This window comes from Leucoraja erinacea, unplaced genomic scaffold (genome assembly GCF_028641065.1).
Source record: "Leucoraja erinacea ecotype New England unplaced genomic scaffold, Leri_hhj_1 Leri_243S, whole genome shotgun sequence".
NCBI lineage: Eukaryota > Metazoa > Chordata > Chondrichthyes > Rajiformes > Rajidae > Leucoraja > Leucoraja erinaceus.
The window spans coordinates 13,664-74,611 of record NW_026576144.1 but is presented as its reverse complement, the minus strand read 5'-3'; the positions used below and the strand labels follow the sequence as shown (position 1 = coordinate 74,611).

General features: G+C 44.4%; 2 pseudogenes; both read left to right on the top strand.

Annotated features, from left to right (window-relative positions):
- The first annotated feature begins 242 nt into the window (after positions 1 to 242).
- On the top strand, positions 243 to 40,334 carry LOC129716481 (calcium-activated chloride channel regulator 1-like; annotated as a pseudogene).
- Positions 16,629 to 16,737, top strand: LOC129716482 (U2 spliceosomal RNA; annotated as a pseudogene).
- Positions 40,335 to 60,948: the final 20,614 nt, after the last annotated feature.

Genomic DNA, 60,948 nt, shown 5'->3' with positions numbered 1-60,948 from the left:
CAAAGACCTGCAGGTTTGAGGGTTAACTGGCCTCTGTAAAATTGCCCCTTGTTCGTCGGGAGTGGATGGGAAAATGGGATGACATAGAATGGCCGATGATCGGTGTGGATTCGTAGAGCCTGTTTCCATGCTGTATTACTAAACTAAACTAAACACAAGACAATGTTCAATCATCGAGTATGAATAAGATTCCATCAATTTGTAAAAATTCGCTTTAGTGTAAGGCAGCTTCAACAGAGACTATGGAGCTGGAAGGAGGGGTGCGGGAGATTTCCAAAACAGCTGTAAGTTTTTGGGAGTGAACGTCCCCAGTAGTGTATAGAAGGAATAATAATAATAATAATAATAATCTTTATTTATATAGCACTTTTCAACAAAACCAGTATTTGAACCAAAGTGCTTTACAGAGATTGATTAAATTAATTGAACAGATCAAATGTCAATAAATCCATAAAAACAAAAAAAGAGAAAAAAGAAAAAAGACACAGAACAGTACACTATAGAAATCAACATGAAACGTCCCCCCACAGCAGAATTCACTGTGAGGGAAGGCACTAAAAATATCCAGTTCTCCCCCTCATAGTCCACCCGAGGTCGGGGTCTATATGTGGCCTCCTCAGCCAACTCGATGTTCTCAGGCCCTCTGCCGCGAAGCTGGATCATCGGCGTCGGGTGAACGATTCTTCAGCGGCCAGGAAGGCAGGCACCAGCAGAGTGGCCATTTTGGGGTGGCCATTTGTTGGAGTGGTTGTGCCCGAGGTAGAGTGCTGTGAGTGAGGGTAAGTGCTGTGGCTTAGGATTGAGAGGATTCGGCGAGGAGACTGAGCAGAACGATATATATTGTAAATAACTGGGTTCCAGCACCGAACCTTAAGAGCCTTAGAAGCACATGGTATTGGGGGTAGGGTATTGACCATAAAAACAAAGACATTAGTCCAGGAGAATTTAGGCAAGAATTTTCTCAGCAGAGAAGAGGGAGATTACACATCATTCAGACAATTTGGTCTATCCTCCTGACAATTATACTGTTGTTCAGGTGGCAGTGTCAAGATAGCTTTTCTTTCTCAGTGAGAGTAGCTTAACTTTTAATTGAAAAGACAGCCATTTCAATACTGCAATACTCCCACAGTGGAGCAAGACAAGGCCTGAGCCTCTACAGGTTATAAACATTCATGTCATGGAACAGTCCAAGTGTTGACCTTCTTCTTCTTGCGTTTGAGGCAGCAGAAGTCTGCAGCAGGGTGATGCCATCCGGTTCGACATCCGTAGGTGCCCGCCCTAAAAGGAGTGCATGCGGCGCTGCTGCTGTCTCTGTTTGTTGTCGTTGGCCTGACTGAGGTCAGTTGACAGGGCTCACCAAGGGGAGGTCGACAACATGAGCCCCAAGTGTTGATCATTAATTAGGAACTGGTAGTTGCTTCTGTCGTAGGAACGACTCAGAATCGCCTCTGCGTGATTTTGTGAGAAGAATCAGAGTCAGAGAGTCTTTGGACATTACTTTAGACTTTGGAGATAGAGCATGTAAATAGGCCCTTCAACCCACGCTGACCACCAGTCACCCCATACACTTGCAGCATCCTACACACTAGGGACAATTTACATTATTTTAAAATCAAAGCCAATTAACCTACACACCCATTCATCTTTGGAGCCTGGGGGGGAAACCTGAGCACCTGGAGATAACCGTAGCGGTCACAAACTCTGTGGAAACAGCACCCATTGTCATAGCTCATTGGTTATATTTAAGAGGGAGTTAGATGTGGCCCTTGTGGCTAAAGGGATCACGGGGTATGGAGAGAAGGCAGGTACTGGATACTGAGTTGGATGATCAGCCATGATCATATTGAATGGTAGTGAAGGCTCAAAGGGCCGAATGGCCTACTCCTGCACCTATTTTCTATGTTTCTATTATTCTTGAAAGAAATTCAGTTGTAGTTATTTATGTTCCATAATTAGCTCTCCTGACTGAGGCATGATGCTTACATTTATTTTAGTTTAGTTTAGAGATACAGCGTGGAAACAGGCCCTTTGGTCCAGCAAATCCGCACCGACCAGCGATCCCCGTACACTAACACTATCCTATACACACTAAGCACAATTTACACTTATACCAAGCCACTTTACCTACAAACCTGTACGTCTTTGGAGTGTGGGAGGAACCCAAAATTCTCGGAGAAACCCCATGTGGTCACAGGGAGAACGTACAAACTCCTTACAGACAGCACCTGTAGTCGTGATCTAACCCGGTTCTCTAGCGCGATAAGTATTGTAAGGCAGCATCTCTACCACTGCACCACTGCACTGCCTGCTAGATATGAGAAATCTCTTGGTTTTCTACAGGATAAATATGACTTCAGATCCCAGAATGGTATCATGGGAATTTAATTTCAGTTACTTCAGCAAAATAAAAATCAGACATAAATTAACTGCAAATGCTGATTTACAAAAAAAGATAAGAGTGCTGAAGTAATTCAGTAGGTCAGTCGAAAGAAGGTTTCCAATCCGAAATGTTACCTATCCATGTTCTCCAGAGCTGCTACCTGACCCGCTGAGCTATTCCAGCACGTTGTATCCTTTCATGTGAACCAGCATCTGCAGTTTTTTCATTAAAATTTTAAAGCTACTATAAGTTACTTTTAGTTACTTCAACAAACTGGGAAAAAACAAATCTGACATAAGGAACTGCAGATGCTGGCTTATAAAAAATAAATATACAGGATTGCTGGTGTAACTCAGCGGGTCAGTCTGAAGAAGGGTCCCTACCCGAATTGTCACCTATCCATGTTCTCCAGAGATACTGCCTGACCAGCTGAGTCTTTTCCCCGGGGTAAGGAATCTAAAGCCATGACTTAAAGTGAGAGGGGGAAGGTTTAAAGGAACACGAGCTGTTATGCTATCAGCACACCATCTACTTCCTCAGAAGGCTTAGGAGGTTCAGCATTACATCAACAAATCTCACCAACTTCCACAGAAGCGCCGTAGAAAGCATTTTATCGGGATGCGTCACAGCTTGGCTTGGAGGAACAGCTCCATCCAAGACCGCAAGAAATTGCAGAGAATTGTGGATGCAGCCCAGACCATCACACAAACCAACCTCCCTTCCATTAACTCCATCTACACCTCACACTGCCTCAGAAAGGCCAGCAGCATAATCATGGACGAGTCGTTCCCTGGCCATTCCCTCTTTTCCCCTCTTACAAAAATAGACACAACATGCTGGAATAACTCAGCGGGTCAGGTAGCATCTCAGGAGAACATGGATAGGTTACATTACGGATTGGAACACTTCTTTAGACTTTATGAGTTACTCCAGCGCGTTGTGTAGTTTTTTTGTCAAACCAGTATCTGCAGTTCATTTATTCAGAAAAAGAAAGCTACTAAAAGCGCTATGAAATTATTAGGTTATGATGAAAATCCATGTAGCTCCTGGCTTCTAACATCGGAGGAAATCTGTCTTCCTTATGCCTACGCTTCCTGCAACATACCTCAACCCAAATTTCATGGACAATAAAACAATCAAATTACGCAATCATTTTAAAGTGATCAAAGGTTTCAAATAGATTTCTTTCAGCCACCTCATAGAACAGATAATATAACATAGAAAAGTCAATACTCTGTGAGTCATAGTTCCAAATCTCCGCCACATTTTTTTAAAACATCTTTGTAAAAGGAAGTAATGTGTTTGCAAATGTTCCAGAATGCCTTTATTAAAGGTGATATGCCAACTATTTTGCTGCTGCCTAAATGCTCTTGTTGCCTGAATATAAAATACCACTGTCTGTTATCAATGGTAAATCAGTATTGATGGATAAAACAATAGACAATAGACAATAGATGCAGGAGTAGGCCATTCGGCCCTTCGAGCCAGCATTGCCATTCATGGCTGATCATCCCCAGTCATTCCTGCCTTCTCCCCATATCCCCTGACTCTGTTATCTTTAAGAGCCCTATCTAGCTCTCTCTTGAAAGTATCCAGAGAGCCGGCCTCCACCATCCTCTGAGGCAGAGAATTCCACAGACTCACAACTCTCTGTGTGAAAAAGTGTTTCCTCATCTCCATTCTAAATGGCTTACCCTTTATTCTTAAACTGTGGCCCCTGGTTGTGGATTCCCCCAACATCGGGAACATGGTTCCTGCCTCTAGCGTGTCCAAACCCTTAATAATCTTATATGTTTCAATAAGATCCCCTCTCAGCTGCCTAAATTCCAGAGTATACAAGCCCAGCCGCTCCATTCTCTCAGCATCTGAAAGTCCCGCCATCCCGGGAATTAACCTTGTAAACCTACGCTGCACTCCCTCAATAGCAAGAATGTCCTTCCTCAAATTAAGCGACCAAAACTCCACACAATACTCCAGGTGTGGTCTCACTAGGGCCCTGTACAACTGCAGAAGGACCTCTTTGCTCCTTTACTCAACTCTTCTTGTTGAGAAAGGGTAGCCAGTCTTGGTCAATCTTGCCAACTGTGCCCACTATATGAGAATTACCTTTTAAATAATGAACTTTGAATACAACTGATAGGGTTTTCCCCAAAAATCAAAGGAGGCTAAGGGATAACCTTTGGGAGGATTATAACATCACGAGGTGAATTGGTCACAGTCTTTTTCCCAGGGGCGAGGAATCTAAAGCCATAACAAAGTGAGAGGGGAAATGTTTAAAGGATCACGTGCCGCATTTTGACTTTTGTGCTGCCAGCACACCATCTACTTCCTTAGAAGGCTTAGGAGGTTTGGCATGTCACCAACAACTCTCAACAACTTCCACAGATGCGTCGTAGATCGGATGCATCACAGTTTGGTTTGGGAACAGCACCATCCAATACGGCACGAAATTGCAGAAAATTGTGGACGCAGCCCAGACCATCACACAAACCAACCTCTCTCCCATTGAAGTCCAGCAGCATAATCAAGGACGAGTCGCTCCCTGGCCATTCCCTCTCCTCTCCTCTCCCATCGGGCAAAAGGTATAGAAGTGTGAAAACGTACACCTCCAGTCGGTATCTTCCCAGCTCTTATCGGGCAACTGAACTATCCTACCACAACAAGAGAACAGTCCTGAACTACTATCTACCTCATAGGGGACTATCTTTGATCAGACTTTACTGTGTATACTCTGGGTTTATCATGCATGGCACTTTATTCCCTTATTATGTATCTGTATACTGTGAATGGTTTAATTGTAATCATGTGTATTGTCTTTCTGAGAATCCAAAACGTCAGGTATCCATGTCCTCCAGATATGCTGCCTCACCCGCTGACTGACTTCAGTACTTTGTGACATTCTTTTTGGTAAACTTGCATCTGCAAAATCTCCTCAAGGTATGGCTATTTTGAAGCATTTCTCTCTGACAAGCTAGCATCTGCAGTTCCTTCCTACACATTTTGTCTGCTCCACTGCTTAATCTCCTCAAGGTATGCCTACTTTAAAGAAGTTCTCCTCCTCCGACAAGGAGTCTGAAGAAGGGTCTCAACCCGAAACGTCACCCATTCCTGCTATCCAGAGATATAACCATATAACCATATAACAATTACAGCACGGAAACAGGCCATCTCGGCCCTACAAGTCCGTGCCGAACAAATTTTTTTTCCCCTTAGTCCCACCTGCCTGCACTCATACCATAACCCTCCATTCCCTTCTCATCCATATGCCTATCCAATTTATTTTTAAATGATACCAATGAACCTGCCTCCACCACTTCCACTGGAAGCTCATTCCACACCGCCACCACTCTCTGAGTAAAGAAGTTCCCCCTCATATTACCCCTAAACTTCTGTCCCTTAATTCTGAAGTCATGTCCTCTTGTTTGAATCTTCCCTATTCTCAAAGGGAAAAGCTTGTCCACATCAACTCTGTCTATCCCTCTCATCATTTTAAAGACCTCTATCAGGTCCCCCCTTAACCTTCTGCGCTCCAGAGAATAAAGACCTAACTTATTCAACCTATCTCTGTAACTTAGTTGTTGAAACCCAGGCAACATTCTAGTAAATCTCCTCTGTACTCTCTCTATTTTGTTGACATCCTACCTATAATTGGGCGACCAAAATTGTACACCATACTCCAGATTTGGTCTCACCAATGCCTTGTACAATTTTAACATTACATCCCAGCTTCTATACTCAATGCTCTGATTTATAAAGGCTAGCATACCAAAAGCTTTCTTTACCACCCTATCTATTTGAGATTCCACCTTCAAGGAACTATGCACAGTTATACCCAGATCCCTCTGTTCAACTGTACTCTTCAATTCCCTACCATTTACCTTGTACGTCCTATTTTGATTTGTCCTGCCAAGGTGTAGCACCTCACATTTATCAGCATTAAACTCCATCTGCCATCTTTCAGCCCATTTTTCCAAATGGCCTAAATCACTCTGTAGACTTGGAAATCCTCTTCATTATCCACAACACCCCCTATCTTGGTATCATCTGCATACTTACTAATCCAATTTACCACACCCAACACAGATCCCTGAGGCACCCCACTAGTCACCTGCCTCCAACCCGATAAACAGCCATCCACCATTACCCTCTGGCTTCTCCCATTCAGCCACTGTTGAATCCATCTTGCTATTCCTGCATTTATACCCAACATTTGAACCTTCTTAACCAACCTTCCATGAGGAACCTTGTCAAAGGCCTTACTAAAGTCCATATAGACAACATCCACTGCTTTAGCCTCGTCAATTTCCCTAGTAACCTCTTCAAAAAATTCAAGAAGATTAGTCAAACATGACCTTCCAGGCACAAATCCATGTTGACTGATCCTAATCAGACCCTGTTTATCTAGATGATTATATATATTATCTCTAAGTATCTTTTCCATTAATTTGCCCACCACTGAAGTCAAACTAACAGGTCTATAATTGCTAGGTTTACTCTTAGAACCCTTTTTAAACAATGGAACAACATGCGCAGTACGCCAATCCTCGGGGACTATTCCCGTTTCTAATGACATTTGAAATATTTCTGTCATAGCCCCGGCTATTTCTACACTAACTTCCCTCAATGTCCTAGGGAAATATCCTGTCAGGACCTGGAGACTTATCCACTTTTATATTTTTCAAAAGTGTCAGTACTTCTTTTACTTTGAACCTCATAGTATCCATAGCTACTCTACTAGTTTCACTTACCTCACATAATTCAATATCCTTCTCCTTGGTGAATACCGAAGAAAAAAAATTGTTCAATATCTCCCCCATCTCTTTTGGCTGTGCACTCTGTCTCTCCAATGGACCAATTTTATCCCTCGTTATCCTTTTGCTATTAATATAGCTGTAGAAACCCTTTGGATTTACATGCTGCCTGTTCCGCTGTGTTACTCCAGCATTTTGTGTCTACCTGCAGTTGTTTGTTTCCAATATGCAAGAGGACCACATGAAAAATCTACACTAGATTGCAAGCATGCATTTACATATTTGTTCTAGATAGTGCATTACTTTGCAAGCTTGTGGATCTTACAGGGAGTTTCACATGGAAATGTGTAATTTTCATACATAGGCAGATGTGATCATTGCTGCACCTTATCTGAAAGGTCGAGATGCTCCGTACACCCTGCAACCTCGTGGTTGTGGCGAGAAGGGTCGCTACATTCACTTCACCCCAAACTTCATGCTAAACGACACCCTGGCTTCAGCTTATGGCTCAAGAGGTATGTGATTTTAAGAGTTAGTAAGCTGTAGCATATAGAAACATAGAAATTAGGTGCAGGAGTAGGCCATTCGGCCCTTCGAGCCTGCACCGCCATTCAATATGATCATGGCTGATCATCCAACTCAGTATCCTGTACCTGCCTTCTCTCCATACCCCCTGATCCCTTTAGCCACAAGGGCCCCATCTAACTCCCTCTTAAATATAGCCAATGAACTGTGCTCAACTACCTTCTGTGGCAGAGAATTCCAGAGATTCACCACTCTCTGTGTGAAAAATATTTTTCTCATCTCGGTCCTAAAAGATTTCCCCCTGGTCTGAGTATGAGATTATCAAGACACATAAGGGCAGGAGTTGAGGTTTTAACCCTTTGAACCTTCTTAAGCGGTTGGACAGGCTAGATACAGGAAGATTGTTCCCGATGTTGGGGAAGTCCAGGACAAGGGGGTCACAGCTTAAGGATAAGGGGGAAATCCTTTAAATCCGAGATGAGAAGAACTTTTTTCACACAGAGAGTGGTGAATCTCTGGAACTCTCTGCCACAGAGGGTAGTTGAGGCCAGTTCATTGGCTATATTTAAGAGGGAGTTAGATGTGGTCCTTGTGGCTAAGGGGATCAGAGGGTATGGAGAGAAGGCAGGTACGGGATACTGAGTTAGATGATCAGCCACGGTCATATTGAATGGCGGTGCAGGCTCGAAGGGCCGAATGGCCTACTTCTGCACCTAATTTCTATGTTTCTATGAACCCGTTCCAACATTCAATAACATGATTGTTGATTCATCCCATTAAAATCTCACCAAAGGAAAATCTATTAATCACAGAATTTGTTGGAAAAGTGGAAAATGTGAGTTTTAATGCAGAGGAGAATCAAGGGATGGAAAGAGAGAAGGGGAGCACCTCTGATAGGGTGAGGCAGGGGTTCCTTGCTGATAATCTGTTCATGAAGCTTCTGTGGAACCTCCATTCTCTGCAACATAAGCCTATCTTGTATTGCTCCAATTCTGCTGATGGGTTTTCAACCTGAAGTATTAACTGTTTCTCTCTCTCAACAGTTGCTGCCAGACTTGCTAAATATTTCCAGCATTTTTTCTTAGTTCTTTTTTTGGGGGTTCATTTTATTGTCACGTGTACCAAAGGTACAGTGAAATACACTTTTTGCATATACATTAGATTATTGCATATACATTGCATATACAGTGTGACTATTGGCACACATGAAGACAATCCCTGATTAAGTACTCCATGCATGGAAACCTATGGAGCCTACTGAGTCCATTTGTAATAGTCGCCAGTCTTCGGTGCCATTTTACACATTCCAAGCTGCAGCTTGCTATGAAGGCTCGATGCACCCATCACCTCATTCAGTTTGCCAGTGATTGAATTGAATTGAATTGAATTTTATTTTTGTCATTCAGATCGAAAGGTCTGAAAGAAATTTTGTTGCCTTGCAGTCATACATATAATAAAAATGACAAAAACACACAATAAACACAAGTTTAACATCCACCACAGAAAGTTCACCAGGCACCTCCTCACTGTGATGGAAGGCAAAAGTCTTAAAGTCCGCCTCTTCCCTTGTTCTCCCTCTGCGCCGAGGCGATCCAGGCTTCGGATGTTGTGACCCCGCCGGGCAATGGTAAGTAAGTCAGTCCCGCGGTTGAATCCAAGCGCCGCGAACGGGCCGGTTCAAACTCCACGGCCCGGGGTGGTCGAAGCCGCGGCCCTCCACTCCAGCGGACGCAGCTGGTGTTGCGGGAGCTCCGGAAAAACAGGTCACCAACCTGTGATTTGTCCTTCTCCTCGCCACTTCTACACTTTTTACTGTCAGCGTGGAAATCCCCAGTGCACAACCGTTGGAACAGAACTTTATTTCATTTAAGTGTCTCAGAAAATAATTTTATGCCATTGAGTTTATTTTACATTCATGAGAATTGTGCCAATATATAAGTTTATTTAAAATACTATTTACTTTTTACTGGATTGGTTTCATTAGTTTGAGCAAAAGTACTTTTATTTCCATAGGGCAAGCATTCGTTCATGAATGGGCCCATCTTCAATGGGGAGTATTTGATGAATATGATGATTTGACGTCTTTTTATATAACTAGTGATGGTACTGCTGATGCAACAAGCTAGGATTCTCATTGAATATTTTTGTACAGTGTGAAATGACCTCTGAGATTTCTGGACAAGGTTACAAAACTCAAGAGCTGCCTGAAATAAAAATGGAAAATCGTGTATATTGAGTATAAAATGATGAGGGGAATAGATATTTTACCCAGAGCAGGGGAATCAACAACAAGAGGACAACAGGTGAGAGGGAAAAGATTTAATAGGGGCAACCTGAAGGGAAGGTAGTTGAGATAGGTACATAGATGGGAAAGGTTTAGAGGCATATGGGTCAAACGCGGGCAGGTAGGACTAGCATCGATGAGGCATCTTGGTCAGCATGGGCAAGTTGGATCAAATGGCCTATTTTCATGCCATATAACACTATGACTCCACAATAATGCTGGAAATATTCAACTGTTCAGACAGTATCTATGGAAAGAGAAATGGAGTTAATGTTTCAGGTGAAAGACTCTTCATCAGAATCTGGAAAGTGAAAAAACAAATGTGTTTGAAGTTGCAGAGAGGGAAGGAGAGGAGGAATATCTCTGAAGATGTGAGGCCAGGGTTGCCTTAGTGACAAGCTGCTTATGAAGGCATCTACGCATCTAGTTGATAGATTAGTGAGATCAACTAAAGAGAGAAACAGAGACAGAGAGAAAACAAATGTACAGACATATAAAAGCTGTATTTTGTGGGCCAGTACTGTGAGTCACAGTACAGTATAGTATTGCAGAGAAGAATGCTGGAAACACCCGACAGATCAGGCGGGGAGAGAAAAGCTGATTTTATATTAAAGATGGATAAGCTATAGCAGAACTGGCAGTTCCGATACAGACTGTAAATATTAAATTTGAGTCCAGAAGGCTGCAGTGTGACCAGAGTGAAGATGATATGTTGTTACTTAATTTTGCATTGTGTCTCACTATAACAGTACAGAAAGCAAGTGTAGGGAGGAGTGACACAAAATGCTGGAGTAACTGAGCGGGTCGGCAGCATCCCTGTAGAATATGGATGGGTAACGTTTCAGGTCGGGATCATTCTTCGGACTGATTCAGACTGAGGGAGGAGTGTAGTTTATCACTCTAATTGGGTGGCAGGTATATGGAACAAACTGTCAGGTACAATTATAATGCTTAAAAACCATTTCGATAAGTACATGGAATAGAGGGAGAAGGGCTACGTTGCAGAAAACTAAATTAAACAAAAATAGACGTGAGCATGAACAAGTCGGGCCGAAGTGCCTGTTTCCATGCTGTACGGCTATGTGGTTGCAGACGGATTGGAAAGAGTGGAATTGAGATGGCGTAATCGCAGTGATAAGCACACTGGATATCCACCAAGTGTTCACAGGAGTGGAAGGCAACCTCATCTCCATTACACAGCTACATACCTTCACCAGATAAAAGCTGTCCAGGGTCTGACCTCCCCAGAGGAGCATGGGTGAAGCTCAACAGACTTTGTACTCCCTTCGGCCCACACAGAACAGCGATCCCCACACATTAACACTACCCAACAAACAATAGGGACAATTTTATATTTATATCAAGCCAATTAACCTACAAACTTGTACATCCTTGGAGTGTGGGAGGAAACCGAAGATCTCGGAGAAAACCCGTGCTGGTCACGGGGAGAACGTACAAACTCCGTAAAGTCAACATCCATAGTCAGGACTGAACCCGGATCTCTGGCGCTGTAAGGCAGTAGCTCTATTGCTACTCCACTGTGCTGAAAGGGGAGGTGAGGGAAAAATATGTCTTTTGGTGGAATCTCATGAAGGTGATAGAAATTATGAAGGGTGATTCATAGAATGCAGAATATGGTGGGATGAACTGGGGTACTAATTATTGAAATGTATTGAACTTTATAAGTTGACACAATTAAGTTGGAAAGTTAACCAGGTGGTGCCATTTATTATATCATAGAAACAAATTAACTTGCACCTCCTTTTATACATTTCTGGTTTAGTTATTATGGCAGAAGGAGGAAAATTGAAGATAGCAACTCAGACAATTTGTGGAGCACTCCCTCAGTACTGAATTGAAACTTTAGCAGAGGTTTCTCTGTTACTGAATTAAAATATTATCTTGCAGATGCTCGAAAGAAATAAGAGGGAAGATAGCTGATTGTACGGGCACTTCCTGTGCACCTTGCAACATAGATCCCAACACTAGGCTGCCTAAAGGCAATTGTCAATTCTTCCCAGAGATGGATCAGAGTTCATCATCTTCGATAATGTACGTGCAGGGTCTGACAAATGTAAGTGGAGTTGAAGTTATATTTTCTCAAACATTTGTTTCTCTCTGTATAGTTCTATGTCCTGTTGTGCTGAAGCAAAGCAAGAATTTCATTGTTCTATCACGGACACATGACAATAAACTCTCTTGAATCTTGAGTTCCTTTGTATCGTTTCCAGAACTCATAGAATTTTGGAATCCGACTAGTTTCACTGTCCTTCTGATTAATTTTACTGTTTGTATGCCTCGTTGTCACCTTCCCCATAGCCAGCAATAAACCATTTTACATTTCCATGACCATTGTCTACTTTGATCTGTCATTTTCATACCTTCCATATCTCGTCTCCCACTTCCCTGACTCTCAATCTGAAGCGTTTCGACCCGAAATGTCACCCATTCTTTTTCTCCAGAGATGCGGCCTGTCCCACTGAGTTACTCCTGCATCTTGTGTCTATCTTTGGAATGATGGAGTCGAACAGCACAGACACAGGCTCTTTCGCCCACTTGAATCTAGGATCTACTGAATCTCATGACAGAAAGCAAAGAACAAACAACACTTAGCTGAGCTAGACACCTTGTGTCATGTTTATTCCACAAGCCCCTTTTACTTACATTCTCACCAATCATAACCCATGTGCAGATAAGGCGAATTAGTGCGTCTGACCTTGGAGTTGTTATTGGGCTTTTGTGGCTGGGCCTTCCCGTGAGGCTGCTGGCGAGTCGCCAGTGGTGACAGGCTGTATGCAAAACCAACGTGGGCATGAAGGCACCACAGCTCCCCCCACAGCCACCGAGTCATACAAGGTGGCGACAATCTGGCTTTGTCCTGCTGCATACCGGTCTGGCGGGTTGATTTTATGGCCTGAACTTGTTTGGTATTGTAGTGTGGGAAGTCTTTGACAGAAAGTGTTGGGTTCTCGTGACTTCGCCGGTTCAGTGGTTGAGGTAGTCGGTTGGTTCTCGACATATGCTGGCTGTTTTTCCGTTCCAATTGATCACAAAACTCTTGGGTAGGCGTTGGATGACTTGGAAAGGGCCATCGTATGCTTGCTGAAGAGGTCGGAGGACGGCGTCTTGTTGGGCCTAAACATGTGTGCAGCATTGGAGGTCAGCAGGCACGTAGACCATTGTAGGTGTTCGCCGTGTCGGTGTTGGCCTGAGATGCTGCATAGTTTGCCGTAATTGATCGACATACGTGCTTGGATCATAAGATCTGTCTTTGGGGATTGGTTTTACAAAATTCGCCGGCAGCTTCGGAGTTGTGCCGTAAACAATTTCCGCCGATGAACATCCTAGGTCTGCCGTCACCGCTGTATGAATGCCAAGCAGAACCAGAGGCAACCGTTCACTCCAGTGCGATGCGTCTCCTCCGGCTGCTAGAGCGGCTTTCAACTGGTGATGGAACATTTCAATCAGGCCGTTCGCTTGTGGGTGATACGCAGTCGTTGAAATCCGGTTCGTACTCAAGAGGTCGGTTAGTGTTTGAAACAGCACAGACACGAATTGCAGTCCTTGGTCTGTTGTGATCGTACTTGGGACCTCAAAGACCAAAATCCATCGGTCAACAAAAGCGGGGGTTATTCTTTCCGCTGAAATGTTGATGACTGGGGTAGCATCTTGCCATCTTGTCTTCACAAGTGAGCAGATATGTGTATTGTCTTGACAGTGGGAGTGGGCCGACAAAGTCCAGGAGGCACGTGCTAGAAACGGGTCGGTACAGGAAACTCACCGAATTGGGTCCTAGTGTGCCTGGAGATCTTGGATTGTTGACACGGTAGACAAGTCTTCGCCCATAATCCAATGTCACACTTGATGAAAGGCCAGATGAAACATTTGGAGACTAGTTTTATCGTAGTCTTCTTGCCCGGATGTGATAAGTTGTGCAGCACGCTGAAAACTTCTCGATGCATCGGCCTAGGCACAACGACCTTGGTTTACCAGTGGAAGTGTCACATATGATGGTTTCTCTCATGTCACCGATAAGTACAGTACATCTTCCAATTTTAGGGCTGTATGCGCTTAGCGTCAATGGATAAGATTGGGATCAATGCTGCGCGCGAGCCATGGCATAAAAATCGATGAGTGTGACCACATTCAGAGCATCCACCTCCAGTTTTGATAGGGCGTTGGCCAGCAGATTTGCTTTTCCGTGACACTTAGCCAGCCACCTTGTGTCACGTTTATTCCAGAAGCCCTTTTTACCTAAATTCTCACCAATCATAGCCTGTGTGCAGTTAAGGCCAATTAGTGCATCTGACCTTGGAGTTGCTATTGAGCTCTTGCGGCTGGACCTTCTCATGCGGCTGCTGACAAGTCGCCAGCGGTGACAAGGTGCAAACAAACGTGGGCGTGAAGGTGCCACAAGTCCACGTCGATCAGCAAACACACATTTTGTTCTAATCCTACACTAATCCCATTTTATTTTCACCCACATTTCTCCCAATGGCAGAGGTGTCTATACTCAGAAAGTTAAAAAAAGTTTAGAAGGGATCTGAGGAAGTATTAATTCACCCAGAGGTTGCTTAAGAGTCTGGAATGTACAGCCAGAGTGGATGGTGGAAGGAGAGACACATCCAACTTTTAAGAAGCTTCTTGGCAAGGCTATTGCTAAGTGTGATTAGTACAGATGGGTTATCGATACTTGGCATGGATATGTTGGCCAAAGGGATAGTATCTGTGCTGTATATATTTTTGACTATAAAAAAAAAGTAGGGACGAATGTTTAACTTTGTGCCGAAGCCTAAACTGTGTATTGAGAATCTGTTATAAAACCTACTCAATTTTAATTTTTATTTTATTCATGCCTCATCTAAAGTCTTGATGTATTAATAATATATTATGTGTATAGTTTACCTTAATGTTTTTTTCCTTGTGTGTTTGGCATCGTCCCTAAAATCCATGATATTTATTTCCATTATCCAGGCGGATAAATTCTGTGATGACAAGACTCACAATGCTGAAGTGCCCAACTCACAGAACAGAATATGCAATTACAGGAGCACTTGGGACATGATCAGCAAGTCGGAGGATTTCAAAAACAGTTCCTCACCCCACACTGGATCCGTCATCCCAACGTTCACGTTTCTTCAGGCCAAGCACCGTGTTGTTTGCTTAGTCCTTGATGTCTCAGCAAGCATGGGGTTGGTAAGGTCTTTCTCAATATACATTTCATAGAATAGGTTTTCACACCAAAACTGACCTGCAATAACTAATATTGAATTCTTCTTGTCAGTAACTTTCGTTCCCAAAACTTTCACGCCCAGTTTATGCAGAATGCATTTTATAATCAAGCAGAACTTTTCGTTTAGAAATTAATAGAAGATTGCATTTTATAGCAAGGAAACAGAACTGGTGTGAATAGCAGTGGACTTGGTGGGCAAAAGGGCCTGTTTCCATGCTGTATCTCTAAACCATTGCCTGTCCATTCCCTCCAGAGATGCTGCCTGACCCATTGAGTTCCTCCAGCACTTTGTGTTTTGCTGAAGATTCCAGCATCTGCAGTTCCTTGTCTCTACAAAGATGCGACTGATTTTTGTGACCATCACCTTGTACATTGAAACTTATGTTTTACTTCGGAGTCACGTGAGTGACTTCGTGAAGAACCCCGCTTCCACGCATGCGTGTATTATCGCTACACGCATTGCAACGAGTCACACAGAGGGGAACGGCGTTCCCCAAGCGGGAGATTTGAAAGTTGGGAACAGCAGGTAAGCGACTCTGCGTTCCTTTTTTCTACTTACTTTTAGGTGGCTGCGGAAAGCCGGCGGGGAGACCCGTGGAGGGCGAGCAGCCGGCAGCAGCAACAGCACGAGTTTCCCTGGGGGGGGAACAACCTGAGCCCGACTTTGCTCCCGCACCGGCAAAATTCACCTCTCGGCCGGGCGGGAAGCAAAGTAAAAAAGGTCCCTATGCCAGTCTCAAACGAGACTGGCTTGGGAGCAGTCGGTAGCAGCCAGCACAGAGGCTGCGGGACAGACAGCTCGGACCAGCGGTACCGGGGCTCGAAACGCTCAGCGAGTGCAGCGGCACTTATGGAGTCGGAACGGGACGTTCGGGCTGGAAACCTTCTTCACAAGGTAAGGGCCAGGGGATCCATAGGAACAGCCGGGGTTACCGGCTGCGGAACTGCCGCGAAGGACCAGGCCCGTGAACACCGGGGTCGGTCCAAGCGGCTCGAACCCGACACAGGGAACGACGGTCACCGGCGGGAGAAGGAAAGTCGGGAACAGCAGGTAAGAGACCCTGCGTTTTCCTTCAACTTACCTTTCTAGGTGCAGACATGGACTAGGTCCATGTAAGGTGCAGAAGGCCGGCGGGAGAACCGCGGAGGAGCGGCAGCAGCAGCGGCAGCGGCAGCAGCAGTGGCAGCCGGCAGCTGCAGGAGCACAGGCAGCTGCAGGAGCACAGGCAGCAGCAGTGGCAGCTGGCACTTCGTGAGGAGCTGGCAACGGCAGGAGCAGCATGGGCACATCGGTTCCCGGAGAGGGAAAAACACCTGTGCCCAACTTCGCTCCAGCATGGTGAGAAAGTTCATTTCTCGGCAGCAAAGGACTTTGCAGTTGACTGGCTGCAATCTACTACAAGGGACCAGTATGTGAGTACCAGGGTCGGTCCCAGCGGGGTTTTAGTTACAATAATCGCTTCTCGGGTTTTTTGGCTAAGATCAAGTGTAGTATCTGTTCTTATCAGTTTAATATCTGATACACCCCTTATCTAGGGACTATATATATTATATAAAAACTATAGTAGCTGTTATCATCAGTTTTAACCGGCCAGATCCATGGACCGAGCGGTAGGCTAGACACAAATCAAACAAGGTAGTGGACTCAGAAGGGTCCGACTTTGCATAAAACCGCCGGCAACCAGCGCCCGAGAGGGCTGGAGCGGGAAGAAGCGGTGTATGGAGCCTTGCTCCAACGTGATAAACCACAGCAGTACCTCTTTGAGGGCTGCACAATGCTTCTACCCCATCAGAGGGGAGCACTGTGGGTCAGTTCTGGGTTGACTTGCAAGAGGGGTCCGCAGAACAAAAGACAAGTGGGCAGCAGTTAAGCCCCACAGGGGTACCCCGTGTGGGACCCTAGAGATCTCTAACTCTGTAAAAAAGAGTAGGCAGGACCCTGATGGGCCAGAGCCTGGTAATACAGCGTCCCATGATCCTAACACAGCAGGGACTCTGCTGGACATGGTGGCCGATTACTTTAGCCAAGTCAAACATGGGTAGACTTGGATCCAGGATGGCAATAGTATTACTATATGTCTGGCCACATACGCCAACAAGAAACATTTACAAACACTGGCCAGACATCTGCCACCTGGCAACGGTGAGGCATTACAGGTGCCCAGTGTAATCCAATGCATTTGGCAGCATATGGACGAACATCAGGAACCAGGACCTCAAGATCCAGAGAACCTTCAAGGGATTGACGGAAGGCATCATAGCATACACCAGCACCCTGGACTAAACGTAGGTAACCAAAGACCATCAAGACGCACTAGATCTGTTTAATAATATGCAATATGACCTGAACTACACGTGGAAGGCGGCCATTCAGCCAGCACTAGGACCCCAAAAATGCTACCATTTGCAAATAAAGAACCGTGTGTGGACTAAGCTAAGACACTGGGGCTCATCAAGGCCAGCGCAAGGGCCTATTTTGGAGCATGATACCAGCCACAGGCAAGGCCATAAAAAATGTGGCTCATACCAGTAGCAGTGTCAGAAATCAATATAACCTGCAGGATCCGTTTTAGGGTATGGCCAGGGCGGCCACCCTGGAAGATGCGGAAGCCTCAACCTCCCACACAACCCCGAACAAGAAATATTAAACCAGAACCTTATTTTCAAAAAACCAAGGAAATAACAAAACCACCGGTAACCATGGAGGTAGGTGGGTGGGGTTTCTTCTGTTAAATAGGGACCTACGAGGGTAGGGGAGGTTGCAACACTATAGTTATGTATGGTATATAATCACTACAGATTCATATAATCTCAGCAGTATTCAGGGTTATCTGATAGGGTTTTTTCTCATCCCATTAACCACAGTACATCATACACCAGAAGGGCATTTTGTCCTTACATAAACCAAACAATCTAAAACCCACATGGTGCTACAAGAATTGTACACAAAAGATGGGATTGAACATATTTATTAAAAATAAGATAGAGTAGGGTTGCAGGATTATCATTGATTTTAACCCTAAACACATTTGTTCTAGATATTCATTTTAGGATGGATGCTCTTATTATTCATAAAGACTTGGTGTCAGTTGCGGGTTTCTATATGGCAGGCATTGACTCAATAGAGGAACTTTGGCAATATAGAGCTTACAAAAGGGGCAATCATTAGCCCCAATATTATGTACTAAAATTCGTAAACCAGCTTGGCATTGTTATGTAAATGAGCCATAGGGTGAGGTTTTCCCCTGTTCGAACCCATCATTGGGGTACTAGGGAAAATTCAACCACACTTGGCATCTGGAATTTTCAGAGTACCCGACTGACCTTCTCAATCATGGTATTTCAGTCTTACAGGGGATGGTGTTAGAACCATGTTCCCTATGAACATTGCCAAAAAATTATTGATTTATCCAGTGACTGGAGGCAGTCATCCATGCCATAACACTTTGGATTTATTGATTTGTAGAGTCTAACAAACCCACTACACTGTCAGACAGGACGATGAATCTCATCTCATCTGCACTAAGACTGTCAACACGGAAGCAGTACCTTGGACACATCAAGAAATGGGGCATATACTGCTTGGACAACTATCTCGACCAAAAGGCCAAGAACATTCTGGCTGTATTGGAATTTTAACAAGCCTCCATTAGGATAATCGATGGAGCTACAGTGCCATCAATAGTGCCACAAGTGCACTCTCCAATTACCTATCACAAGGATCGGAACGGCACGCGGTGGGAACGCACCCCTGGTAAGCTAACCAGGTACTCCGAAATCTGGGACATGGGTGTCGTTTTCTCAACATGCTGAGGAGCTTGTAGCTCATAACAGCGTTGTCACCTCAGTAACAGACCAGGAAGATGGTTATGCTCATGGTGTTATTTACCGCACAACAAGTCCAGCCATTAAGCAAACTGAGCCTGGACTCCCTGATCATCTCGCCGAGAAACTGGTGTTGTCATACAGGATTTAATAAAAGAAAACAGATCGGGTTCCTCGGGTCTAGGGTTTGATTTTATGGTACACCCATATGGCAAACGACTGTGTATAACAAGACACATCTAACAATACATAGCATATACTCAGAACATTCGAGGTCAGAGTATGGAGTTGTTTATCTCTTACAAGAAACTGCATGATAGGGTCACGACTCAAACTATTTCAAGGTGGCTCAAATAGGTCCTAAAAATGGCAGGAATAGACACTGATGTTTCAACTCTCATTCCACCAGGACTGCAGCAACATCCGCAGCAATATTATACAGGTACCCACAGACCAAATCCTCAGAATGGCAGGAGGGTCATTTTAAAAAAGGGTTTTTCCACAGGTTGTATAATAAACCAGTTAATTTGGAGCCATCATTGTATTAAGAAAACATTTTAGGTTCAACAAAATAATTTGGCCGATAGGTTACAGGGTTATGATTCTCAAATTTTAAAAAATGTTATATATTTTTTTTTCGTTATACCACACAACTCTTTGTATAATTGTGTTTTAAAACTACTAATGATGCTCTCTCCCAATACCCAAGGCAGTTGTGAAGCATGGACTCGTTCCACGGCATGAGGTCACAGAGCTTTGAAATCTTCACGAAGTCACTCACGTGACTCCGAAGTAAAATAGTAAGATTAAACGAGAACTTACCAGTTTGAAGTTTGATCTGTATTTTATGAGGAGTTACGATGAGGGATTTCGTGCCCTCCGCTCCCACCCTCTTATGATCATATCAAAAACTGGTATCTCTTTGATAATCTTACTATGTTAGATCATTATAGGTTTCTGTGACCTCACACCGCTGCTTTGAAGAATGACACGCATGCGTGGAAGCGGGCTTCTTCACGAAATCCCTCATCGTAACTCCTCATAGAATACAGATCAAACTTCAAACTGGTAAGTTCTCGTTTAATCTTACTATTCTTGTTCATAGGAGAATCGTATAAATAAGCTCCAACAAGCAGCCAAAGTATTCTTACTCCAGATCATTGAAGATGGCTCGCACGTCGGAATAGTTAGTTTTCATTCTGCTGCATTTACTGACTCAAAGCTGAAATTAATTGATGGTGATAATGCCAGGAATTAACTTGTACAACTGCTGCCCGCAACAGCCGGTGGGGGAAGAAATATCTGCATAGGAGTTAGGTCTGGATTTGCGGTAAGATTTTCAATAATTCAACTGAATAAAAGATTTTCAGTAATTCATTAGTTTTAGGCATTCCATTTCACTGCATTGCTAGCATTGAATGGGGGGCAGCAGAGTTGCACAGCTAATAGAGCTGCTGCGTCATAGTGCCAGAAACCTGGGTTCGATCCTGACCTTTGGTGCTGTCTGTGTGGAGTTTGCACGTTCTCCCTTTGACTGCGTGGGTTTTTTTCCAGGTGTTTTTCCAGATTTTCCTTCCACATGCCAAAGTTGTGCGGGTGTGTAGATAAATTGGCCTCTCTACCCCGAGTTATCTATAGACAATGTGGACTTGGTGGGCTGAAGGGACTGTTTCCATTCTGTATCTCTAAACTAAACAAAATTAAACGCAAATGTAGAATTGCTATACAAGGAAGTAAAAATAGTAAAACACATGGACCCCCCTATCACCTAATCTGAAGTCTTTGACTCTGAAGGAAGGTGCCGACTTGAAATGTTGTCTACCTATTCCCTCCACAGGTGCTGCCTGACCTGCTGAGTTACTGCAACACTTTGTGTTTCGCAGAATCCATTGTTCAAGATTAAAAGCCCAGAGTGCTGGAATTACTCAGCAGGGGTTACGCAGCAACTGTGGGGAGAGAAACAAAAATAATATTTTCAGATCAATAATGAATGGCCAACTCTGTTTCTCCCTCCACAGGTCACAGGGTATATGAAACAATTAAGCAAACTTAGTATGTTTCTTCTGAAGGTAAAACCAGAATATATTAGAGGTACTTTGCTCAGTGTGGAGAGAAAATGTAGAGAGAAACAAAAGTTAATTAGACTGGCGACCTTTTAAGTCCCGACCTGAAAAGTCACCCATCATTTTTCTCCACAGATGCTACCTGACCCGCTGAGTGACTCCAGCACTTTGTGTCAATCTTTGGTATAAAGCAGCATCTGCAGTTCTTTGTTTCTAGGTTTGAGGAAATGTTTGGTGTTTCCGACTCTCATGATCCGATGTTCCTAATTGATTGCTTCGTAGGTACTTCGTGCAGATGATGGTTCTACAAGTGGTGATGAAATCATATTGGTGGTTCTTGGTGAAGACAATGGAATAAACGGTTGCTTTGCAGAGGTGGAGCAAAGTGGAGCCATAATCCACACCATAGCAATCGGGCAAAATGCGACTGAAGAACTAGAGCAGCTCTCCATTATGACAAGTAATTGTTATTGATCTCCTCTGCAATTCTTGTTCCAAGTTCTGTAGCACAGTTATTAAAGCCCTGTCCCACGGTACGAGTTCATTCCAAGAGCTCTCCTCAGTTTTAAAAAAATCAAACTCGTGGTAAGCACGGAGAATGAATGTAGTGGGTACGTTGCAGCTCGGGGACGTCTCTTAGCGGCTCGTGACGCTAACAGCAGGTACTCGGGATGACTCGCAAACAGCAGGTAAGCACGGGAAGACTCGTGAAGATTTTTCAACATGTAAATCTCCGAGTTCGAATCAGGGCAAACTCGGGAGAGCTCTTGGAATGAACTCGTACCATGGGACAGGGCTAATAGTGGGTTTACAATGAAGAATGCTTGGCCATGGAATAACATTATGGAAACTTCCAATTTCTCTGTTTGGTAGGCTTGGCACAAATCTAATCAAACATCCATATTGTTGGTCAACAACTAGGCTAAGCTCTCCCAGTCATTGGATAAACACTTGGATCTCTGGGGAATAGAAATGGAATGCCTCAGTAAGTAGGTACATTCCAAGAAATGCAAGTTGGTAGGTTAATTACCGACTGTAAATTGCTCCGAATGCCCTAGTTTAAAAGGCAATTAGGAGAATTGTAATGAAGTTAATGGGTACGAGAGAAAGAAGAAATAATTGGGAAATGTAGGAGAATGCAGTTGCTCCTGAGAACTAGCATTGATGAGATGAATGGCCTCAATATGTACCAAATGAAATTATTTTCCTACCTTGACTAATGCACGTTAGTGATTCTTGTACATGGACCCCAGGAAACTTATAGACATGCACTCTTTCTTGCTTTTCACCATTGCAAGATGACTCAAACCTGCGGCAGCCTTAAGAAGGCATCATTTATCATTGGGGATCCCCACTATTCAGGTCATGCGCTCTTCTCACCACTACCATCGGGCAGGAGATATACACCAGAAGGTTCCGGAACTAGTTTACTACAACTATCATGTTCTGCAGAACCCTAATCCTATTTTAGCAACAGAACCCTATGGACCACCTCTTGCACTGGCCTGGTATATTTTTTCATGTCTTATTTTTGTTTTGTACAATTTCTTCCACCATCCTGTGAAATTTGCATGCATAATGTACAATTTATGCTTAATTTATGATTTTTACCGTTGTTTGAGCCTATGGGCCTGAGATTTTCATTGTACCTGTACCTCACCATACATCGGCAGCACAGTGGTGCTGAGGTAGAATTGCTACCTTACTGTGCCTGAGACCCGGTTTGATCCTGACTACTGGTGCTATCTGTGTGGAGTCTGTACGTTCTCCCTGTGACCTTCTGGGCTTTCTCCGGGTGCTCTGGTTTCCTCCCACATTCCAAAGCCGTGTAGGTTTGTACGTTAATTGGATTCTGCAAAATTGTAAATTGTCCCTCGAGTGTAGGAGTTAGCATATGGGGAGTGATCGATGGTCGGCGCAGACTTGGTGGGCTAAAGGGCCTGTTTCCGCGCTGTATCTCTTAAGTCTAAAGTCTTGTGCATATGATAAAAATCTCAACTTGACCATTATGGAACAAAGTGGACAACCTCATCATTATTTCCTTCGCTCCATGCTGCCTCACCCGCTGAGTTTTTCCAGCATTTTTGTCTACCTTCGATTTTCCAGCATCTGCAGTTCCTTCTTTAACAACCTCATAATTACATTTGTCGGCACATTGTAGCTCACTTATTTATCAATGTATTTTTATCTCCTTCACACTTCTGCTGAGAATACTTACCATCTCGAAGCCTCAGTAAGTAGGATATTTGGCCCTTCAGTGATATTGATGAACCCATCCTTGTTCCAGGAGCCCCGTCTATAAATCCACAATAATAAATGATGAACAGATGAGACCCCAGCACATCCTTGTGGGACGCCTCCATCTGTTTTCAATTTAGCTAAATTCAATTTTATTATTATTAATTAAATTTATTAAATTCAATTTAGCTAAATTCCACTTAAAAAAAGTAGGTGCAGGGATTCTAAATGTATGCATTGACAGCTCACACATAATGGCATTGGCAAGGAAAATTTGTTTCTGCACTACTAGGGGCATGTAGGTTTGTTTTATTGTGCAAATACTGGAAGTATCATAAGCTGTGTGCAATGTATCTGGTTAAATTTCAGATATAAATATCCATTAAATTTGACACCAAGATTCTATATGTCACTGTAAGAGTAAGAGTCATGTCTATAAATTCCCAATAATGAAAACAATAACATTGTTTATTCATCCACAGGATAACTGGCAAAAATAATATTTATAGCTCATAACTCATGGCTGTTAAGAAGCTGGCACTGAATTTCTACAGTCCATGAAACCTAAAAGTCGGAAATGGCTGAACTGCCCTTTATGCCCGCTCCGTCTTCATTAAATTCATAGCTGATCCTGTGAACTAAGCATATTTTCCGGCTTCATTATCCCAGGAACACAAAAACCCTATCCCATATTAGTCTGATTATATGCAATGAGTCCTTAGCCTACTGAGATATTGACTTACAAATATTTACAATCTCCATGTAAAAAAAATGGTATTTTTTAATCCCTAAATGGCTGACCCTTTATCCTTAGACTACACACCTCTTTTCAGGTTCAGCTGTGAAAGAAATCAATCTCAACAGCTCTCCCCGTCAATAGCACTCAAAAACGTACACAATACAGTTAGGCTCAGAAGATAAACACAAAAAGCTGCAGTAACTCAGTGGGTCAGACAGCATCTCTGGAAAAATGGAATAGGTGATGTTTCGGGTTGACGTTCAGTCTAAAGAAGAGTCTCGACCCAAAACGGCACCTATTCCTTTTCTCCAGGGATGCTGTCTAACCCGCTGAGTTACTCCAGCTTTTTGTGTCTATCTTTGGTTTAAACCAGTATCTGCAGTTCTTTCCTACACGTTTAGGTTCAGTTTTTTGTCACGTGTACCGAGGTACAGTGAAAAGCTTTTGTCAGATTAAAGACAATACATGTGTACAACCGAGCCATTTACAAAGTATGGTCACTTGATAAGGGAATAACATTTAATGTAAGGTAAAGCCAGTAAACTCCAACCAAGGATAGTCTGCAGGTCACCAATGAGGTAGATGGGAGTCACAAGATGTTGACCCAATAACAATGAAGTATGGCAATATATTTCCAGGATTATATGTTGCCTGGAGAGAAATCTGGAGGAAGGGTGCTCTATGTACCTACTATTGCCTTTCCTGGTGATGACCATTGAGGACTCAAAATAGCTTTTGTGGTACATTTTGTGGATAGACCACAAAGTAGTGACTGTTAGATGGTGGTGGAAAGAATGAATGTTTTAAGTGGCATAGAAAATGCCAATCAAGTAGCAGATAATATTTCATTATACTCCTAACTTGGGTCTTCTAGGTGGATGAAAAGTAGATGAGTCACTTGCCACAGGATGTCGTTTCTACAACCAACTAGGGTTAAAACCTGGGCCGTGCAGGAAGGAACTGCAGATGCTAGTTCAAACCACAGATAGACACTGTAAAGAGGAGTCATCAGGGCGACCACGTCTCATGCGCTACGAGCAGGTAAGCAAACAGTTAAACAACAGATGAGCAAACAGCTAAGCAAATTCACCATAGTGGACAGGCGGCTTAACCAGCCGCCCGGACCGGGTACGCAGCTCGCCATCTCCTCCCACTGCAGGAAGAGCAGGGGCCGGAGCGGTGACCGAACCGGGGATCCAGGAGGAGAAAGAGTAGGCGGAGTCAGAGGAGGGGATGCAGGCGCAGCGGGTGGACGGGCAGGGGAACGAGGTCTGCCAGGCGGAGAGCGGGGCTGGAAGAGCTGAGATGGCAGGGACCGATGCATACGTGGGGCGGCAGGCAGTGTGGTGGACAACGGAGGGGAGAAAGGGTCGGCAGGCGGTGTAAAACCTGGGCTATAATGTATAAATAGTTTTACTTCCAAGTAATTTTTTCAATGGTCAAAGTTCATAAACTCATAGTATCTGCTTCTGGTTTAATTTTCAGTTACCTCTGGTCATTGGTATTATCTATGTTGATTATAAAGTTTGTTCATTCTGCAGGAGGTTTACAGTTTGCAGCAGCTGATAATTTGGATTCAAATGGATTAATTGATGCATTCAGTGCATTGGTCGCAACAAACGGTGACATTAATCATCAGCCAATCCAGGTTTGATTGCTTTTCAGATACTTCTTTTCCAATCATTATTCTTGCTCACTGATTGCCGCAATGTAAACTAACAATTCCATTTGTTTGGTCTCAGCTTGAAAGTTCAGGAACAAGGATCGACACGGCACATGGATGAATGGCACGGTTGTTTTTGATAAGACTGTTGGAAATGACACCATGTTTGTGGTTACTTGGGATGCCCAGGCTCCTATTGTGATTGTACGTAACCCTAGTGGAAAAACATACAACCACGATGACTTCAGGATAAATCAAACAGAACACACAGCCCATCTTAAGATTCAAGGCACTGCACAGTTATGGACCAAAATGCATGATATATTTGACCTAACAAATCTTCTGAATAAATACCAACAGATCAAAGATATGAAAGTCCTGAGCATATTTGGCAATAATTGTTTGAAAATTTTTAATCATTCACCTCAAAGACGCAGTCTAATGGCAAAGTTCACTCCTGTTACATTTCCCCACCCTACAACCTCAGAAATTAGTTTGATACTGCACCAGTTATTTAATTATTAATTGTCTTCTAATATTTTCCACCTTCAAAGATAAAACAGTGAATGATCTGTAAAGGTGGAGCCTAAGCTTTGCTAAGCTGTCAAAGACTTCTTTTAAAAAAAAGTGCTGGAGTAACTCAGCGGGTCAGGCAGCATCTCTGCAGAACATGGATAGGTGACAGTTTGGGTTTGAAGAAGCCGAAAACAAAGGCTGGAGTGGATGTGGAGAGAATGTTTCCAGCCTAGGACCAGGGGGCGCAGCCTCAGAATAAAAGGACGTATCTTTACAATGGAGATGAGAAGGAATTTCTTTAATCAGCGGGTGGTGAATCTGGAGAAACAATACCTCATATTTCACTTGAGTAGCTTACAAGTATGAACATCGAATTCTTTAAGTTTAAGTAATATCCCCCACCCCTCTTTCGTGTGCCCCTCGTCCCAAGTACACATGCAATTCTCCCCATTATCTCGCCACACGTTCCCTCCATTCTTGCCCACTGACCCTTTCCACCAACATCCCTCCCTCTAGCTTAACATCACACTCCTCTTCTTTCCTCATCATACATCCTTCTGTCTCATTTTCAAGTCTAGCCTTCCTAAACTAACTCCACCCTACTGCCAAACAAATCCTCCTCACCTGTATCTGCCCACCACCTGCCAGCTTTTTCCTGGCCCCACCTCAGTTTTCCTTCTTACTACAATCAGTCTGAAGAATGGTACCAATTCAAAATGTCGTCTGTCCATTCCCTCCATAAATGTTGCCCGATCCTCAGAGTTATTCCGTTTAAGAAAGAACTGCAAATGCTGGAAAAATCGAAGGTAGACAAAAAGCTGGAAAAACTCAGCGGGTGAGGCAACATCTATGGAGCGAAGGAATGGGTGACGTTTCGGGTCGAGACCCGAAACGTCACCCATTTCTTCACTCCATAGATGCTGCCTCGCCCGCTGAGTTTCTCCAGCTTTTTGTCTTCCTCCAAGTTATTCTAGTGCTTTGTGTTTTGCTCATGACAATTAATTCATTTAAGGTTGCTTGATTACACTCAGAAACATTTCTCATGGCATTTTCTGGATAGTAATCAGGAGTAAGTGTTGCAGCCATTCCTTCTCTCCTGAGTATGCAAAATGGATAATAATTCAAGTCCACAGAGGCAAGAAACTGAATTTGTGACTTTGCTAGTGTATAGAAAGATTTTAGAGGGGGCTCCTTGATGTATAAATAATCAATGTTTGTTTCCCAAACTGGAAATTGGATCTACAACATCCTGAATCACGGAATCAAACAGTTTGTAACAACCTCTGTTACATCACGAGCAGCAGACGCAGAAATTCCCCCAGTGAATGTTAATGCATACATGAACAAAAAAGACATCATGAGCCCAATCATTATCTACGTGGAGGTTACTCATGGATTTCTACCAGTCCTGCATGCCAATGTGACAGCTATTATTGAACGTCCCAGTGGTCCTCCGATTAAACAGAAGCTTTATGACGATGGCTTAGGTAGGATACGTAGCATGTCCTCGTGAAGGAGCAAGTGTACCGTGGTGTACCATTATTAGAAATATGTGTAATGTGGTTGCATCTAATTCTGGTCCCCTTTCCGTAAAAATATATTAAAGAAATTGGAGGAAGACTCAACGATGCGTGTTAGGTTCAGATGTCCTTTGCCCGTTTCAATGGTAAGCCAATCAAATCAGAACCTTCACTTGACTTTTCCACATCTCAACCAAAAGAGCGATGGTGGATCCAGGGGTGGTAACTCTCCGGGAATTCCCGTATTACCAGCTCTCATTGGGACTGGGGCAAGAACGTCCCTTCTCGGTGTGTTCCTCTTTCATCTCATGGAAGTGGGGTTGGATTACCCGAGTGTTCAGATCAAAAATGAACATGAGGAGCAAAAATAGTTGTCTCAACTCCACCAAGGGTGGATGGGGACAGCCACTGGTCCTTGTTGAGGGGAGAAGATAGATACCACACGTGGGTGCACTCTGCATTCCACCTATGCTATACAACCCTCATCACTAACCCATAACCATCTAATGTCCACTTGGCTTACCTTTTCGAAATTACAGGATCAGCCATTGCCAAGGAAGCAGAGAAGGTTCCAGTGTCATTCCCAGGTTCCATGTCTAGCTGAGTACCATGAATTCCATGTCAGGTGCTTTGCTGTGTAGTGCTGCAGCCTGCAGGAATCACGTGATTGGGATGAACACCCTGCAAGGTCTAATTTAGTTGGGTTTTTTTAAAGCTCTTCCAACACTATCCCTTGCATCAACAGCCAGCAGCAATCTTTATTAAATTCAACAAATGCTACCCCATAACATTAATATAAGTTTCTCCTCCTCTTTTATCCCTTCAGGTGCTGATGTGAACAGCGATGATGGTATTTACTCCAAGTATTTCCTCATGTTAAATGGAGCTGGAAGATATAGTGTTAATGTGCATGTACAGGGAGAGGAAAGGATCGCACAAGTGGCACTAGAAGAGGAGGGCATGCTCCACAGTACACAAAAAATGATAATAAACATTTGACAATGTCATTGCAGCAATCAGTGTTTAAAACCAAAGTGAACTACTGATCTTAGCTGCTATGGAACATATTGTTGTAAATTCTTCTTAGTGCATGGGGGAAAGAATGGTAAAATGGTATAATATAGGATTTGTGTGAACGGAACATTGATGGTTGTTATGGACTCAATGGGCCGAAGGGCCTGTTTCCATTCTGTATTTTTGAATGATTCAAATGTATTCTATTAGCTAAATCTCTGTTTACTCACTTAACCTTACTAGACCCCTTGGTATCCTCTATACAATTGGCTCTCCTACCTTTCTTTGGTCAAATTTGGTCAACTAAGCAATGCTCAACAATCTTACCTGATCTGACTTTTGCCCTCAAGTCCATTTTCCTGACCATTCCCCAAAAAAGGATAATTCCTAAAATTCATGACAAAATCCTTTCTTATTTCATTTTTGGATGGACTCCTATCCTGAATCTATACTTTCCAATTCAAGCCTCTCCCAGCAGGGAAACACTCTTAAAGAAGGTACTCTGGTCAAGCCCTCTTAGAATTCTGTATATTCCAGTAAAATCTCTCATTCATCCAAATTTCAAACAACATAAGTAGGTATGTTACAAAACTTACCTTCAGCGGCGCTGCAGTTCTGTCACTGGCCATGTGCGCGACTTTTGCGCCTTTTGGGGGTGGGGAGATTAAAATGTCATTTTCTTCTGCCTGTCCAAGATATTTCCTCGGGCAACTCCTGATGCTGAAAAATCGTTCCGACTGCCGTTCTCGGCAGTTTAAAAAAAATTAATTAATAAATAAATTTAATTGCTGGAGTAAAATAAAAATCTACTTCTAATGCCGTCAACGCAGACAACGAGACGGATCTCACGTACGGGACAAAACATAAGGTAAGTTGTTTATTTTACATATAAACTTGCTTCTTAGGATTACTTTAATCAAAATTTCATTGGCGAAAATGTGATTAAGTAAATATACGAACCGGCAATGTTTTTACTGCCGATATGGGGTTTAAATTCACCGCAACCGCAACGTTCCAAACGATCGCGTTCCACAAAATCTCACTCGCAAGATGATTTAAATGGCCATTAATTTACGGGAATTAAACACTAAATTCCTTCCATTTGGCCTATAAATTCATGACAATGAGATTTAAAAATCATGTTATATTGTGAATTCTTGCGTGAATGTTATTTGGACACTTAGGCTATTTAAAAATGTTAACATTTTCTTAAGAAATGGATAGATGTTTAGATCTAATAATTGAATTTTGTAATTAGCTACAATTAGGTAACTAACTAATTATATGCTTTAATAGTAAGATTAAACGAGTACTTACCAGTATGAAGTTTGATCTGTATTTTATGAGGAGTTACGGTGAGGTATTACGTGAAGATCCCAGCTCAGTGCGCCGGTGCGGCATACTTCAAAGCAGCGGTGTGAAATCACAGGATAGACACGATATTTGAAGTAAGATAGTAAAGATCATGAGACTCCAGTTTATTAGTTTGATCTATATATTGAGGGTGGGAGCGGAGGGCACGTAATACCTCACCGTAACTCCTCATAAAATACAGATCAAACTTCATACTGGTAAGTACTCGTTTAATCTTACTATTTTACTTCGGAGTCACGTGAGTGATTCCGTGAAGACTTCAAAGGTCTGTGATTTCAAACCGTGTAACAGTTTTTATATCACGCACTGCCGAAGTTTTTGAGGGAGGAAGTGTTATCGTAATCAACCCGTGGATCTTCTTTCACAAGAAACAGAAAGGTATTTGTTAACAATAACAACATAAAGAGCTCCCCTGAGCTTAAATTAATATTGCAGTTTGTAATATTCTTCCTGCAATTAAATCAGGTTTATCAACGGTTTACAATAAAAATGTTCTGAACGTCGTTCCCTTGACCATGCTGCCGTATTGAGAATGTGGTCAACCGGGATGTCCATTCGTTCAGCCGCTGATATCAATGCTGCCCTAGTGGAATGGGATTAAAATGTATTATTTATCTATTCCGGCAGCTTTCAGTACCTGTTGAGCCACCTTGGAGTGGTTTGGCTCGTACCCCGTCTTGGGGTTTCTGTGGTTGACCCATAGGCTTCCCTCTCCCTCTAAGATTGTGGGTTGTGTCTATATATTGTAGTAGATGGGTCACCACACTCAACCTGGACTCTGGTGGGTAGGCCCGGAATCCCACCATTGAATTGGGCGTTCCTGGTCCATATAGCCATATAACGATTACAGCACGGAAAAACACAGGCGATTTCGACCCTACTAGTCCGTGCAGAACTCATAATCTCGCCTAGTACCATATACCTGCGAGTTAGATTTTCCCAGACCTAGAATATGAACGTGATGCGTCTGGGGTAATCACCATGTTATCCAGTCTAGTTTTATGGAGTGACTGGACTCTGTGAGCGTGTACGAGAGCCATAAGCATGAGCGTTTTTAACATAGATTGAGCAAGCTGAGGGATCTGGCTGGTGCCATTCTCTGAGATATGTCAATATCACACCAATATCCCATACATGGGTATACCTGGGTTTTTGGGGCTTATTATTATAGTACCCTCATAAGTTATCTTCAGTGGATGGGATCCCAAGCTCTGCTGTCATGCTGTTTTAGATAAGCAGACAAGGCGCTCCATGCTGTATTTGCAGCACTGTAACTCACCTTTTAGTCATGGTGTAGATGTTCCAGGAACTCCAATACATCAGTGGTTGAATAGTTTGGTATGTTGTCCCTGCGTCGTGGCAGTATTTTACCCATGTTAGCTCTTGGTGACTGTTCGCAGGGATGCCGACATGGTGGTAATGGTTCCTTTGGATAATCCCAGTCCCTGGTAGGGTCTATTCAAAACCTGCACCCAGGAGTTTGATGTTTCCCTGGCATGGGTGGCTTGTGCCTGATACTGGGTTGAGTCAGCAACCGTGGTCCACTAGGGAAATCCATAGGTGAATCGCCCACCGTGTCGTGATGAACTGGGAACCATGGCTGTGTAGGCCGGTCGGGCACGTTCAATATCTCGGAGACAGAATCCATCTGTATTACGAAGTGCCCGACTGATGAGGCAGAAGGGAGGAAGGCAAAGCAGAAATTCCCCCTTCCAGCGTGTAGGCATCTATCGCTGCTGCCTCTCTGGTTCCTAAGTCACATACATAGGTTACTGGTGGTTCCGTCTTGTGCAACCAAATTGATATCTGGCTTTCAAACTGCTTAATACCTTTAGCAGATATTTTGGGTTTGACATCTATTCAATGTTATCATAAATTTTACTCGTGACGTGGTGTTTCCCACTGTTCTAGCTTCCTAGGAAATAGGCAGCTGATAGTTAAAATGTCTTTTGACACACCATTGCCAGATCTGTTTCCAATTTGTTGCACGATAGTGATTTTGTGCTCCCCATATGGTTGATATAAGCCACCACCATAGTATTATCAATCCGTAACCGCATATGTACGTGCTGCATTTGAAATGCATATGCTTTTTAGCCCAATAGGCGATCACCAATCCCAAATTATTGATGCCCGGTGTGTGTAGTAACGATGATTCTGATTTGGTCCATCTGTTACCTGTGCTGGATATGGAGTTTAGTTGCTCCCCAGCCTAAAGTACTGGCATCGGTTTTTAATAACCAAGTTGGGATTGGTGACAATAATAGGGCTGAAAACTATGCCAACATATGTCTGCCCACCACTGTAATTGTGATATAGTTTCAGTGGGTACATTCATGATTAGATTATAGTGACCCAAGCACCTTGGCAGAGTAACAGTCATATGGATGGAATGATATTGAAGCCCAGATAATCCATGGTAGTTAATGGCTTCAATACTGGTTTATCTGGGCGTGGGATGAACCTCAGTGCTTTAGGGAGCTGTTTCGTAGCTAGAACTGCTGCCACAGCTAATCCCTTTGTTTCCCCTAATATGAGGATACCATCCAATATGTGCCATGATTAGATTCAAATTCAATTTAATGTTTTCTAAATATTTCATGGCTATTTTAATAGTTATAATGGTTTGGGGCTGAGATTGACCATTGGGAATGCTCTATACTCCCATAGTTGCCCTAACCGGGATATCCATTGTCCAGGTAAAATGTTTTGTTTTAGGTATCTACAATGATCCTAGTGTATGGGTATAAGATAGTTTTCATCTTCCATATCAATGCTCGCCATAAGGTATCCTTTGGAGATCAGATGTCTGGCAGTGACAAAACCCGTCTCCATCTTAAAGTGTATATACTCAACAGATTTATTTAGTGATATTAGATCAATGATGATGTTACATTCACCATCTTTTGTAGTTTTAGTGAATATATTCGATACAATTCCAATGGTTCATTTTTACTCCCATGATCCATTTAGTAATGAGCCTTTCTAGTTCAGCTTGACCTTCTCACTTCTCTTTTTAGAGGGAGAAAAATGCCCTTTGGGCGCATGCTGAACTGGCGGTAATATGCCCAATTTGAATTCAAGTTTATATGCACTAATACTGTTGAGTATATATTAGTTATTTGTGACTGCACCCATGCTTTATCAACAAGTGTAAATGCTCCCCCCTGCAGTTAGTAGAACACCCTTATTTAGTGTAAACTGGGAGGAACCAGACTACCTACCTCCATGTTTATTGTTTGTTCATGAAGGCCTAGTTTGCTGGTATGCTGGTGCTGTCGATGGGGCGGCGCATTTTCCCACGGCTCCGCTCTGGGCCCCTGTCTAAAAAGAACTTTGGGGGTAATGTCAAGCGGTCACCAGGCTTTCACCAGTCTTAGTTTGATATTGCTGGTGGATGCCGAGGGGTGCTGCCAGCTGGGTGTTGGATGCGATGTCCTGCTCGTTCCATGGCTTGCCCTCATGAGGCGCACAGGTTTAGCTGCCTCTCGTCCCGCAGCAGCGGTTTGCATAGCCCCGTATACTTGGGGTTGCGGGCAGGTCTTGTATGCACCAATGTCAGTCGAGTATCCCAAATTTGGGAACATCTTAGGCGTCAGCACCCTCGTAGTGCAACGGGATAGTCTCATCCTGGGAGAACCACCTTGGTGATCATGGCGTCTCGCCTGCCAGGTGAGTATGATCCGTGGAAAACAAGCAAAGGCGGTGACATCTTGACCCTTCTGTTAGGAGCTTCAGATTTCGCTGCATTCAGCTCTTGTCTGCGAGTCTGCTGACCCAGCTGCCTGCGGATTTGCCTCTAGAAAGGCCTGCTCCTGCAGGGCTTTGTTGGGAAGATGGTCGCGTGGAGGAGCCATGTAGTGGCCCACGACACCCAGTAGCTCTTCCTGATCCTGCTCCCCTGGCATACTGCTGTTCTCGTCCGCCTGCCCAGCGTTTAAGCCAGCCCAGCCCTGGCCTCCTTAGCTAGCCTCAAAAGAGGGAGCAAAAGGGTGTGCTATACATTGGAGGAGGCATAGCTCAAACTCCGTTGTTGCATCAATCCCTCGATAAGGGAGATGCTAGTGCAATAGCACTGGGGTAGGAGTGTCAGCTCCCTTGGCATTCAGCCAGTGCCCCTTTTTTCCTGGAGGTTTTTAACTCCATGACCTCCTCTGGCTTGGGGAGACAGACATACTTATTTTTGCTGTCTCCAACCTGTTCCAGTGTTGGAGGAAGTTGATTCCTATAGAACCTGTAAATTGGTAAGATTTTGTCTTACCTGTATGTAGAGGCTGCCTGCCGTTTTTCAGGCGGCATTGTAGCGGTTCCCGGGCGGCGATGCTCCTTGTCAGGAGTCTGCAGGGCTGCCGGTCGGGTTTTTAAACTTCCCGCCGGTCCGCTGCTGTTAACCAAACAGCTGTTCAGCAGACCGGCATCAGCGCAGCTCCCTGCAGCGGTCCGCAGTCTGTGCGGTCCCGTTAGCGCCTTTCCCCCTCCACTGTCGGCTCCTTCGCTGGAGTCGAACGGGGGCCGCTTACTCTGCTACTTTGCTCCCCCTGGAGCAAAAAACGCAAGGCACGATTAAGGTAAGTACTTACCTCACGTCCTTGGTTGCGGGAGCTGCCGACTCCCGCTGGCCGCGTTCTGCACAGCTGTGCGATTAAGCCGCACCTGCGCACTGAGCTGGGATCTTCACGGAATCACTCACGTGACTCCGAAGTAAAATTTCAGGTCATCCATGTAAGATTGTTTCATATTTGTTTCAGAATGTTTCAATCTATAATAATTGAAAATTACATTCAGTTCTCTTAATTTTTAAGAACGTTATGGGCTTTTGACTGCCCTCGATCACAGCTTTTGAGTCAAGTCAACGGAAAAGCAATAGGGAACAAGATGCTAATTGGCCATAACATTTTTAATAATGAAGATGTGAAAGTGAATTAGGTGTCAAATTAAACTTCTGTTTATGCTTTATCTGATGGGATAAATTGCAGACTTGATTTTTAAAATCTCAAAATTTTGTAACATTGCTAACAAAAGCCCATTCTGTCGTTTTTTCTCTCGCCAAAATCAACTCATTCAATCGAAGACCCAATCTCATGAACATTTATGCCATCAATTCTAAGGCAACTATATACTTCTGTAAATAAGTTCACAACTATATTCTGTGCATCGGAGGTGGTCTTAGCGGGACCCTAAGCGTTTACTCCAACAATCTTCCAAACTTAATTTGTGTTCTTAATTACTTTGTTACATCTTTGTATGCTTTTCTTCAAAATGGATAATCTATTTTTTTTTCATCTGCCACATTTCCCTCCAATTACTCCATCTATATATCTCGCGAGCACTTGGCATCCTCCTTATAGCTCACTTTTCTATTCTACCTGTATCAGTCATAGATTGAATTATAGAATTATGAAGCATGGAAACGGGTCTTTCAGCACAACTTGTCCATGCCAATGTCTTACCAAAATCTTGTACAATTGTGATCTAATGTCCTGATTTCTATACTCAAAACCCTGACTATACATTTTATTGTACCAATTGGTATATGTGACAAATAAATGTATCTTGTATCTTGTATACCCAATACCTTGACAGATTAAGGCCAACATACCAAAATATTTTGTTACCACCCTTATTACTTGGGACATCACTTTCAGGGAACTATTTACCAGTACTCCATGATCCCTCTGGTCTATAAAGTTGACTACATTGCACATGGCTCATTCATCTAGGTCATTAATGTAAACTATAAATACTTGAGAGCCTTCTACTGATCTCCAAGGCATCTGGTTTGTTCCAGCTTTCCAAGATGAAAATGACCTGTTTAGTTGACTCATGTTCTCAATTTCTATTTCCTGTGGCTTTGATAAGTTACCTGTAAGTTTATGTCGCAAATCTTAATGATGTGCACCTTATTTTTTTCATATAGGAAATATCCAAACACATTCAGCAAATCTTCCAAACAAGGAGGGTCTTGTGGCTCAATTAGGAGGCTTCCAAAGGGTCAAATCAGGAGGAACAATTTTAGTCCCCTCAGAAGCACTCAGTATTGACTTCAGACCATGTAAAATCACAGATCTTCAAGCAACAATAGTTAAAAATAGAATTAAGCTGGAATGGACAGCGCCAGGGGGAGACTATGATCAAGGCAAAGGTAAATGGTTCTGATTTTAAACTAAGTAATCTTTGTAGTTTCTCTAAAGTTCATAAGATACCAGATTCAGATTCAACTTTAATTGTCATTGTCAGTGTACAGTACATAGACAATGAAATGCAGTAATCCAGTCAGTAATCTAGCTGTTCTTCCCTCCAAGTGCCTTCATCACTAAATACTGTTGCAACACAGAGAAGCAATGAATGAGGTGAAGGCAAATTCAACGCTAGCATTTATATCAAGAGAACTGGAATACAAAAACAAAGATGTAATGCTGAGGCTTTATAAGGTGCTGGTCAGGCCACTTTTGGAGTACTGTGAGCAAATTTGGGACCCATATCTGAGGATGGATATGCTTGCTCTGGAGAAGGTCCAGAGGATGTTTACATGAATGATTCAAGGAATAAGTGGGTTAAGCATATGGTGAGCGTTTGACAACACTTGACCTGTACTCGCTGGAGTTTAGAAGGTTGAGGGGGGGGATTGAAATGAAACTTACAGAATAATGAAAGGCATAGAGTGGAAAGGATGTTTCCACTTGTGGGAGAGTCAGTGGTCATAGACTTAAAGAGTGCTTGTCAGAAAGGAGGTGAGGAGGAGCTTCTTAAGTCAGAGGGTAGTTAATCTGTGGCACTCATTGGCACTTAGGGCTGCGGAGGCCAAGTGAGTGGATATTTCTACAGCAGAGACAGACAAATTCTTGATTAGAATGGATGTCAAGGGTTATGGGGAGAAGGCAGGAAAATGGGATTAAGAGGCAGAGATCAGCTATGACTCGATGGACCAAATGGCCTAATTCTACACCTATAACTTGTGAACAATTCTAAAAGGGCTGGCAGCATTTTAAAAAACAATTATTGACATGGATTGATACTCCTGGTGAGACACCTAGTACAGTGATGGCAAGTCAAGCTTTGGCGGGGTACGAGTTGGGAACGTGGAACTATTGGCGAGGAGTATCAATATCCATTTTATTGTGACAATTTTTAGGTGCAGGATGTGATTAGTGGATCTATTATGATGAGGGCAGAAAAAGCACAAGAAAATAAACAAATACAATGCAATTATTCTAAATACAGGCTGCCGTTGGAGTACAGGATTAACTCAGCTGGTCAGGCAGCATCTCTAGAGGATACGGATAGGCAACGTTTCTGGTGTCCTCAAAGATGCTGACCTTCCCCACGGCATAACATTCAGTCCAGAGCTTTGGGAGATGTTGAACATGAGGTGCATGTTGGTCTAGATAGCCAGAAAGTTTCTTATTTAACTATTTAATAGTGGTTTCTCATTAAAACTATACGTGCATGCCTTTTTGCTGTCTGTAAAGGATCGCTACTCATCGTCTCATTTGAATAAGTAATCTCTCTGGTAATGTAATGCACAAAACTGTCAGCTTAAGACCATGTTCTCAAATCCTGGAAAGGGGGCTGAATTTGCAATGACTCGGGCAGGGCCGGCCTTAGAAGGTGCGGAGCCCAATTGGGAACAAATTTCATAGAAATATAAATATATAATTATAAATGAGTCATATTCAGGCTGGTGCCGTAATTACTCAGGGTAGGCAGTCAGGCTTTTAAAAAATCTTAAACCACGCATGCGTAGATTGTCCTCTCCGTAAACAGAAAAATAAAGAAAGTAACAATTCAATTTGCCCAAGGCTTCCAAATGTCCTTCTTTCTGAATAACTGAATGGGCGGGGGGGTGGAGGGTGATGGCATGCGGAGAGATGGTAGGGAATACGGGAGCACACCGGGACAAGTTGAATCAGTTGTGATCTTATTGAATGACAATACTAGTTCAAGGGACCAATTGGGGGGTGTTCCTTTCACAGCGTGTGGTGAGTCTGGTCAGTGGTAATGTTGCGGGGAGGGCAGGAGCATTGAGAAGGAAGGGGTCGGGGATCATGCCAGTGACCCACTCACTCACCACTGCCACGGCGCACCGGACGCGGAGCCACAGCATTGTGGCTGGAGAGGGAAGCAGCTCATGTGGCTACGAGCGGCCGTCGGGACCGGACAGCGGAACCGACTGCTATCTCAGCGCCTTCTGCCGGCCTGCTCACCTGGGGAAATTATCTCTGAACAGTGAGGGGACCAGCTCAAGAGCAAAGATCATAGAGCGGAGTGGGTCAGTGGGTGATGGATAACAGGACAGTGGGCAGTGGAGCTTACTCCTGTGTCAGCACGAACAAGGGACCAATTGAGGTTACTCACATTGACATAGCTCCACCACCCGCTGTCCTGTTATCCATTGCCTGCGGACCCGCTCGAGCTGGATGCTAGCATGATCCCCGACCCCATCCTTCTCAACGTTCCTGCGCTCCCCGCAAATTTACCCCTGGCCAAACTATCCGCACGCTGTTAAAGGAACTCTCTCCCCCTCCCCCCTCCCCCGGCAGCACTGTCCTTTTACAGCCACTTCCCACTTTTCAGCCGCTTCCCATCAGCTGCTGGCAATGAGGGATAGACTTGGCTATCCTTCAGTATAGCAACATTGTTCTTGATGCTATAAACTCCCCATAAAAGTTTTTTATTTAACTCTGAAATTGAAGATAGACAAAAGCTGGGGTAGCTCAGCATGACAGGCAGCGCAGCGACTCTGGAGAGAATACCCTTCTTCAGACTGAACTGAAATCTAGTCGGTGACAGTACTTGTGATTGTCTGAAGGGTCTCCACCTGAAACGCTACCCTCTCCCCAGAGCCTCAACAGAACCTGCAATGTGGTGTTACATATATACTGCAATCAGGGATGGAAGTGGGTTTTAGGAACTGGGGGTACACTAAGGTCCGTGAGGCTGAGGTTGGGAAGGAAGGGGGTGGGGGATAGACGCTATAAGCCCCGCCATGAGAAACTTTATTTAGCTCCGAAATTGACGATAGACAAAAGCTGGAGTAACTCCGCAGGACAGGCAGCGCAGCGACTCAGGAGAGAAGACCCTTCCATTAATTAGGCAGTTAAACTGAGATGGCAATTTGGCAGTTTGTGGGATGATAGGCTCCTGAGTAGTCTTGATGCATGAACTCAAAGTTCTCAATTGCTGTTTCTCATATTCCGCAGTCAAAGACCACAGATTCTCAGTGGGGTGTGCCAAGTTATCATTATCCATTTTTGAAAATGGCCTGTACTTTTATTTATACTGGGTATTCCATTATTTCCTTAATCTTTTAGCTTCGCACTATGAAATGAGGATGAGTGACAACCTGCTGCAACTTCGAGACAACTTCTTCAATGTTAATCTGGTTAATTTGACCAGTATGAAACCACGATCATTTGGTTCCAGAGAAACAGCCACAATTGTTCTCGAACATAGAGAACTGCAAAACGGGGCAACTCTGTATTTTGCTGTCCGTGCATATGATGAAAATCGGCGGGTTTCTGAAATGTCAAATGTGGCCAAAGCTTCTGTCTTTGTACCTTTAATTGAGCACCCAAATGATGTTAACATATCAGTGATAGTTTCAATTGTAACCATTGCTATATTTATTGTATGCTTGATTATTTTGATCACAAATTGTGTTCTGAATAGTGTTAGCCAAAAGAGAATTTTGGCAGATGAAGAGTAATAAATTAAAATCTAACGCAAAAGTTAACAGACCTAATTAAAGAGATTTAAAATTGTAATAAAAACCAAATTATACACCAATGGGTTTGGAGGGGAAGGTTCAAAGGCAGTTTTCTTGCTATTTGTTGTAACTTCAGTACTTTACCCATGCATATCCTAGGACGATGTTATAAGATGTACTTAAATACTTTCCAGGTTTCATTGACTTTAATTTAGCACGGAATCAGGCCATTTGATCCAACTCTTCCATGCCAACCACAATACTCCTCTACGCTATTCCCATTTGCTCGCATATCCCTCTCACCTTACCTATCCGTGTACCTGTCCAAATGTTGTTATAGTACCTGCCTCAACCTAATCCTCAGGCAGCTCATTCCATATGTGTATTTTTTACAATATTGGAGAGATTTTAGCACAGAACATTAAAAATGTCATATCTTCACTGTTTCAAGTAGTATGGTATTAATTTTTTCAAGGATTGTTACTCAAATGTGCAAGAGATGGTAGATAGTCATTAGGAATAAAATTAATTCCCTGATTCAACTAGTTTATAGCTCAAAAATATTAATTTTTAGGACACCAAAAATGTGACATGCTTTGACACAATGAAATAAAGAGGCAATTTCTGCATTAATTTCATTATAATTCAAAACATTTTCAAGTTTGTTGCTTTGCAGAGATGCACGTTTCACAATAATATGCAAAACCTTTAATGAATTTGGCATTAAGTGCTCTGAATATTTCAAAGATTGTAATGGTGGTTACTCTTGGTGTCCACCCTATTTTAGAGTAACCACCGTTCGACCACAATGGTAAATTAAGACCAAAGAATTTCCCAAGAAGACTGAAAATGTTCTAGTTTGAAGAACTCAATAGATAATGAAATTATGAGAAGAAAGTAACCTTATAGTGTTCGGCACGGACTTGAAGAGCCGAGATGGGGAGCCTGTTTTCCATGCTGAAATTGTTATATGGTTAATATCAAGATTTTGTAAAAGCTACTGCATGCCAAAATTTGTGAATATGTTTGGTGTCCACCATCACACGCGTGACACCAGCATTTTGCAATAGCTATATTTTCATCAAATTTTGTACCTGCAGTCTCTTATTATGGACAATTACTTCCATAAAGTTTATTCAAAACACGAGAAAGAAATTTCACAAAAAGTACTTGAAGAAACAGGAGCTACTTTCATTTTGGTGACCACCCTTGGACACTATATAACACGCTTAACGCACGTTTCACTAGATAACAGGAATATTGCTCATTTGGTCACATACTCCATGTTTATAGCAAGAAGGTACAATTGTGTGTTGAAACACAGCAAAAGTGAAGAAATCAGCTATCATGCTTTAGAAAAAAAACTTTCTAAATTTCATGTAACGGTTGGTTGGAGCGGGGCTGCTGCTTGGGGCGGGGCTGGGCTACTTTGGATCCCTCCGAAGGTCCAGGTGGAAACCTCCGCCGGCTTTCCTCAGCTCCAATAAAGACGCGATGGCACAGGAAAGGGCAGACCGTCCCAGGGAATGACGGGGAAGAGACTAATCCGTGCAGCGCTGACTGGCAGGAGAAGAGATCGATCTGTGCATGCGCGGTTTTTAAGATTTTTAAACCTCGCTAACTTTTACGACATTCAACCGACGGAACGAAACTTGGTGGACTCGCTGCACAGGAAAACGGTGAGTGAACTGCTGAAAAGTCGTAGCGTTATCGCGAACCGTTATTGTGCAAATAAAAAGACCGCCAAAGCGGAAGATAACAAGATCAGAGGTTTAGTATAGTATAGATGTCACACTTTTTGTACCCAGTATTGTAAAAACACATATTCAACCAACTGAGTAAAAAAGCTTCCCCTACATTCACCATTCCTTTGGTACACAAAAATGCTGGAGAAACTCAGCGGGTGCAGCAGCATCTATGGAATGAAGGAGATAGGCAACGTTTCGGGCCAAAACCCTTCTTCAGATTGATAGGGGGTGGGGGGAAGCGGGGAGAAGAAACGAAAAAGGAGGAGCCAGTGGGCCGAGGTAGGAAGGGGAGGAGACAGCAAGGGTTAACCGAATTGTGAGAAATCAATGTTCATGCCACCAGGATGCAGACTTCCCAAGCGGAATATGAGGTGCTGTTCGTCAATAACTCTGGCCGTGGAGGAGGCCCAGGACAGTGAGATCGGATACGGAATGGGAGGGGGAGTTGAAGTGCTGAGCCACCGGGAGGTCAGGTTGGTTAGTGCGGACCGAGCGGAGGTGTTCACCCAGACTCGACTTCACCATTCCTTTGCCCACTTAACTGCTGATCAAGATCCCACTGCAATTTTTGATATTATTCTTCACTATCTACAATAACTCCTATTTTAGCGCCATCTGCAAATGAATGAACCGTGCCTTGCACATTCTAATCTAAACCATAAAATCATAGTCACGGAATTACACGGCATAAAACCGGCTCTTTGGTCCAACTTGGCATGATGCTCTTTTGGACTGGAGAATCATGATTAGTGGTGTGCCTTAAGGATCAGTACCTATCCATTATTGTTTTGTCAGCTATGATTTGCAAAGTCAGTGTGAGCAAGTTGGGCCAAGTTGTCTCGCCAGGGGTATCAGTCCATGACAATAATCATAATCATACTTTATTAGCGAAGTATGTTTTGCAACATTCGAGGAATTTAACTTGCCACAGTCATACCAATAAAAAGCAACAAGACACACAAAATACAATTTAACATAAACATCCACCACAGTGACTCCTCCACATTCCTCACTGTGATGGAGGGCAAACAAAAATTTCAATCTCTTCCCTTATTTGTTCTCGCGCGGTAAGGGGCCTCGGGGCGATCATGGCTCACGTAGCTGGCAGTCGGGCCCTTCGTGTTGGGGCGATCAAGCTCCTGCATTAGGGGGGGAATCTTAGTTCCCCGTGCTGGGTGATCAGGGCTGGTCGAAACCTTCTGCGTCATTTGGTGCTTCCCGACATCGGTCTCTACCCGAGACTACGAGCTCCTCGATGGTAAAATCTGCAGGCTGGAGCGTCGATCCCAGGCAAGGGATCGGCTTTGATGGCAAGTCCACGCCACCGCGTTAGGGCTCAAAGTCAGTCCGAAGCAAGGCCGCCAGCTCCATGATGTTAAGCCGCAGAGCGACCGGAGATACGATCCGGAAAACAATCGCATCTCTGGCGCATCTCCCTCCCCCCTCCCCCACATAAAACAAGCCAGAGAATATTATCAACAAACTTTTAAAACACACTAAAAATAACAAAAAAGACGAAAAGACAGAGACTGCTGGTGAGGCTGCCATCGCTGATGACGCCACCCGGTAGAATGCCTGCTCCGTAAATGCTGCCTTTAAGAATTGTATCATGTCACTCATTGCTTCCCTGTGGTGCAACAGGAGTTATCTCTTCCAAGATCCTGGGTGATCTAACCTTCGAGAAAAACCTAGCATGCGGAATCATATAAAAAAGCTGTATTGATTATCCATAATTAACTGCTACATTTTCATATATGTATGTATCTTCTCCCTCAGAATCCCCTTCAGTTACTTAACTACCACATAGAGGGGGGTTGCATGTAAGCTCGCTCATAGGGCTTGACGCACGGAGCGCTCAATCCATCTGGAGGACATCCGTCACTTCCGGTATATTGTAGTGGCCTGGTCAAGGTCAGGAAAAGACCGGACGCCAGGCGGATTCAAAAGAAGCTTTTTAATTCCAACAGTTCAAGAACACCACACCGACACTCTTATCTCTACCCCTCGGGAGTCGACCGGTAAACCCCGTGGCAGACCTACGCCCCTGTCCCTCAATCGTCGAGGGGGATGATCCAAGGAGTGGCCTACCCCCCAGGGACCGCCACAGGACCCCCCCCAAGTACCCGAGGTACGAAACGGACAGGACGGCGTACACGACGGCCAGACCGGGTGCACACTACGCTCGGACCCGGAACAGGCGCCTGATCAACAAATGCGGGGTACGAAGTAACCAAAGGAGGAGGTACCCTAGACAGAGGTCGCCCTCGCTTACGGGGCAGTGCTACCAGCGCCGGCCGATCGATATGTGCTGGCTTCAACCGCGCAACTAAAACAGTCTCCCGCCGACCCCCCATGTCCAGGACGAACGTCGACGAGCCCTGTTCCAAGACCCGGAAGGGGCCTTCGTACAGCCGCTATAGAGGTGTCCGATGTGCATCCCTGCGCAGAAAAACAAACTGGCAGTCCTTCAGAGCAGAGGGAACGTGCGGACGGAAGGACCCATGACGAGAAGTGGGCACCGGCGCCAGCTTGTCCACCGTCTGCCGAAGACGTTGCAGTGCTTCTGAAGGCTGCTCCACCTGGCCACGTGCCGGTGGGATGAACTCCCCAGGCACCGTTAACGGAGACCCATACACCAACTCAGCGGAGGAGGAGGCCAATCCTCCTTGGGTGCAGTGCGTATCCCCAGCAAAACCCACGGTAGAGCGTCTACCCAGTCTGGGTCAGTGAGCCGCGCCCTTAGGGCACCCTTAAGTTGTCGGTGAAACCGTTCCACTAGGCTATTCGACTGCGGGTGGTACGCTGTCGTGTGGTGCAGACGAACACCCAGGAGGCGTGCCATGACCGACCACAGCTCTGACGCGAACTGAGGCCCCCGGTCGGATGTTATGTCCAGTGGAACCCCGAACCAGGCGATCCAGTACGCCAACAATGCTCGAGCACAGGTAGTTGTGGTGGAATTCTGTAGCGGAATGGCTTCAGGCCACCGCGTGAAGCGGTCCACAACGGTAAATATATACGTCATGCCCTGGGACGACGGCAGCGGCCCCACGATGTCCACGTGAATGTGGTCGAAACGTTTATGAGGAATGGGGTTGCACCTTGGCGGTCTGGCATGGGATGCAAGTGCGCGCCCAATGACCAACCTCCTTCCGCAGACCGTGCCACATAAAGCGGGAGGCTACCAGGGCCGTTGTTGCCCTGATGGAGGGATGAGCAAGGCCATGGAGCACCTCAAACACCCTGTGCCGCCAGGCGATCGGGATGATGGGTCGCGGAACTCCAGAGGAGACATCGCACAACAGCGTGGTACCCCCAGGACCACAGACAACGTCCTCCAACTGCAGGCCCGAAACTGCTGTACGATAGGCAGCCATCTCCTCGTCGACCAGCTGAGCAGCTGCCAGGTCGGAATAGTTGATCCCCTCACCGACTTGAAGAACCGCGTGGACTGCAGGTCTTGATAAGGCATCGGCCACCCTGTTAAATTTGCCCTCAACGAACCGGATGGAGGTGGTGTACTCGGACACATACGCCAACTGCCTCTGCTGCCGGGCAGACCACGGGTCTGATACCTTGGCGAACGCGAAGGTTAGTGGCTTGTGGTCCATGAATGCAGTAAATGGTCTCCCCTCCAGAAAATAGCGGAAAAGGCGTACGGCAAGATATAGGGCAAGGAGCTCACGGTCGAAGGCGCTGTAACGACGCTGTGGTCCACTGAGATGCCTGCTGAAGAAGGCAAGTGGCCGCCAGCAACCCTCAATGAGCTGCTCTAACACTGCCCCAACCGCAATCTCCGAAGCATCCACCATCAAGGCGGTCGTGGCATCCTTTCGTGGGTGGACGAGCATTGTGGCCTCAGCCAGTGCCTGCTTAGCCCTCTCAAATGCCGCTGTTTCTTGCACGGACCAATCAACCTCCCTGCGATGACCAGCAATCAGGTTGAAAAGCGGACGCATGATCGCAGCCGCTGACAGCAGGAAGCGGTGATAGAAAGTGACCATTCCCACGAATTCCTGCAGGCCCCTAACTGTGGTCGGACGGGGGACCCTGCGAATAGCGTCCACCCTGGTCGGCAGAGGCACCACCCCTTGTTCAGTCACGCGGTGGCCGAGGAAGTTGATAGCCGTCACCCCGAAACAGCACTTGGACGCGTTTATAGCTAAACCGAAATCGCTGAGGCGCTGACACAGTTGACGGAGGTGGGTGCAGTGCTCCTGCCGCGAGCGACTGGCCACGAGTATGTCGTCCAGGTACACAAAAACAAAGTCCAATCCACGGCACACGCAGTCCATAAGCCGCTGAAAGGCCTGCGCTGCGTTCTTCAACCCAAACGGCACCCGCACAAATTCAAAAAGACCAAATGGTGTGATAATGGCCGTCTTCAGGATATCGTCGGGGCAGACTGGAATTTGATTGTACCCTCGCACGAGGTCCACCTTGGAAAATACGGATGCCCCACCCAGATGGGCATTGAAGTCCTGAATGTGCGGGACCGGATACCTGTCGGGACGGTCGCATCATTCAGGTAATCGCCACACGGGCGCCAGCCACCGTCTTTCTTAGGGACCATGTGGAGCGGTGAGGCCCATGGGCTATCGGAGGAACGCACGATGCCCATCGCCTCCATCTGGCGGAACTCCTCCCGAGCTAGACGGAGCTTGTCTGGGGCGAGACGACGTGCCCGGGCGTGCCCAGGTGGGCCAGTAGTGGGGATATGGTGCTCCACCCCGTGCTTTGGGGTGGAGGAGTGGAAGTGGGGTTCGAGAATGCCAGGAAAATCTGCCAGGATACGCGCGAAAGTCGCATCCACGGATGACAGGGGGCCATCACGGCGTACTACAGGATCACCAGTACGGAGGAAGACTGGCTCCAGCATGACAGAGTGCATCAGGCGCCGCCGCTTAACATCCACGAGCAGTGAATGGGCTCTAAGGAAGTCGGCGCCCAGCAGCGGCTGGGAAACGTCTGCAATGACGAACCTCCACGAAAACGAGTTGCGACCAAAGTTGAGGGGAATGGTGCGAAACCCGTAGGTGCGAATAGCACTCCCGTTTGCCGCGGTGAGGAGGGGGCCTTGTTTGCCCGCCCGGATGTCAGTGATGGAAGGAGGCAGAACACTCACTTCCGCACCAGCGTCGACGAGGAAACGTCCCCCACTGCGGCTATCCCAAGCGAAAACGCGATGAATCGTGCCGGCCGCCGAAGGAATCGCTGACGACCGGCCCTTTAGTTTCCCGAGAACGAACAGGGTGGGCGACAACGCCTGGCTGCAGCTCCCCAGCAGCGATGATAATAACACCAACCAGCTTTGCTGGCGTCTGGTTGAACTGCAGGCTGGTTTGGCTGGTTTGAACGCCGGCAACCTCTGCTGGCATTGGTTTGAACTGCAGGCTGGCCATGCTGGAAGGAAGTGCCTGCTGCTGAATGCGTAATGGCCGCCGGATTTTGCCGCGGGGGCCGACCGGGAGCAGTGGAGACGCGGTGGATAGCGGTCCCGACCTGCTCTGAGTCTTCAAACGCCTCGGGAAGGACGTCCACTGCTTCCAGGTTGCGATGGCGAGAATTCCACAGCTCGTCGGCATGTTCTCCCAGCGCCAGCATGTCGGTAAACGGATCCCTGGCGAGCTGCATGCGAATGCCGGGAGGCAGCTGCTGCAGGTAGGCATATTTAAAGAGAAAGCACGGCTCATGGTCCCCCATTAGGGTGAGCATGTCTTCCAGGAGGGCAGACGGCTGGCGGTCGCCCAGGCCGTCCATTCTGAGAATGCGAGCTGCCCGCTGGGCATCACCCAGGCCAAACTTCCTGATGAGAAATGCTTTAAGGCCAGTATATTTGTTTGCTACCAGGGGCGGCCCTGAGGAAAGGCTTAACCCGCCTCGCGGTCAGTTGGTCAAGCGAGCCAACCATGTCAAAGTACTTAGTCTCATCCTGCGTGATGCCTTGCACAGCAAACTGGGCCTCTGCCTGCTGGAATCAGGTTTCGGATTCTTCAGTCCATAGAGTTGGGAGCATCAGCGCAACAGCGTTATTATCCATCACGACGCGTGATGAACGGAGTCGGGGTCACCAGTGTAGTGGTCTGGTCAAGGTCAGGAAAAGACCGGACGCCAGGCGGATTCAAAAGAAGCTTTTTAATTCCAACAGTTCAAGAACACACACCGACACTCTTATCTCTACCCCTCGGGAGTCGACTGGTAAACCCCATGGCAGACCTACGCCCCTGTCCCTCAATCGTCGAGGAGGATGATCCAAGGAGTGGCCTACCCCCCAGGGACCGCCACAATATGTTATTAATGCAAGAAGCGCGTACTTTCCTACCTGTTAAAAACCGCCAAAATGTTGAATTTTTGCGCTGAAAAAACCACTTTCGCTGTTGTTGCCCCTTCAGCTCCCTCTTGTATTTACCTTCATTTTTATCTATCTTCTGGACTGTAAAGTAAGATAACTGTGCCTCACGGTCACCCCGACTGGCAGTTATTTACAGCTCAAAAACGGGTCGTTTTTGCGTTTTTTAACGGGTGTGAAAGTGCGCGTTTTCAGCATCAATAACATGTACCAGAAGTGACGCTAGTACCCCAGTTGGATTTTGCGGTCACGTGGGTGAGGGTCTATGATCCAGTGACCTTTTGTGAAATCACCCTATAAGTAGGTATGTTACAAAACCTACCTGAATCGTCATTGGGAATCTGCCCAAAGCCATGTCCGCGATTTTGGCGCTGTTTGGAGGGGGCAGGTTTAAAACGCGATTTTTACTAGGCTGTTCCAATCGCAGATGTTCAGCCTAGTAAATCATTAACGAAAAATCGCTGCAAGACCAGGTCGCAAAAGGTATTATTAGTTTTATAGACCTCGAATAATAGTTATAATAATTTTAAAATCACTCTCACTCCGCAACCTCTTGCAGCCCCAGGGTTTTATAAAGCAAACAATTAAAGGTATGTACCTTATTTTTACATTAAATGGGGCGTGTATATAACCCTGTATATAAAGTTTTCTATAGCGAGTAGTTCATTTTGGGCTTTTTATATCCCGCAGTATTTTTCTCGGCATTCGAGGGCACTAATCCAGCGCAATGTGAACGTTCTAAACCAGCGCGTTCACAGGAACTCACTAGAAAGCGGGAATTTATTTACAGCAATTGAACACTAAATTCCTTCCATTTGGCCTATAAATTAATGTAAATTAGATATAAAAATCATGTTATATTGTGAATTATTTGTGAATAATCTTTGGACACGTAGGCTATTTAAGAAATGGATAGATTTTTATATCTAGTAATTGAATTTTGATTAAACATGATTTTCTTTTTTAGTATTTACTATTTGTTTTAGCGTTTAACTTTATAATCTCTACCTTTTTTTCTAAAATTGAAAAATTGAGGAAAAACAACGTGTACAGCGTTGCTTATTGGTTGCAGTCTGAGGATATGATGATGCTACTGATTATGATATGCCAATGTACCAGCTAGCAGCTGATCTTCTCCATAAAGACTTGGTCTTTTGCTAGAAATTGTAATTTATTTACCTATCCATAACTGACTTACAGCATATTATACAATAATATTAAAGTTCTGATCTTGAGAATATCACATTTTTGAATTTTCAAGGCAGTCTGGTTGTTTATTACCATTTCTGTCACATCGGTCAATTTTGTAATTAGCTACAATTAGGTAATTAGCTAATTATATGCTTTATTTTCATGTCATCCAAGTAAGATTGTTTTATATTTTTTCAGAATGCTTCAATCTATGATAGGTGAAAATTTCATTCAGTTCTCCTAGTTCTTAAGAAAGTTACGGGCTTTTGACTATCCAAGATCCAAGACAGCTTTTTTGTAATGTCCATTGAAAATCAATAGGGAACAAGATGCTAATTTCCGAGTATGAAAATGGCCATAACTTTTTTAATACTTGAGATATGAAAGTGAATTTGGTGTCAAATTAAACTTGTTGTTATGCTTTATCTGATTGGATAAATTGCAGACTTGATTTTTAAAATCTCAAAATTTTGTAACATTGCTACTATAAGCAAATTTTAATTATAAGCAGAAAGAATCAGGAAATTGTCTCCACTTGTCTGCGCAAAACAATTAGATAGTTTCATTCAGGAGTTAACTTGGGCCAGGACCCTTCAGATTTTTTGTTGTAGCGACCAAGCAAGCTGGAAGAGAAATGGGGGTAAGACAAAGTCTGATAAGCGAGTCTTCTTGGTTTCTTGGTCCTCCAAAATATTCCAAATGGAATTTAAACTAGAGGTGGAAAAAAAAAGTACTACAAACCAAAGACGAAAGAGCAAATCAAATTCCACACAGGATTTGAGCCAAGGGTTGAACCCCGGGCCTAGAAACATAGAAAATAGGTGCAGAAGGCCATTCGGCCCATCGATGGTGAGAGGCAGCAGCTCTACCAGCCGCCCATTTTCTTTTATTTGGCAGTGCCCGTCCCAATATTTCTGTATTTAGGGCACTGAAAAAGCATTTGGCAATAGGCAATAATATTGAAAAGTGCACCTTAATCAGGCCGGGCCAGGCAGCATCTGTGGAGGTGATGGATAGGCAACGTTTCGGGTCGGGATCCTACCGGAAACTTGTAGTTCATCGCAACGAGCGAGCGCCAATGTAAACAAGCCCGCTGGTGGTGGCCAAAGATCCTCTATAATCTTTGATGGTGGCGGTGTCCCGCGCGCCTCGTTAATGACAGTTTTAAACAGCGCGCGCCTCGTTAATGACAGTTTTAAACAGCGCGCGCCTCGTTAATGACAGTTTTAAACAGCGCGCGCCTCGTTAATGACAGTTTTAAACAGCGCGCGCCTCGTTAATGGCAGTTTTAAACAGCGCGCGCCTCGTTAATGACAGTTTTAAACAGCGCGCGCCTCGTTAATGGCAGTTTTAAACAGCGCGCGCCTCGTTGATGGACATTTTAACCGAGGAGAGAGAGTGCGGGGTCCGGGGCAGCGGGGAGAGAGAGTGCGGGGCCCGGGGCAGCGGGGAGAGAGAGTGCGGGGCCCGGGGCAGCGGGGAGAGAGAGTGCGGGGCCCGGGGCAGCGGGGAGAGAGAGTGCGAGGCCCGGGGCAGCGGGGAGAAGGAGCGCGGGGCCGGGGGCAGCGGGGAGAGAGAGTGCGGGGTCCGGGGCAGCGGGGAGAGAGGGTGCGGGGCAGCGGGGAGAAGGAGTGCGGGGTCCGGGGCAGCGAGGAGAGAGAGTGCGGGGAGAGGGAGTGTGGGGCCCGGGGCAGCGGGGAGAGAGAGTGCGGGGCCCGGGGCAGCGGGGAGAGAGAGTGCGGGGCAGCGGGGAGAAAGGGTGCGGGGTCCGGGGTACGGGGCAGCGACGAGAGAAGAGTGCGGGTCCCGGGACGGCGAGGAGAGGGGCATAGGAGGGGTGGCATTGTAGTAAGGGGGCAGGCGAGAGTTGCGGGGGGATAAGGCCTAGTGTCATTAGAAACGGGAATAGTGCCGGAGGATTGGCGTACTGCGCATGTTGTTCCATTGTTTAAAAAGGGGTCTAAGAGTAAACCTAGCAATTATAGACCTGTTAGTTTGACGTCAGTGGTGGGCAAATTAATGGAAAGAATACTTAGAGATAATATATATAAGCATCTGGATAAACAGGATCTGATTAGGAACAGTCAACATGGATTTGTGCCTGGAAGGTCATGTTTAACTAATCTTCTTGAATTTTTTGAAGATGTTACTCGGGAAATTGATGAGGGTAAAGCAGTGGATGTTGTATATATGGACTTCAGTAAGGCCTTTGACAAGGTTCCTCATGGAAGGTTGGTTAAGAAGGTGCAATGGTTGGGTATTAATGGTGGAGTAGCAAGATGGATTCAACAGTGGCTGAATGGGAGATGCCAGAGAGTAATGGTGGATGGCTGTTTGTCAGGTTGGAGGCCAGTGACGAGTGGGGTGCCACAGGGATCTGTGTTGGGTCCACGGTCCACTGTTGTTTGTCATGTACATCAATGATCTGGATGATGGTGTGGTAAATTGGATTAGTAAGTATGCAGATGATACTAAGATAGGTGGGGTTGCGGGTAATGAAGTAGAGTTTCAAAGTCTACAGAGAGATTTATGCCAGTTGGAAGAGTGGGCTGAAAGATGGCAGATGGAGTTTAATGCTGATAAGTGTGAGGTGCTAAATCTTGGCAGGACAAATCAAAATAGGACGTACATGGTAAATGGTAGGGAATTGAAGAATGTAGGTGAACAGAGGGATCTGGGAATAACTGTGCACAGTTCCCTGAAAGTGGAATCTCATGTAGATAGGGTGGTAAAGAAAGCTTTTGGTGTGCTGGCCTTTATAAATCAGAGCATTGAGTATAGAAGTTGGGATGTAATGTTAAAATTGTACAAGGCATTGGTGAGGCCAATTCTGGAGTACGGTGTACAATTTTGGTCGCCTAATTATAGGAAGGATGTCAACAAAATAGAGAGAGTACAGAGGAGATTTACTAGAATGTTGCCTGGGTTTCAGCAACTAAGTTACAGACAAAGGTTGAACAAGTTAGGGCTTTATTCTTTGGAGCGCAGAAGGTTAAGGGGGGACTTGATAGAGGTTTTTAAAATGATGAGAGGGAAAGACAGAGTTGACGTGGAAAAGCTTTTCCCACTGAGAGTAGGGAAGATTCAAACAAGGGGACATGACATGAGAATTAAGGGACTGAAGTTTAGGGGTAACATGAGGGGGAACTTCTTTACTCAGAGAGTGGTAGCTGTGTGGAATGAGCTTCCAGTGAAGGTGGTGGAGGCAGGTTCGTTTTTATCATTTAAAAATAAATTGGATAGTTATATGGATGGGAAGAGAATGGAGGGTTATGGTCTGAGCGCAGGTATATGCGACTAGGGGAGATTATGTGTTCGGCGCGGACTAGAAGGGTCGAGATGGCCTGTTTCCGTGCTGTAATTGTTATATGGTTATATGTGTGTGAAGTTGCAGGGAGGTTTACAATGTTTCTTATTTACAATGTTTCTTATTTAATGTCCCTTGTCTAGTCTGAAATAAAGTTCATTATTGGATTAGAAGAAATATAATTGTGTGTGTTATATACATTTATATAATTTTCATGTATGTGTGTTTATAAACATTTTATTCTTTAACAAGAATCAACAGAATTATGAACTAACAGAATTATGAATCTAACCCTATAATCACGCACAAAAAGTCCCCCCCTGTCAATCACCCTGCGAGTCGGGTCGGTTCCGGTTACTACAAAATCAACTCAAACACTGCTTGTGAGCCATTTAAAAAGAAATGATTTAAAAAACATTAAAAAAGACAATTACCAGAATCAAATTTTATTCTTGACAAGAAGTTTGAACTGACAGATTTATGAATCTGACCCACACAAACTGTTGCCCCGCAACATTGATTACACTGCGAGTCGGGTCGGGTTAGGTAGGCTCAGGTTGCTAAAATGGGCGTGGAAAAATGCCCATGATCTCCTCCATAGCGTACTACACGTCATTCCATTGCATTTAGCAGGAGTAGCCTATCTTGCTTTGCTATAGGATCTTTGGGTGGGAGTGCGAGAGGTGGAGGAGAGGTTGGTGGCAGAGAGCCTGGAGGCTGACAGTCGACGGCTCGTGCTGGATAGCTGTTAGAAGCGGACAGAACAGCAGTTGGAGTAGTAGGGAGATATTGTATCGGGGTATTGGCCGACGGCCTGTATAGGTCCGGTAAAAGGTGCTCTGGCAATATTCCCTGCTGTTACAAAATGACAGGCGAGAGTGTGTCTAGTGGTATGGAGGCCAGTGGAGGAGAGGATAATGAAGGAAATGTTGAGAAGGAGTGTGAAACCGTGGGAGCATAGGGTAGTCCCAGGAAGAGCAGCCGTAAAAGAAGGAAAAGGAATATTGGTGGATCGGAGAGTGAAGACAAGGAAGCAGAAAAGGAAATTTGGTTAAATGTAGTGGTGAGGTTTGAAGGAGAAGGAGGAGTAAAGAAGATAGAGCCAATGAAGCTGACAAAAATAATCAGAGCCCAGGTTGGGGAAGTAAATTATGCAAGAGTGCTGGAGGATGGAAACATGCTAATAGGGTGCAACAGTGAGGCTCAAGTCAAAAAGGCAATGAAAATGAACAAGATTGACAAAATCAAAATAATCAAAGTAGTGAGAGTGGGAGAACGGAGGAGGGCAGGGTGTAAAGGGGTTATCTATGGAATCCCTCTCAAAGTCAATATGAGTGAACTGGTTCAGGAACTCGGAAAGAGATGTGAATTGATTATGAATGCCAAAAGAATGACCAAAGGAGCAAAGAAAGAGGAAACTGAGTCAGTCCTGCTTGAATTCAAGACAGAATCGCTTCCAAAAGTGGTCCATTTTGGCTTCATGCGATATAGTGTAAGAGAGTACATACCCAAACCAATGAGGTGCTTCAAATGTCAGAAATTTGGGCATATAGCTAAAATGTGCAAGGCGGCGAGGAAATGCGCAAGGTGTAGTGGGGACCATGAATATGGTCAGTGTGGAGAGGGGGTCAGACCAAAGTGCTGTAATTGTGGAGGAGAGCATAGTGTGGCTTACTGGGGCTGTGAGGTGATGAAACGTGAAGCTGAAGTACAAAACATAAGAGTAAAGGAAAAGGTCTCCTATGCAGAGGCAGCAAAAATGGCTGACCTTACAAAACAGATGAATGAAAGAAGGGTCAGGATGGAGCAAGAAATGGGCATAATGGAAACAATAAAAGAAAAAGAAAAGAGTATATGGAAAGAAAAGAAAAACCTGGTTATATTTAAAGCAGGAGTAATAAATGCGACAACAGAAGTAAAATCTAAAACAGAAAGGATCCAAATCATTGTAAAGGCTGCAGTCCACCACTTGGGCATGGCAGGATTGAAGTGGGAGGAAATACATGATGGTCTCAGTATCCAGGCAAGCCAAGAGTCAACATGTGTGGGTTAATAATATTAATGTTAATCCTACAATGGAATGCAAGAAGCTTGTTAGCCAATGGGCAAGACTTTAGGCAATTCATAGACAGTAGGAAGGAAAAACCAGATGTCGTATGTAAATATGTAAAACCGATACAAGAAGAGACGGATATAGAAAACTTTGAGAATAAATTGTCAGAAGGTATCAAAAGAGCAGCATTAGTTTCCATACCTAAAAGTAAAGGAAGATCAAAAAGGAAAGCTGTGCCATGGTGGGACAATAAATCTAAAGAGGCGGTGGTGAATAGAAACAGAGCATTCAGATTATTAAAAAGAACTCATAACTACCAACACATGATTAATTACAAACAGGCTCAGGCAATTGTAAGGAGGACTATAAGACAAACAAAAAGAGCATATTGGAGGAAGTATTGTGATTCAATTGGAAACACAACACAGGTAGGGGAGATATCTGGTAGGGGAGAGGGGTGGAGTGCAGAGAAGGTTCACCAGACTGATTCCTGGGATGTCAGGACTGTCTTATGAAGAAAGACTGGATAGACTTGGTTTATACTCTCTAGAATTTAGGAGATTGAGAGGGGATCTTATAGAAACTTACAAAATTCTTAAGGGGTTGGACAGGCTAGATGCAGGAAGATTGTTCCCGATGTTGGGGAAGTCCAGGACAAGGGGTCACAGCTTGAGGATAAGGGGGAAATCCTTTAGAACCGAGATGAGGAGAACTTTTTTTCACACAGAGAGTGGTGAATCTCTGGAACTCTCTGCCACAGAGGGTAGTTGAGGCCAGTTCATTGGCTATATTTAAGAGGGAGTTAGATGTGGCCCTTGTGGCCAAGGGGATCAGAGGGTATGGAGAGAAGGCAGGTACGGGATACTGAGTTGGATGATCAGCCATGATCATATTGAATGGCGGTGCAGGCTCGAAGGGCCGAATGGCCTATTCCTGCACCTAATTTCTATGTTTCTATGTTTCTATAATGGGGGATGATTAAAAAAATGGAAGTTGATAAAAGGAAGTGGAGTTATCCTATCTTAACAAATGGAGATCAAACTGTAGTCTCAAATAAAGACAAAGCAGAACTAATGGTTAACACTTTTAGTAGGGTTCACAGCTCCCACAATTTATCAGATGAAGGAAGAAGAGGTAGGGAAAGGACAAGAGAGGAAAATGTCGAGGCCTTACAAAGGAAAGGTATCACAGAGGACAAGTACAATATTCCATTTAATTTGGGGGAGCTAAAGAAAGCTCTGGCCAAGTGTAAGAACTCAGCCCCAGGGAAGGATGATATTTGTTACATAATGATAAAGCATCTAAGTGAGGAGGGACTCCAAAAGATACTTGCACTATATAACATGGTGTGGGAAGAAGGGCGAATAACGGAGAGGTGGAAGGAAGCAATCATTGCGCCTATTAGGAAACCAGGGAAAGATGCAAGTAATCCAGTAAATTATAGACCTATAGCTTTAACAGCACACATGTGTAAACTGATGGAAAGAATGGTAAATGAAAGATTAATGCATCTAATGGAAGAAAACGGTATAGTGGCTAATTATCAGAGTGGCTTTAGAAAAGGGAGAGGTACTAATGATCCAGTTCTGTGCTTGGAAGATGATATAAGGAAAGCACAAGTTAAAAAAAAATCTGTAGTTACTGTATTTTTTTGATGTAGAGAAGGCTTATGATATGTTGTGGAGAGAAGATCTTCTAATAAAGCTGCATTTAATGGGAGTAGGAGGAAATATTTTTAACTGGATAATGGATTTTATTAACGGTAGAAGTATCCAAGTTAAAATAGGGTCAGACATCTCTAGTAAATGTGTAGTCGAGAATGGAACTCCCCAGGGAAGTGCGATAAGCCCGATCCTATTCTCAATCATGATCAATGATATATTTGCAAACGTTCAACCAGAGATGGGGCGATCGCTCTTTGTAGATGATGGCAGCCTATGGAGAAAGGGGAGGAATATAGATTTTATCGTGGAAAAAGTACAGCAAGGGATAGCCCAGGTGGAAGAGTGGGGAGTGAAATGGGGTTTTAAATTCTCTATAGAGAAGACAAAGACAATGGTTTTCACAAGGAAGAAAATTAAAGAGGATGTCCAGTTAAAACTATACGGCAACAATTTGGAAAGAGTAAAAGATTTCCGTTTCCTGGGAGTCCACTTTGACTCCAGATTAACATGGAGTGTCCACATACAAAAATAATTGGAAAATGCAAAAAAGCCATCAATGTAATGAGATGCTTGGCAGGTTTAGAGTGGGGAGCAGATATATTATCGCTTAAACATATCTATGTATCACTGATCAGATCCAGACTAGAGTATGGCAGTATAGCTTATGGATCAGCATCTAAGTCAGTGTTGTCCGAGTTGGACAAAGTCCAAGCGGAAGCTCTAAGAATCTGTATAGGAGGTGTGCGTGATGAAGCCGAATTTTAGTAAAAAATATAAGAAGATATTAAATTGGTTTCTGGGCTAGCTTACAGCTTATATTTAGTCTCAAATTAGGCTTGCCTCAGGTTGCGGTGTGTGTGAGATAATAAATCCTATAACATTGTCTCCCAAGTGACAGGCAGAGGAGAAGCTATAGAGATAGCTGGTCAAATCTTTAAAGTGAGATGCCATAAACCAAATGACCAATGTTTATGGGGGAGGAGGCGATAGAGGAAGAGAGAGAAGGAGCTAGAGATATCTTTGAAGCAAGAGGCAATAAAGCAGATGGTCTATGTTTATGAGGGACCAAGTGACAAAGAAGATATACAATGTTTTTAGTATATCTTGTACCATGTAAACAAAAGGTTTGATGTGATGCATTCTGTGGAAACCTTTTCCTGTACCTCTGACCATGACTAATGTCTGTGGAATGTGCTAAGGGGAAAAAAAACCTATTTAAAGCAATGTAATTCTGTTGTTCAGAGAAGGTGGCTGAGCACAGTCAAGTGTCTGTGTTGGTCACTTGACTGGAGTTCTCCCTCCCTTCCATCGGCCGATGTTAAGTAAAGTTTTGAACTGGTCTACCAAACAGTTTGTGTGGTGTCTGTTTATTAAGAAGCGAACCTGGTTTAGTTGTTATAAAAGTAACTTTTTCATTGGCGTAGTTATGCAGGCCTCGCTGGGACCACATCAACGGCTGACTGTGCAAGAGGTTGCGGAGGTTGCCGGGATTGGAAGGGAGATAACTGAGCTCTATCGGCCCCCTTGTAAGACCGACTCCCTAGAAACTCCCGGGAACATCTGTGATCCTTCATCAGACATTGAATTGGTTCCCTGCCGAGGTTCTTAGAAACAGACACAGGTAAGACCAGTTGGGCTTTATATGTTTTTTTTAAGAAGGGATTGTGTATGTATTTTTAAGACGGAATTGTGTATATTGTTAAGAAGGGCTTGAGCGGTTCCTCTCTCTCTCTATCTCTCTTTGTTTTTTTTTCTCCATCTCTACTAAGGGCTCATCAGCCTTGTTGAGATATCCGTGATTTGTCGGGTTGAGATACGGGGGTTGAGGTGTGTGTCTGGCTTATTGAGACATCCGAAGAATTGTCGGGTTGAGAAATAAGTGACGTTGTATATTACAGTATTAAGAAATCGGCCAAGTTGAAAAAAAACTGGGGTCTTGGTTAGCGGGTCTGCTTCATTGAGACACTTGGGTCGTATATTAAAGAGTTAAAAAGTCAGCCAAATTGAGAAACTGGGGTCTCATTTAGTGGGTCGGCCTGGTTGATATATTTGGAACGATTCGGAATTAAGAAGTCTGTTTTCTCTCTCTCTCTTTCTATCTATCTATGGGGAATGCTCTGGATATCAGTCCTATATATGTGTTATTTGAATCCTATGTATAATAAGAAATTTAGAATGTTAAGTTACAAGTTGACCAAATGGTTGGGGGATGATGCCTGGCCAGTAGGGGGCACATGGAATGTTGAGACAATTAAATAAGCAGAGGTGTTGATATGGGAAAGGAAGACAGGAACCCACTAGAAAGCCGATTTAAAATATCCTTTAATTTACAGCAATTGAACACTAAATTCCTTCCATTTGGCCTATACATTGATGTAAATGAGATTTAAAAATCATGTTTTATTGTGATTTATTTGTGAATATTATTTGGACACTTAGGCTATTTAAAAATGTTAATCATTTATTAAGAAATGGATAGATGTTTAGATCTAGTAATTGAAGTTTGAAATTAGCTACAATTGGGTAACTAACTAATTATATGCTTTAATTTCAGGTCATCCAAGTAAGATTATTTTATATTTGTTTCAGAATGCTTCAATCTATGATAACTGAAAATTTCATTCAGTTCTCTTAATTTTTAAGAAGGTTATGGGCTTTTGACTGCCCATGATCACAGCTTTTTTGTTATGTCCATAGAAAATCAATAGGGAACAAGATGCTAATTTCCGAGTATGAAAATGGCCATAATTATTTTATTACTTGAGGTATGAAAGTGAATTAGGTGTCAAATTAAACTTATTGTTATGCTTTATCTGATGGGATAAATTGCAGACTTGATTTTTTAAATCTCACAATTTTGTAACATTGCTAGATAGAGTTAAGAAACAAGGATAGCACTCGGAAAGGATGGAAATTATTGCAACTAGAATGCCAGTGGGCAGAGGAACAAGAGAATAGAATTAAAAGACAGACAGGAGGTGAGAAACAGGTGATGGTTCGTAAAAATAAAACCAGTACTGGTAAATCCTCTGGAGGAGACTTCATGTCTGGCACGACAACCCTATTTGGTAATGAAGATGAGGAGTTAGATAATCTTGGGAGATGTCCACCAGTAGCAATGCCATCTTTACCTGTGACAGTTCCGTCAGTAACATCCCTATAACTTGAAGTTCTGACCTTACAAAGCTCTCCAGGAGTGGGAGCAGGGGAATGCCTTTCTGTGTGTAATTTGTTAAGGCATTGATGCTACCAGAACAGTTGGCCATTGTTAAATGTACTGCACACACTGGTGCTGGGGACCCTATAGCAAAAGGTAATGAGTTGCCGATAGTGTATCCAAACAAGCAGCCTGTACATCCAAATGCGTGGTGACATCTGGTAAACAGATACTAGCAATAGAACGTTACACAGAAAAGCTGGAGAAACTCAGCGGGTGCAGCAGCATCTATGGAGCGAAGGAAATAGGCAACGTTTCGGGCCGAAACCCTTCTTCAGACTGATCAGGGGGGGGGGACAAGAAAGGGAAAAGGAGGAGTAGCCGGAAGGCTGGAGGGTGGGAGGAGACAGCAGGGGAGCTGAGGAAGGGGAGGAGACAGCAAGGACTAACAGAATTGGGAGAAGTCGATGTTCATGCCCCCGGGGTGCAGACTCCCCAAACGGAATATGAGGTGCTGTTCCTCCAATTTCCGGTGCTGCTCGCTGTGGCCATGGAGGAGACCCAGGACAGAGAGGTCGGAGACGGAGTGGGAGGGGGAGTTGAAGTGCTGAGCCACCGGGAGGTCAGCTAGGTTATTGCGGACCGAGCGGAGGTGTTCGGCGAAACGATCGCCCAACCTCCGCTTGGTCTCACCGATATAGATCTGCTGACATCTAGAGCAGCGGACGCAATAGATGAGGTTGGAAGAGATGCAGGTAAACCTCTGTCGCACCTGGAACGATTGCTTGGGTCCCTGAAAGGAGTTGAGGGGGGAGGTAAAGGGACAAGTGTTGCATCTGCTGCGGCCGCAAGGGAAAGTGCCCGGGGAGGGGGTGGACCGAGAGGGAAGGGAAGAATTGACAAGGGAGTTATGGAGGGAGCGGTCTTTGCGGAAGGCAGATATGGGGGGAGATGGGAAGATGTGGCCAGTAGTGGGGTCACGTTGGAGGTGGCGAAACTGACGGAGGATTATTTTTTGTATGTGATGGCTGGTGGGGTGAAAGGTGAGGACTAGGGGGACTCGGCCCTTGTTGCGAGTGCGGGGATGGGGAGAGAGAGCAGTGTTGCGGGGTATGGAAGAGACCCTGGTGCGAGCCTCATTTATGGTGGAGGAGGGGAACCCCCGTTCCCTGAATAGTGAGGACATTTCAGATGTCCTGGTGTGGAACGCCTCATCCGTGGAGCAGATCCCTAGCAAATAGAACGGTCCTGCCAGATATGAGGGAGGTATGTGCATTACAGAGGGACGCCTCTTGTATATAATAATAACTATGGAAACAAGAGGGCTGTGCCATTGATTCAGCACACCCCGCTTGGACAAGTTGGTGTATACGATACATTTTTACCCGTCTTACCCATGCTGGTAAGGAGGGAATGATAGGATAACAAAGGAAATGTGGTGGCACCCGAAAATTTGATGAGGCACTGAAGCAGGCCTCTGAATGTAAAATTTGCCAATGAAATAATCCAGGCAAACCAATTAGGATACCCTCAGGGGTGACGCCAATGCCATCACGATCGTTTGAATGCATACAGATTGATTTTATTGAAATGCCAAGGGCCCAGTGTTATAAATATTGCGTATTGATTTTAGATTTATTTAGTAGGT